Source organism: Epinephelus lanceolatus, chromosome 24, assembly GCF_041903045.1.
Source record: "Epinephelus lanceolatus isolate andai-2023 chromosome 24, ASM4190304v1, whole genome shotgun sequence".
NCBI classification, from domain to species: Eukaryota; Metazoa; Chordata; class Actinopteri; order Perciformes; family Serranidae; genus Epinephelus; species Epinephelus lanceolatus.
The window spans coordinates 7,462,558-7,531,781 of NC_135757.1; the positions used below are offsets into that span (position 1 = coordinate 7,462,558).

Genomic DNA, 69,224 nt, shown 5'->3' on the forward strand with positions numbered 1-69,224 from the left:
AGACGTATTTTTAAAAGAGTAAGATCCTTTTTGTTTGACCAGAAACAGCCACAAATTGCTATCGCCAACTGCACCAGACTCCATTCAAATAAATAGTGATTTTATCATTGTAAAACACAATGTACTCAAGGTCAACAGGAACAGAGAATAACTCACAAAACCTGTCATGGTTCATATTTCCACTGTTTCAACAATCACCAGCTCTGGTTTGGTTTGAAAAAAACCTAAATATACCAAGTTAGATGTGAGAATATGCTGCCTCTATACACACTAAAATTGCTGTTTATTTAAATGGAGTCTGGTGGGTTTGGTGATGGCGATTTCAGGGCTGTTTCTGTCAAACAAAAAGGATCTTACCCTTTAATAAAAGGTCTATCTCTGTCAGGATCCTTTCCGTAATGTTTCCAGACACTAAGAATAATAATTTGAGCCTGTTGGTTTAGTGGACGCATTGTATACTGATGGTGCCAAATGCCCCAAGTGTTTACATTGCAGCCTGTTTTGTAGTTGCCAGCAGCCCTCCTGCTCAGTGCTGGACATATTTTTAAAAACTGGTGTCTGCATTCGTCAATTAGAGACAAAAACACGAGAAATAGGGTCTATGTTGAAAAATATTGAAGCTACCCTTTAAGGTGATGACACCTGAGCTTAGTTGACTTGCTGCAGGAGACCATGAAGCACCCTGACAAGATCCTGGTGGCACCAAACAGCTGGTGTCGCAGATATTTGGATATATCATACAGCTCATATACAACCAGTGTGTAACTGACCTCCGTCTTCAGGGTCAGGCTCAAATCAAGCATGACATCATGATCAGTCAGTGTCTCATGTGTGCAGGGAGGGAAAAGAAATGTTCCCAGCAGTGTCTGACTAATCTGTGACTGAATGTTTGTGGCGAGGCTCTGAAGCTTCATCACACTGCAGTAAAGCTGCAGCTTCAAGCCCATGTGGTCCCTGCACGTCATCCAAGCAGACCACAGAGAGGCAGGCAATACAATGTCACGTCGTCTGTCCAGTGATGGACTCACAGTGCTGGGAGTTTTCTGTGTGACAGAGAATGTGACAGCTGATCAAAGTTTCATTAGTTTGAGATATGGGAGAGTGTGTTGCAGTTTTTCTGTCTGTCCAGGGCAATTTCCAAGGAAAATGGGAATAATAGAGTGAAGGGTTTTACTGTCAGTTTAGTATGGAGAAGGATTAGGACCATGTTAAAAAAAAATCGTAGATTTTGAGAATCATTTATTTTCATAATATTTTGACTTTTTTTATCATAGATTTACGACTTTATTCTCGTAGATTTACGACTTTATTCTCATAATATTTTGACTTTTTTTTCCTCATAGATTTACAACTTTATTCTCATAATATTTTGACTTTTTTTCCTCATAGATTTACGACTTTATTCTCATAGACTTACGACTTTATTCTCGTAGATTTACGACTTTATTCTCATAATATTTTGACATTTTTCCCTCATAGATTTACAACTTTATTCTCGTAATATTTTGACTTTTTTTTCTCATAGATTTACGACTTTATTCTCATAGACTTACAACTTTATTCTCATAGATTTACGACTTAATTCTCATAATATTTTAACTTTTTTTCCCTCATAGATTTACGACTTTATTCTCATAGACTTACGACTTTATTCTCGTAGATTTACGACTTTATTCTCATAATATTTTGACATTTTTCCCTCATAGATTTACAACTTTATTCTCGTAATATTTTGACTTTTTTTCTCATAGATTTACGACTTTATTCTCATAGACTTACGACTTTATTCTCGTAGATTTACGACTTTATTCTCATAATATTTTGACTTTTTTTCCTCATAGATTTACAACTTTATTCTAATAGATTTACGACTTTATTCTCGTAGACTTACGACTTTATTCTCATAATATTTTGATTTTTTTTCCTCATAGATTTACAACTTTATTCTCATAGATTCACAACTTTATTCTAATAGATTTACGACTTTATTCTCGTAGATTTACGACTTTATTCTCATAATATTTTGACTTTTTTTCCTCATAGATTTACGACTTTATTCTCATAGATTTACAACTTTATTCTCGTAGATTTACGACTTTATTCTCATAATATTTTGACTTTTTTCCTCATAGATTTACGACTTTATTCTCGTAATATTTGACTTTTTTTCCTCATTGATTTACGACTTTATTCTTGTAGATTTACGACTTTATTCTCATAATATTTTGACTTTTTTTCCTCATAGATTTACGACTTTATTCTCGTAGACTTACGACTTTATTCTCGTAGATTTACAACTTTATTCTTGTAATATTTTGACTTTTTTTCCTCATAGATTTACGACTTTATTCTCATAGACTTACAACTTTATTCTCGTAGATTTACGACTTTATTCTCGTAGATTTACGACTTTATTCTCGTAATATTTTGACTTTTTTTTCTCATAGATTTACGACTGTATTCTCGTAATATTTTGACTTTTTTCCTCATAGATTTACAACTTTATTCTCGTAGATTTATGACTTTATTCTCATAATATTTTGACTTTTTTCCTCATAGATTTACGACTTTATTCTCGTAGATTTACAACTTTATTCTCGTAGATTTACGACTTTATTCTCATAATATTTTGACTTTTTTTCCTCATAGATTTACGACTTTATTCTCATAGACTTACGACTTTATTCTCGTAGATTTACAACTTTATTCTCGTAATATTTTGACTTTTTTTCCTCATAGATTTACGACTTTATTCTCGTAATATTTTGACTTTTTTCCTCATAGATTTACAACTTTATTCTCGTAGATTTATGACTTTATTCTCATAATATTTTGACTTTTTTCCTCATAGATTTACAACTTTATTCTCGTAGATTTACAACTTTATTCTCATAGATTTACGACTTTATTCTCATAGATTTACAACTTTATTCTCGTAGATTTACGACTTTATTCTCATAATACTTTGACTTTTTTTCCTCATAGATTTCCGACTTTATTCTCGTAATATTTTGACTTTTTTTCCTCATAGATTTATAACTTTATTCTCGTAGATTTACGACTTTATTCTCGTAAAATTTTGACTTTTTTTCCTCATAGATTTACAACTTTATTCTTGTAGATTTACAACTTTATTCTCATAATATTTTGATGTTTTTTTTCCCCTCATAGATTTACAACTTTATTCTCGATATATTTTGACTTTTTTTTCCCTCATAGATTTACGACTTTATTCTCGTAATATTTTGACTTTTTTTCCTCATAGATTTACGACTTTATTCTCGTAGATTTATGACTTTATTCTTGTAATATTTTGACTTTTTTTCCTCATAGATTTATAACTTTATTCTTGTAGATTTACGACTTTATTCTCGTAAAATTTTGACTTTTTTTTCCTCATAGATTTACAACTTTATTCTCGTAGATTTACGACTTTATTCTCGTAATATTTTGACGTTTTTTTTCCCCTCATAGATTTACAACTTTATTCTTGTAATATTTTGACTTTTTTTCCTCATAAATTTACGATTTTATTCTCGTAGATTTTCGACTTTATTCTTGTAGATTTACGATTTTTTTCTCATAGATTTACGACTTAATTCTCATATTTTGACTTTTTTTCTCATAGATTAATGACTTGATTCTCATAGATTTACGAGTTTATTCTCATCGATTTCTGACTTTATTCTAATAATATTGTGACTTTTTTTCTCATAGATTTACGAATTAATTCCAGTAATACTATGACTTTTTTTCCTCATCGATTTAAGACTTTATCCTCATAATATTGCAACTTTATTCTCATAGATTTATGACTTTTTTTTCTCATCGATTTATTATGTTATTAATATTGTGACTTTAATCTCATAAAAAAGCCTGTGGCGTCCTGTCTATGACTGAATCACAGCTGTGCTGATATTCAGTACAACAGCATTTATCTGGTCAGTTTGGTTTGTTTTAGTAGTTTTAGTGAAAATGAGCATTATCACAGTTAATCATTGCTGTAAATGCACTGTAGCTCCACCCTCTTGTCCAAATATGGTCATTTCTGGCTCCTAAAATCCAAGATGGCGACGGCCAAAAGGCCAAACTCAAGGCTTTAAAACAGGAGTCAGCAAACCAAAGGATAACATCACGATGGCTACGTCCATTATTCAATAGTGCCCACGGAGCATCAGTGAGGGGTGGAGGATACGAACACATAGCACCCACCCAGTAACAGCATGCTCACCCTGCTGCCATCTGGCAGGCGGTACACAAGTATCTGCTGCTTGTGTTGTAAAAATGACAAATGAACCTTGCAACCTTGTTATCTTGGGTTACTATCACCCGTTAGAACGCCTGACAGCCAATCACATCGCAAGGTTTGAAATTCCAGATGTAAAATATGAAACAAACTAATACTAATATATTAACTTTGTGTTGCTCTATGTGTGACACACTGACGCCCTCTGACCCTGCAGGTGAGCACGGACACTGTCCTGCAGAGGAGTCACCTTGTCCCTGCACACCATTGCAGCTCTCCCTGCCTTCCTCTTCCTGCCTCTGTGTCCAGCCCCCTCCTTACTACGACTTCCTCTTCATCTCCGCACGACTGCATCCACACCGCTCCACCTGCACAGCCTGCTGACGGGCTGAACTCATCCCTGCTCTGCTGCGCCTTCCCTGCGAGACCGAGGCCACACTGACCTCCGGAGGTTTGACACAGAAACAGGGGACATCTGTCATGTTCCCCGACAACGACTATTCTACTTTATATTGCAGTTGTCATCTGCAAGGCCATCCCTCTGGAGGAGCTGCAGTGATCTCCGCCCCCTCCATAGATAACCTAAGCGGTGAACCAGGAAATGAGGACTGCGGCAAGTGTGGTGTCCTTCAGATGCTCACCTTCAACTTTAGACCGTCTCGGGCCTGCATGAATTCTTTGCATACCATAAAATAGCTTCTGACGGGTAGATTAGAGCGAGACTCACTTCAGTGGTCACACACAATTATCTGTGTGAAACACTGAGCAGAGGTGTGCTGCTGGGACTGAATTCATCTTTCACATCCATCTGCTCAGGCTCACTGCGCTGTCATTGTAATCACTGGATTAAAGATCCTGCCACACACACACACACACACTGGTCTTCTCACCATCATGACGAGTGTTATTAGTCGCAACAAAACATTTCCACACACAGGCCAGAACACACACAGACACAGAGACAGTATCAGATTGCAGTGGGTGCTCCAGAAGGAGGCTGCGTCCTCCAGATGTCACCGGTGACGGAAAAGTACCGTCACACCCAGTGGAGCCTCACATCCTTCTGTGGGAGAGGGGATTAAGCGATTAGCTCGTCCTCACTTTCCTTTGCTCTCTTCTGTCCTCTCCTTACGTTCCCTAAAAAACTGCTGACGGGGGACATTCTTTGGGCTCCTGCTGCACGAGCACGGGAATGAGTTCACTGCTTACAATCCCACATGCAGACATCATGTGCTGTGATGAACTCACTGCACTCTTTTGGGATTCTCACACACACATCTCTTGAAAACACAGGTGACTCCATGTTTGTGTAGAAAGCACTGTGATTAAAGGGGTCATAATGACAGGGTGAGCTACAGAAGAGCCACACGAGACATTAGCAAAGTGTTTTCCAGGACTTTCAACCCCAGTTATCAGCAGTGAATTCGGTCAGTTGTTATGCCAACTTCTGTGACAACTGAGCCACCTTTGATTCGCCGATGAAGCCCATGATATGTGTCTGAAAGCTCTGGAAAGGGCAGCAGTTTTCTGTGAACTTCCCTACTCCGAATAGTGTTTCTCTGCAGCTCCAGGAGCCACAAAACTTCCTGTACGTATAAAAATCCTTCTTCCTGTTACGTGGAAACTTTTTCGACTTCCGACAACGAGTCTAACTGTGCAATACTTCACGTAAAAAGCAAAGCTGAGAAAAATTAGTTTACTGATAACCTCTGAGAGCGGGGGCAAAGCAGGTTTCTCACGCACAGACGATGTGTTCAAGGACACAGTTCAATAATATTTGCATTATGACAGTAGTGTCAGTATTTACACATTGCATAATCTCTCGTGGATGATACTTTCAGGTGTGATTCATTACAGAGAGCACAGCACTGTCAGTGTGACCTTCCTCCTGACTTGATAGATGAGGTGTGTGTGTGTGTGTGTGTGTGTGTGTGTGTGTGTGAAGAGTGTTCACATGCACATACAGTACATATAGTGAGTCAGCAGTTGTGATGCCCGCAGAGGCAGCGTGTCCGCCATCTAGTGAGCGTCACTCTGCACTGCATGGTGCACGGAACCAGGACAGAGGGCTGTATTTGCTGAGGCAGGCTGCAGATCTGCAAATGAAGCATGTTTTTGATAGTACATCTTGCTGATGCTGAGCTAGAATATTACCCAGAATTCCGTCTCACATTTTCTCAGATTGATCTAAGACGTAATAATGTTTGGGAAATTAAAATATGTTCTTGCGGAGGCATCATACAAAGTAGAAGAACACATGTAGGAGAGATTTCTTTTTTACACCCCAATCTACCTGTCTATATTCCAGTCCAGCAGGTGGCAGTAATGCACCAATGAACTGGCTGCCAACCACTGAAACCATTGTGTAATAGTTTGTAACATGAACAGAAACTAGTCCATACCCATTGAGTGCACAGTTGCCCACGTACAGTTTCACATGGTGTGTGTTTGGGATACAGGTCATAGGAAATCGCAGATTAAATAGTCAGCTGAACCCATTAAGAAGAGCAATGTATTCAGACAGAGTTTTTGTGAAGTTGATAGTACGATTGCTTTATTGAAAGTACAGTAGTACCATTGCCAATAGTGGGATAGTTAGTGGGCTAAAACTGTACATTAGTAGTTGAGGTAGCACGTTGAAAAGCAGATAGTTAAAGTGTTTAAAAAAACATTGGTCCACAGGGGGAGCCACAGCAATCAGTCGCATTTTAGCCATTTTTAAGCATTTTTCTGTTGTTATAGCGCCACCCAGTTGCCAATTAGAGTTAAATTTCTCCAGTCACCTTGAGGCGTCCTGTTCTACATATCTACCAAGTTTAGTAAAACTCCATATGGCGGGGCATTGGTAGCGTAGTGGATAGTGCCAGCGCCCCATGTATAGAGGCGATGCCTCGCTGTAGCGGTCACAAGCTCGACTCCAGCTTGCAACCCTTTGCTGCATTTCGTCCCCCCACTCTCTCTCTCTCTCCCCCACCTCACACACTATCCTGTCCATTAAAGGCAAAACGCCCCCCCCCCCCCCCCCCCCAAAATCTTTAAAAATCCATATGGCGGTTCGGCCTAGATAAGAAATGAGCTCTCTAGCGCCCCCATTTTGTTTGATGGGGTCAATAATGGAGGGGTCCCCTCAGATTATGTGTGGTCATATGCCTACAAAGTTGCGTGGTGATGGGTGAAACCCTTGAGATGTTATACACCTTTATGTGATGAGCCACGCCCTCCGCAATATTCATTGCCTTATAGAAGCTCAGTTTTAGTAAGTTTTCCAACTTTTGCCAAGAGGGAACTTTAGATATTGGTCCCTAGATTATGTTCACCCAGTTTCATGCAGATCGCTCAAACTTCCTAGGAAGAGATCCATTTGAAGTGTTTTTCAAAAAATTCAAAATGGCAGAAAATCTATATAAGCGGAAGTTATGGGTTCTTGAGGCAAATGTGTTCCTCATGAGCAGAGGCATCTCTGTGCAAAGTTTCATGTCTCTACGACATACGGGGCATGAGATATGCCCATTCAAAGTTTGCAATTTCAATCGGTTGCTATAGCGCCCCCCTTTGGCCAATTGATGTAATATTGCTTCATTCACATCCTCCCATGACCCTCTACCACTGTGCCAAATTTCACATGGATTGACCAAGTCAGTGAGGAGAAAAACATGGAACACACACACACACACACACACACACACACACACAGTTTTCGTCATTATATGGTAAGATGAGATGCCAGGTGACAGTGTACATATACAAAGCCAGGAAATAGTATTCATTCATACAAATTAAAGGAGGTGCACTAATTCATAATAGCCTTCTTGTTGTTGGAAGAGAAAATACTTTTTATTTATTGTTTGGTTTCTTTATCAAAAGTAAAAAATAAGAGTTTAGAGTTATTAAATGTGGATTTGTGGATATGAGGTTTTGGCAAAGGAATTATTTGGTAAATAATATTGTAACAATAATAAATAATATATTACCAAATAATATATTCAATATAATATTCTTGGGAAAACGATTATGATGAAGTGGGAGTAGGATTTGCTATGGAAAAGGCATGTCCCGCCCTACTCTGCCGTACTCTGCGTCTGATTGGCCAATCCAACCAACAAACGCAACCAGCAGCCAATCAGAAGGAGAAGGGGGCGGGTCATGCCGCGTTATTACAGGAAATACAAATCCTCCGATACAGCAGGTGGCGCTGTGCAATTAAACTCACAGCAGAAGAAGAGTGACAGGCCTCCGTAGTCCACACTGTAGTAATGAGCTGACGACTCAAGCTAACGTGGGCAGTTATATATATTTAGTGGAAGTCTGTTTAAAGAGCAGCCATGGATATAGCGCTGTATCTGATAGCAGCTGCTATCCTCATTGTCCTCATTGTGTTTGCGTTGAAGGTGCGCGGGAGAACGCAGGAAGGTAAGCTAATGAGCTAATGCTAACTGTTAGCATAGCGGCTACAACCAGCTGTTGAGTTGACAGAAGGCTCGTGAAGTTAACGTTTTAGGCACTGTGTAATATGTTTGACGTTGTCGTTAATATTTCTGTAGTGAGAAGGAACAGTTAAGATGAAAATATATTCGTAGTAGTGAGTTTGGGGTTTGTTTTTGTCGGCGTTTTTAGGCAACGTCAGTTTATAGCTGTCAGTTCGTGATGAACTACGGGGGCTGCAGTGGGACATACTAGTTATTGAATGTCTTGGTGATATTCAGCGTCGCTGTCTGTGTTGTCAGTGTTTTACATGTGTAAAATCAATTGTAAAAGACAGTTTGCTTTTTAAAAAGCATTTAAAGTATGTAATTAAGGGACTGTACGTTATTTATCAGTCACTGGTCACATGAAAACCAAATAAACTCATTTAAAGTTGTGTGTCAGTCCCTTAAGCTCATATAAAAACACAGGTCGCTCCTGAGGATGGGGGAAAATCGTTAAAATTTGAAAGTCTTAACATGTGTGTATGGCATTGACAGTATTGTGTCATGTCATGTGCCCTCTCCAGCTGATGAGGAGCAGCGCAGGGATGTTATCCGGGCAGCGGGGCCCCCTCAGCGGGCAGCGGAGGAGCGGGGAGCCGGTATGCCTCGCAGGAGGAGGAACCTGGCCTCGGTGATGGCTAATAGACGACCACAGAGAGATGCTGTGGAGCAAGGTAAACACTGTCACTTAGAATTGTTTATATTTATAATATAGCTGTTAATGCTGGGGTAGAAGAACATGCAACAAGTGTGCTGTGCATTTCAGAGGAGGAGCGTGTAGAGGAAGAAGACGTGGAGCAGCAGAGCTTCCAGACGCACGCTAAAGTCGGAGCCAAGAAGCAGAAGAAGCTGGAGGAGAAACAGGCCAAGAAAGCCCAGAGAGAGGTGAGGGCTCACAGCGCACTAACTCAAAGCTGGTTGTGAGTGTGTAGTCGCACTGGGAAAGTGTTATCTGTTGTGTTGTCTTGTATTCATTGTTTTGTGTTTCCAGGCAGAGATGGAGGAGAGGGAGGAGAGGAAGAGGATGCAGGAGCTCCGAGAGCAGGAGAGGCGTCAGGAGGACGAGAGAGAACGACAGCTGGAGCAGAAACAGGTCGCACACTCGGTGCTCTCACCCGCTCTTTCCTCACTGTGTGTTCATACGGAGGAGATGCTGACACTGTGCTGGTGTTTGTTCAGGAGGAGGACGAGCGCCGGGCTAAAGAGGAGCAGGAGAGACGGGAGGAGGAGGAGTACTTGCGACTCAAAGCCTCATTCACCGTAGAGGACCAGGGAGAAGAGGAGCAGCTCACAGAGGACCAGGTCACACGTCTGCTGAGCTCGTTTTAACATTTCTTTTGTCTTGAATATATTTTAAACAAGTTTGTTCTTGTTTCTCAGTCGCGCAACCTGCTGCAGGATTTCATCCAGTACATCGAGGTGAGCTCTGACACACTCCTCACACTCGTCACACTGATGTATCTGAGTCTGGTCTGTCTCACAGTGTCTCCTCTGTCCCGCAGAGCTCTAAGGTGGTGCTCCTGGAGGACCTGGCTTCACATTTTGGGATGAGGACACAGGACGCTATCAGCAGACTGCAGGACCTGTTGGCTGAAGGCTCCCTCACAGGTGAGTGTGACCAGGGCAGGTGTGGCTGCATCTCCACTCCTTCCATGTCTGGAGCCTGAGACCTTGCTGTGTTCTGTGCAGGAGTGATCGACGACAGAGGGAAATTCATCTCCATCACCCCCGAGGAGCTGGACTCAGTGGCTAACTTCATAAGACAGAGAGGCAGAGTGTCCATCACGGAGCTCGCTCAGGCCAGTAACTCTCTCATCAACCTGATGCCTGAGAGCCGCAGCACGGCGTGACGGACGTCGCTCTGCTGCAGGACACCTGGACGACAGATTGCCCCCCTCTGCTGGTGTAAAGCACAGACTGGACTGATGCCAGGTGGTGTTATGATCTGCATCCCGGCGCAGTAGCCTTTATTCACCAGTAGGTGTCACACTTCATACAGATCAGGACGTCTGTTTGACTCACCTAAAATGTGTGACATTACATTAACAAGCCCATGAAAAACTGATTAAGCATAGTAAAAAAAAAAATTAAAAATCACTTCCTTTCCTCAGCTCTGATTGGTTCCTTGATTCCACCCTGAACTCCACTGCATTCATTCTTTCTTCATCGTCAAACAGCTGACCATGACAGCAATATATGAGTGAGGTTTTAATTCATACACACAAATTGGTGGCGCCAACAGGAGACTTGTCAGGACCACAGTGACGAGTTAATTCATGACAATCTCCAGCTCTGGTCATTTAAAGTGCACATTGTTCTGTTTCACCGTCAAAGAGCAGCAGACAGGCAGGTTCACGTGGCGGTACGTCCGCCAAACAGGCTCTCTGATTGTTTGTGTCACTGAGCTGTAAGATAACAGATCTATCAGACAGAAACTATCAACTAATATCAACAATTAAAACTTCCAGCTGAATTACGAGCAATGAATCAGAGTTCACACACTGCTGACAGGCACATCAGGCATGTTAGCTTTATATGGTTTGGTCTCTTGTTTTCATAAAGTCTTTCAGTTGAAGTTCAATTGAGTCCACGAGCTGAAAATAAAGAGTCCTTGTCAGAGGTGTGTTTCAGCTGGGTGTCTCCTGGTCTTTATCCTGGACTCTCTGGCTTTGTTTCCCCTGACTCAGCTCCCATGTGGAGGTGGCGCCTCTGTCCTGAAACACAAGAAAAATACAACATTCCAGTCTCCCTGGAAACTGTAGCATTTGATATCAGACCTCAAACTGTGTAAAATATCAGTTTCATCCTAACATACTTTTATCAGCACACCCAAGGGTGCTAGGTTATCTCTGAGGTCGTCACAGGCTTTGAGGAGAGGGATTCTCTCTGGGTAGAGTCCAGGTTTTTTGGTCGGACCATCCTGACGAGCGAGAGCAAACGCTCTGACTTCACTCCTGAAACGAGTCAGCTGCTCCACGACACCCTCCAGACTTCCATGACCGCTGGTCATGTCAGCCTCCTGCACAGGTGCGGAGAAACAAACATTTAAGAGGAAGTCTGGTGGCGTTTTGGATGTGGCCTAAAAAATGGAGCCCATTCACTAACATTAAGTTAAAAGAGACCAGTTTTGTAAGATCACAGTGACCTTGACCTTAGATTTTAAACTACTAAATTCTAATCAGTTCATTCTCGAGTCAAAGTGGACGTTTGTGCTAAAGTAGAGGAAATTTCCTCAAGAAGTTCTTGAGACATCGCACAAGAATGAGATGAATGCAAGGTCACAGTGACCTTGACCTTTGGCCACTAAAATCTAATCAGTTCATTCTTGAGTCCAAGTGGACGTTTGTGCCAAATTGAAAAAAATCCTTTAAGGTATTCTTGAGATATTACACTCACAAGAATGAGACATTTGAGGTCACAGTGACTTTGACCTTTGGCCACGAAAATCTAATCAGTTCATTCTTCAGTCCAAGTGGACGTTTGTGCCAAATTTAAAAACAAAACACTTTAGATTTTCTTGAGATATTAAACTCACAAGAATGAGATATTTGAGGCCACAGTGACCTTGACCTTTGGCCACTAAAATCTAATCAGTTCATTCTTAAGTCCAAGTGGACATTTGTACCAATTAAAAAAAAAAAAAAAACACCTTAGATTTTCTTGAGATATTACACTTACAAGAAAGATATATATTTGAGGTCACAGTGACCTTGACCTTTGACCATTAAATTCTCATTAGTGCCTCGTTGAGTCCAAGTGGAGGTTATTGGTCGGTTGGCTTCATGTAAAACCTCCTCCGGTCTGAAGCCATCTTTGATTTGGCCATCTTGTAGTTTCTGGTTGTCAGCCATTTTGTTTGTAGGCCAGACAGCCTTTGTGTCACACACAGTTTTGTCTCTTTCTCTCTCACACAAATAATTGTATTAATAGGCATTAATCATTTCTGATAGCCATTTTGATACTTCTGACTCGATCCCACAAACACTGTCCTGTTGCCAGTCGAGAATCTCAAGAAGTTAAATAAATATCCCTGAGCTCTGACCTTACTGTGCAGCAGGTCGATACCAAACGCATCCAATACGTCTCTGATGTAGCTGACCATCGCTCCGAACACCGCAGGGCTCCGAGCCGCTCCTTCAGACTGGACACAACACACAAACACACATCAGTTCAGTCAGGATTCAGTGTTTTAGCTTCCTGCCAGTGCGCTGAAATTACAGCAGAACTCCTGGAGGGTCAGACGTCCAGCCAGGCACAGTGTGTTACCTGAGAAACAGGCTGGAGTTGGCAGTTTCCCTGGTAAACCAGATTCATCACAGCGCCGACAGCTCTCGGGGTGTCGAAGTCATCTGCCAGTGCTTTCACCACACTGGATTTAGTCTCAGCCAACCTGAAACACAGCACAGAGACTATGAGATACAAATACACCCAATGAGGACTGATCGAACTGGAGAGGAAGTTCCTACCTCTCCCAGAGAACGGCTTCCTGTACAGGTGAACACTGCAGCTGACCCTTCATGTAGGCCTGGGCGTCATGGACAAAGGTGGAGACGGTTCCCAGAGAGGTCCGAGCCTCCAGCATGCTGTTGTCACTATAGTCTATAGCTGTGGAGACACCGCGACAAATCACCCATGTTCAGTCTATATTGATGAAGAAACATGTTGCTGTAGTGAATGTGAAACAAATTCAGATCCCACCTGATCTGTATTTGCTTAAAAGACAGAACATCCGGAACTCGTTGGCAGAGTACGACTGCAGGAAATCCTGATGGAGGACAAAAGAAAGAGAATAATTTATTAACAAACTGTGATATACAACGTGGGAGATAGAGGGACTGACTCAGTGACGCTGACCTTACCTTGATGGTGACGTAGTTCTTCAAAGATTTAGACATTTTCTCTGCGCTGTCTTTAAGGTGTAAGTGCCCTGGAACCAAGAACAACCACTCAGTGAATGTGTCCTGAGATGTTTTAAAGAACTGGAAAAGGAACAGGAAGCAAAACCAGTGTAGGACTTAGGGTCTACCTGAGTGGAGGAAGTAGTTTGCCCACTGGTCACACTGGTGATAGGCTTCACTCTGAGCCACCTCATTCTCATGGTGAGGAAACGCCAGGTCGATTCCTCCGGAGTGGATATCTAGCTGACTCCCGAACACTGAGCTGAAACCACAACACTATGAACTGAGTCTGACAAGCATATTTAGCTCTATTTAGCTATATGACAAAATAAATCCGAACCTAGAGATGGTGGAGCATTCAATGTGCCAGCCAGGTCGTCCTCGGCCCCACGGAGACTCCCAGTACGGCTCCTGAGGTTTTGACGGCTTCCAAAGAGCAAAGTCTCTCACGTCTCGTTTATTTGCGCTGCCTGGAGAACCGTGCAGGTTGTTGTCCGTTAGTAAAACATATATTGTGCCTGATACAAAACAAGCAGTGGCAGTTACCACAGTGTGTGTGGGTGGACTTTTAATGGCAGACTTAAACTTTGGCAGAACTCATGAAGAGGAGTCTCTCCATAGGACTGGACATTATATTGATATCTTAGTGGGGGGGTCATACTGATACCTTAGTGGATTTTTTTAACAGTGTCTAAGTATTTTTCCAGTGCCTAGATTGTTTTTACAGTATAAGAATGTTTTTTCATAGCGTCTAAATGTTTCTTCACAGCACCTTAGCATTTTTTCAGTGCTTAGACCTTTTTTTACAGCATCTTAACACTTTTTCACAGCAGTTAAACATTTTTTCTCAGCGTCTAAGTATATTTTCACAGCACCTTTGTGTTTTTTCACAGTACCTGAGCATTTTTTCACCATGCTTAGACCTTTTTTTTACAGCATCTAAATGTTTTTTCAGTGTCTAAATGTTTTTCAGTGTCTCAGCATTTTTTACAGCATCTTAACGCTTTTTCACAGCACCTAAGCATTTTTTCACAGAGCCTAGATGCTTTTTACAGCATCTAAAATGTTTTTTCACAGCACCTATGCGTTTTTTAAAACATTTAAATCATTTTTTTCGTAGTTTTTTTAAGCTTTTTTTTTTTTTTTTTTTTTTACAGCACCTAAACCAAATGAACGAACAAAAAGAAAAAAAGGTTAAAACACTTTTCTCCTCTCGTCTGCTCTCTGTCTCTGGGCAGGGCTCAGCTCCTCTTCACATACATTTATTTCAGTTTTATTTTATTGATATAGGATTTTTTTCTTTCACATTTCAATTCCAATGTCAGAATATTCTGAAGATTTAAAAGTTCATCCCTCTTTTAAAAGGTATACTTGCATTATTATGCTAAAATGGCAATACTATTATTTACTGCAATTAATCCTGTACTATATACACCAAAAGTAATGTGTGTAATGTGACAGGTCTAACTGTAAATGTCTTTCTGGTTTTAAAGGCTGTTTTACAATGAAGTGATGTAATTTTCTGAATTTCCTTTAAATATGGGGGAAGCAGTCACACCTATACTTTATGTATTGCCAGATACAGGTATGTGTACCTGAGACCTAATATAACAAAATGACTGAGACTGACTGAAGCAGACGGAAATACTCACCATCTTCTCCCTGAGAATCCACAGCTCCCACAAACTTTCCATAACGATCACCAATGGACTGGATGTCGAAAAACACATCACCTGCAACCGAGGCATTTCACTTATGTTGACACAGGTACTATGTGGATACAGCCATTATTATATATAATAAGTCTTAAAGTTCTCACCTTCTTTTGTGGCATAAGCGTGTCCATTCTTGATGATCCTCTCAATAAACGCGACGATGTGATGCACATTCTCAGTGACTCTTATGTACACTGCAGGAGGAGTCACCTTAAAAACAAGCACAGGATATAAAGTTTATAGATAAGCAATTCACAGTTCAACTGAATCAGTGTTTTTAAATGAAGAGACCTCTGCGGATAATTTGGCTCCTGGTGAAAACCTCCTGAACAATTAAAGCCTGATTTATGGTCCTGCAGCATACCTACGACGTACCTACGTCGTTGCCGTGACGCCGTCGTGAACCCTTCGAACTTCTCCGTCACTCCATTTCGTCACAGTGCAATTCACCGCCAGAGCGGTAGGAGGCTGCATTCCTTTCCTGAATGGTTATCGTCGTCTCTAGCTGATTCTTTGTTTAGCTTCCGGCTTTTCTGGTCACAGAGAAATGAACGCGGAGCACGGACAGACAGTTCCGTCCGTATCCGTATTAAACGTTGAGCATAAATGGGCCTTAATACTGCAACATCTACATCGCAACAGAAGATGTTTAAAGATGGTGGGGATGGCCCAATCTGGAAATATGGAACCGGAAATACATTGCTACCAAGCAAACCAATCACAGCCCTCTCGGTCTGCGCTGGGTCTGCGTCGCCTAGACATGTAGTTACATTTTTGGGGAGGTGAACGTCAGGCTACGCCGGGGGCTACGGCGAGCCTTCTGCATAGCCACGTACCCTACGACATAGTGATGTTGTTGATTTAACGCAGGACCATAAATCAGGCTTAACATTGGAGGAATTCTAATCAGGAGAAGTTTCAGCTGGCTGCAATTTGCAATCCTCACCACTAGATGCCACTAAATCCCCTAAATCTTACACACTGCTCCTTTAAAATACATTCACTCTGACCCAATCACACACCTTTAACGACAGCATATCCCTCTTGAACTCCTCCTCATATGTCGTGGATATAACTGTCGGGGAGACGTTTTCCTGCAACAAAGCATTATCTGAATAAGTACGCCTTTAAAACAAAAAAAGTCAGATGTTAACAGACTTTTGCGACGTTACCTCCCAGCTTCTTTTGATGATTTTGTCATCGATGTCGGTGATGACCATGGCGTGGATGACGGTGACTCCAAACAGCCTGGACAAGATCCTCTGCAGGATGTCAAACCTGACGTAAGAGCTGAGACAGATGCAAAGGCTTTTAGCTCTTACACATAATTATACATTTGGCTTGTGTATAACACATATATAACATCATATAGCATTACCATGCATGACCCAGGTGGGCGTGGTCGTAAACAGTGGGTCCACAGCTATACCTGTAATGCAACACGTTAATATTAGTGAGGTTATTAAGCATAATTGTGCATACTGATGATATAATGATTTCCTACCAGGTGGCTACTCCCTCTCTCGCCAAGATGAGAGGCTCCTTCTGTTTGGTCAGGCTGTTGTACGTCTTTACACCCGTGTCAAACCCGCTGGGTCTCACCCACTTCTTCCCTGACACCCTGCTACAGGATCCATTAGCTCTGGGTTTGACAGCGGTGACTGACTGAGCTGCGTTCAGGACCTTTGCCCTCCGTAACACCGACCTCACTGAGCACCACATAGTAGCAGCATCCGCACTGCTAGCTTAGCTTTAGCTTTAGCCTAGCTTGACTCACACTGGGCTCACACATTAAAACAGTAACAGTGTGAAATGTTAGCTAATGTGGCTACAGCTACAAACCTCATTTAATATCTTCTTCTTTTCGTTTTAAAACGGGTGGTAACCAGCTTTAAGGCGCATTACCGCCGCCTACTATCCGACAACCGCCGCCGCTGCTGCTGTCACCGCCACTTCTCGCGAGAGTCCGACCCCGGAAGTGTTCTGACGTATCATGTGACTCGCTCTTGCTGGCACCCTGCTTGAGCAGCTATGTCAAAATAATAAGGCATTTCACAGGACGGTTTTTCTCGGAGAACCTCGCGTTTTGTCGGGATATAAATTTACAAGATGCAGAACGTTATAAACACCGTTAAAGGGACGGCGCTCGGCGTGGCTGAGTTTCTCACCCCGGTGTTAAAGGTAAACTTACATGAACGTTGCAGGAGCTAGCTTGTTGATAAATGATAGCTACACACATTACAGCTTATCAGAGATATCCAGCAGCTAACACATGATTCATTATTTATTTTTAATCTTATTTAAGGCACTAATACAAGCTGATATAGTTATTGTAAATGCGTGCCACCCCTGTTTACAGCTGGAGACTAATGTTATGTGTGTTTTTAATCATAGGAATCGAAATTCAAAGAGACTGGAGTCATAACACCAGAAGAGGTGAGAACACACTTGTTTAAAGCCCATCTACAGTCTTATATTTACTCACAACAACACAGTCTATGTGTAGAAGCATCACACTCAATCCTGTCTTCTTGTATTTTAGTTTGTTGCAGCTGGAGATCACTTGGTTCACCACTGCCCCACATGGAAATGGTGAGTGTCCACCCCCAACATGGACGTCTCCACAGTATCCACCTCCCCTCACATCTGAAATCTCGGCGTCACATTAAACACATCACCAAAACAACCTTCTTTCACCACAAGAACACCGCCCGCCTCTGTCCATCCCTCTCCTCCTCCTCAGCTGCAGAAACCCTCATCCACGCCTTCATCACCTCCCGTCTACTCTATGGCTCATCTTCAAAAACCCTCAATTAGCTCCAGTATATCCAGAGCTCTGCTGCTCAGCTACTCGCTCGCTCTCGCACCCGTAACCACATCACCCCCGTCCTCCATAAGCTCCACTGGCTCCACATCCCCCAGAGAATCCACTTCAAAATCCTCACCCTACCTGTCTGTGGTCCTCTATCATCACACTCCCACCCACACCAGACCTCCTGTCCCCTCCCTCCCGGACCAAGCACACATCCTGGGGGGACAGGGCCTTCTCCATCGCTACTCCCACCCTCTGGAACTCACTCCCCAAACCCATCCGAGACTCCCCCTTTTATGTTCCTGAATTTTTAAAGCATCTTTGAGTGCCTTGAAAAACGCTATATAAATATAATGTGTAATATATGGTAATAATGTTAATACAGTGGTTACTGTTGGTGCTATAACATTCCTGACATCACCCGTATGACTTTGTGAAATTATAAAAAGGCTTCAGAGTAATATACAACCTTTGGTTGGTCATGATCGGACTCTACGCTGCTCACTTCCCTGTTCTTCATGTTGAATTTCACAATGAAGTGCAAAATTCCGACATAAAGAAACTCAAGTGGCATCACATTACATACCTACTGTGTCTGCTGGCTGTGGCAAATTCTTTTTGGTCAGTCATTTATTTAGAAATATATATTTTTGATACCAAACTCAGGCACTGTGTGGGTATTATTATAGGAACATTTTGGTGACACATACACACCCCTCTTAACCTCGGCCAACCTCTGTACGTCTGTTGTTCTTTCTCCTCTCAGGGCCACCGGGGAAGAAGTCAAGGTGAAGCCATATTTGCCCCCGGATAAACAGTTTCTCCTGACACGCAATGGTAAGAGGTGAATCGATCGAAATCTGTATTCAGATAATCAAATGCAGGAGATGTGTAAATGTGTAGACAAATCTATGAATGTATATATAGATATTAACGGCTGAGAAGTCTTTATTTCAGAGTGGTTCTGGAAGCAAAAGTAACACGTAAAAACACGGCCTGAGTTGTAATTAATGTCTGTATTTCCAGCTTATACTTAGACTTCTCAGACATTTATATCTATGTACGCATTCACAGATTTATCTATGTATGCAGTGCTTTATGTGCACATGTTCAGAATCTCAGTACACTTGCAGGCCTGAGTACACATTAAGAGACTCTTTCACACGTTTACACATCTGATTACACACACACACGGATTGAGATACAGACACACAGCTCCTCATACACGTGTGCAAATAGTTCTGCTTCAGTGATGTTCATGTAATGTTTGAGTTTTGTTCTTAACTGTATTTTAACTTCACTCACTCTGTCACATCAACAGTTTGTGTGTGTTACTTAAACAGCTCTCTCCACTTCCTCATGAATTGAAAAGTGAAGTGAAGCAACTCTGAATTTTCCCTGAGCTTGACTTGATTTATTTTTACAGGCTGCACGTCTTTGAATTAAAGGGAAGCATCTTTAAATTACAGTGTGGATTAATAAGAACTAGGTGTTGGGGTTGTTGCTGTTGTTTGTCTTTTATGAACACACAAGTAGATTACATAGACAATAGACAATGGAGAGCGAGCCAGTATTTCAGGAAGCAGTAATCTCTTCCTGCTCTCACTCTCTGTCCTGCTTCATACTTTGCAGCTGTGCAACAGATCATCAGTTTCTGTTTCGTAAGATACACACCTCTCTGTGTGTTGATTCGTGTCTCTTGCAGTTCCTTGTTACAAGCGCTGTAAACAGATGGAGTATTCAGATGAGCTGGAAGCCATCATAGAGGAGGACGATGGAGACGGGGGCTGGGTGGACACTTACCACAACTCAAGTAGGACACCGTCTCACTCAGAACTGGAAATCAGTTAGATTTTACAGATTCAATCCCAGATCTTATAAAATCAGATTAAAAGGTATTAAATAATGCTGAAGAACATTTCCTGACACGGCTGTGTTCCAGCAGGTGTGTTAGGAGTCACAGATGCTGTACGAGAAATTTCACTGGACAATAACAAGGTAGGCTAATTCTAAATGTGCTAGTCCTGTAGCTTTCAGCTGTACTCCATGACCTTCTTCAGCAATAACTGGACGTGTTATTTATCGGTTAAAGACCTTTTGAAATGGTGTTTAGTCTTTTGTTTTTTGTTTTTGTAATTCTCTTCTTATTGGTTTTTAAAAGCAGTATAAACATATGTAAACAAAATCCAGAACCAACTGAGCATGAAGACCTTGAGCAAAAAGGAACAATAAAATAATAATGAAATAAAATAAAAGAATAAATAAATAAAAACATTTTGATAAATAAATTAAATTAAAATAAATTTGATAAACAAATAAAATAAGATGAAATAAAAACAAAAAACAATTTGATGAAAAAATAAAATGAAAATAAATAACACAATTTGATAAATAAATAAAATCAAATAAAATAAACAATTGATAAATAAAATAGAATTAAAAAAACAATTTGATAAATACATAGAATAAAAATAATAAGACAATTTGATAAATAAATAAAATAAACAATTGACAAATAAATAAAATAGAATAAAATAAAAATAAAAAACAATTTGATAAATGAATAAATAAAATTAACTGAAATAATTTGATAAATAAAAAACAAAAAACAATTTGATAAATAAATAAAATTAAATTAAATGAAAAAAGGGGGGGGCATAAATTAATAATAATAATTATAATAATTATACAAGACATAACAAATAAAAATCCTAACATAAGGATAAAAAATAAATTAGAAATAGATCGAGAATGTTGAAACAGGACATACATATTGATGCACAACACAGTGTTTCTAATACTTATCAGACAATGTCAGGTCTAATGTTTGACACATATGCCACCCATTTTGTCCAGTTCTCAATAAAGATTTCCTTCCTGTCAGTCCCTCCATTACATAGATATTATAAACCAAGTCAATCCATTTGTCAATACTAGGCATTTCTTTTTTCAGCCATTTAGTTTAGTCTTTTAATGTTGTGACACTTTAGGACCTACTGTGAAGGTGTGCAGTTGCAAATGCGACCTTTTAATGCGACTCTCTGCAGGACAAGAATATGAATGCCAAATCTGCAGCATGCTGTGATGATGATGATGACGAAGATGATGAAGATGGAGAAGCAGCAGATATGGAAGGTACTCGTATCGTCCCAATGATGAAGCAGCCATTTTGTTTTTCAGGCGACCTGTACCTCACGTTGTCCTTCATGCTGTCTTTTCAGAGTACGAGGAAAGTGGCCTGTTGGAAACAGACGAGGTAGACGTCTTAAAGTGTCGCAGCATTCATTGTTCGATCTAACGCTGATTATCATCAGTCTAGCTACCACCTCACACTTGTCTCCTGTGTCTAGGCGACCCTGGACACCAGTAAAATGGTTGAAACCAAAGCCAAAGCAGAACCTGGCAGTGAAGACGCCATCCTTCAGACTAGAACATACGACCTGTGCATCACATACGATAAATACTACCAGACCCCTCGACTCTGGCTGTTTGGATATGATGAAGTATGTACCTGGGCACAATGTGACTTAATAAGACACCTCTGTTTATTCTTAAGAAGGCTGGAATAGTATCAGAAAGTGTTGAGATCATTTAGGAAACTCATCAGGCTGCTGTGGTGTCTCCCAGGACAGGCAACCGCTGACTGTAGAACAGATGTACGAGGACATCAGCCAGGACCATGTCAAGAAGACGGTCACCATCGAGAACCACCCCCACCTTCCTCCACCTGCCATGTGCTCTGTCCATCCCTGCAGGTGAGGAACTAATGGGGAGAAACTCACCCTCGGACCCTCGGAGTTTGAAACTGTCTGTAGTGATGTCTTTGAATATGAGTACAGGAATGTTTGATAGTATGACTGACTGTTCAAAATGAAGCTTCGCCTGATCCAACTTTTACTTTCAGACATGCTGAGGTGATGAAAAAGATCATTGAGACTGTGGCAGAGGGCGGAGGAGAGCTTGGAGTGCATATGTATCCTTTCATGGTGATAACTGATGATATGTCTGCTTCTTTGACAAAGCTGTTTTGCCCTTCCCTCCATGCTTTTTTCCCTCAACGGAAACTTCCAGGTATCTTCTGATTTTCCTCAAGTTTGTCCAGGCTGTCATTCCCACAATAGAATACGACTACACGAGACACTTCACCATGTAGCTTCATAAATCTGCCTCCGCTAACGCCACATCTGTACATGGGAACGATCAGCTCTTCTGTCTCTGTGTCGAGGTTACATCTGGGGTGCGTCCAGCGCCGATACAAACGTGTCCTGTCTACCTGTCCTTAGCCTAGCGATAGCATGAGAAGTCTTTTTATTTTACCTGTGGAAAACTGGAAGTGTAAAATCACACTTGGATATATTTGTAACTAGCTTGCAAGCTAACAGCAATGTCGAATGGTGTTTTTGCGCTAAGCTAGGCTAACCACATGCTGGACAGACTTCTGCACTGGACACACAGATACTGAACTCCATCTTCTCATCTGACTCTGGGTAAGACTGCAGACAAGGCTTTGTCCCAAACTTCGGACTGTACCTCTGATGTTTCTCTACAGGTTTAACGTTGTGACCACAATGTGGTGAGCTCGCACAACGTTCTTGTTAAGAGGATTGTGATGCTGTTACTAAACCGCACCCCATTCCACATTGCTTCGCTGCTTCAAACGTCCATCTTCAGAAAATAAAGTCACCCCGGTCAGCTTCTTGAGTCATTAAAAATGAGATGGTTTATCAGAGCTGCCTGAGAGAACAGTGAGACTGAACAAAAACAGTCCATAGCCCGTCACTGCCTTCAGACATCTGATTATGTCCATCCACTTCTCGTACAGCTACCCCACAAATAATACCCAGAAGAAAATATTTCAAATGTCTCTGTACCTGACAGCAGCATTGATAGAAGCTTCTTGACTGTAACAGTACCCCATGCCTCTCTGCAGTGCTTACTACTGTCTCCATTCTCACGTTGCAGAAGGCTCAGCTTGCTCCTGTCATTGTAAATCAGCTCTTTATGCCAGTTTGTCTTAATACTTCATTCTCTGAATGTGTCGATGGCCAGGCCTTTACACTCAGCCATGGTTCTTCTGGTTGGCTTATATGTTTATATTCCCTCCTCTGCAGCTTGTGTCAAAACCTTGAGACTTCTTCAGTTCGTCCTGCTTCTACAATGATGCATCAGTATCAGTACCTATTGTGTCTCGGAGCTACGTGAAGGTCGGCTCTATCTATTGTGCAGCGTTCTCACAAAACAAATCTCACAAGCCTCTCTGTGTGTTTCAATAACTTCTTCAGTTTCTGGTCTTTTTTGTTGATGATATTGTGACTTATGAACTATATTGGGCTCATTACACTAACGTGTCTGACAGTACTTACAGAAATAAATGAATTACGCGCTTCAGTGATCTCTACTTTCTTTGTTCTGGCTTGGTTGGATCAAATATTCATCTGTTGGCGCTTACTGCCTGTTGGTCCGGTCTCCTAATGTGACTTGCTCAGTGGTAACACTTGAACATTTTAAAGTAATGTACATTAATCAATAAAGAGTTTCCCAAATATTGCAAACAGAATGGTTTTTGTGTGTTTGTTGGGTCGGGAGCCAGATGTTTCTCGCATCGTATGGGTTTCAGTGAAAAGTATTTTACCTTCCCACAGCTCTTGAAAGCGGCAACTGTCAAACTTACGCCACCCTGGTGAAGGCAGTGTCCACAGCCAGAATCTGGCCAGTTAATTTGGCTGATTCTTGGCTTCATTAACTACTGACTCACTGACTTATTGCTTCCAATGTGCCGAGTTTGGGACGATGCTGGGCCAGGTCGTTCTTGACAACAGCCCAGTGATGGCAGTGGCAATCGGGTCAGTTTATTTGACTCGATTCTGGGTGCACATCCATGGGTACAGTCAGTGTCAAACACTTTACTGTCTTCATCATCTTCATTCATCTTCAAAAGGCTCAGGTGTTCACAAGAAAGGATGGTCGCTTTTTGAAAAACTGTGCAGGCAAGCAGTTTGAGAACGACCTTTCTCTATGACCCATTGCAAAGAATTTAGGGATTTCACCATCAACAATCTATAATATCATCAAAAGATTCAGGGTTGTGGATTATGAAGGCCATAGCTCTCAGATCCGTCTGGTTCCAAGGCAGTATATACATAAACTGAGGTGCATAAACCACACAACATCTCTGCCATCAAGGTAAAACAAGTTCCCACTCCTCTGCTGCTGTTCCACATTCTGACCACCTGGGGGCAGTAGTGTATCTGAGTCTTAACACCCCAGATATCAGCATAGGCAGCACCAGAGAAGAAGCATTTCGTTGTCAGAAAGCAACGTGTGGAGGTCATGCCTGCGGGTTCAACATGTCTCTACTGGACCCCACTCTCCTCCTCTGTGTGAGCGGCTTCTTCTCCAACTTGCGGCCGTCGGAGCCTTTCCTCACCGCCTACCTGATGGGACCGGACAAGAACCTGACGGAGACTCAGGTGAGTTAGCACGCAGGGCTAAAGGCTACTGGCTGAGCGGCTGCTTACAGGAGCTTGCATCACTTCTTATGTTAAAGCGATGAGAGGCAAGAAGTTTTTAGTTTTGATTACAATAGTCATAAGTCTTACTTTGAAAAACCTGGTGGGTGTGCTGCAAGGTAGATGTTCAGGTTGCAGACGAGGAAGTGGGTATACTCTCATATACACGGATCAGCCAAAACATTAAACCACTTACAGGTGAAGTGAGTAACTTAGATTGTTCTGCTGGGAAACCTTTGGTTCTGTCTCTGTCTCCTTTGGCATGTGGATACCACCTGACATGTTCCACCCTCTCCAACACCGTTGCAGACCAACCCCTCGTCATGGCAACAGTACTCCCCATTGGCAGTGGCCCCCCAGCACAAAAAAAGCACCATGCCACACTGCAGAAACTGTGTAGAAATGTCCTTTGGAGCGTGACAAAAAGCTCAAGGTGTCAACCTGGCGTCTAAATTTCCCAGGTCCCAATCTGCTCAAGGATTCTTGTGATGTGCCGGTACCCCAGATGTACCCCTAATCCAAGGTGGAGCCTCCTTGGATCAGACGTGCCACAGATGCTCATTCAGATTGGGATCTGGGGACTTTGGAGGCCAGGTTGATGCTTTGAGGTCTTTGTGTTTGTCCTGCAAAGGTGTTTGAGTGGATAGAACATGTCAGGTGATATCCGCATGAATGCCAGAACCAAAGGTTTCCCAGCAGAACAATGTATTAGAACAAAATAATCAAGGTTATTCACTTTACCTGTCTGATCATTCTACTGTTTTCAATTCAGCATCCGACCAACTCTCGAACTCTGTCATGGCTACTTATGAGTCTAGACATGGATGTAAACTGTAACTGCACTTGACGTTAATGGAGGCATACAACCATGAGGTGGAATTTCTTGTTTCTTGGTACACCTCTGCAATAGCTGTTTGTGCCAGAGCTGGTGTGCATTGACACACATTCCTCACACTTGGCATGTTTCCTCATCATTTTGGTCTGCCTTTGTACTGCTGTCTCTCGTCAACATGTCAGTTAGCATGTACATGGGATTTATCATGGTTTACATGCACTGGGTCGTTCTAAGGCTCGCTTAATGTGATGTGACAATCTTGATGTGTTGACGGTTGCTTAATAATACAACTGGATGTGTTCTAATGGCTCAGTCCTGTTGTTTAGTCAGAATAGCCCCAACGACAAACTCAATCACACTTGCCCCAGACAGGATTATCCCTCAGGAAAAACTGGAAAAATTTCTGGTTAATCCTGAAATAATTACCTCCATCAAGATCTAAGCTGGCTTACAAAAATCTTTCACCAAGAAGCAGTGATAAATATTTTTTTGCCCTGAATGACATTGGTTTATATCTAAAGTATTGGAAAATTAGACAGACTATTTCAAGACCTCACTGCCAGTCAGAGCAGTTTTAGGAAATGCCATAACCGGCTGAAGATATTACATCATCCACAAATAGACAGGAAGTCAGTGCATTATGTCTTCACTTAGAAAATGGCTTCTGATCCTGTTCTAAACACTTTAGAAACTACAGTTACTCAGCTTTGACTCTGTTACACTGAAATGCTTTGAGTTCTATTACTGGGAAGTTGTCAGGATGTCCATTGCCACATGCATTTATGTTGTGCCACAGGGAAGTGTGCTTGGGTCATGGAGGTTGTGCATCTATACAAATGACTTTCAAACAAGAATGTAAAATCTATAGATGTGCATGTGATCCAGTTCTTCGCTGCTCAGGGAAATGACAAATAAATGTCAGCACGTTCTTACGCAGGAAGTGGAAATTAGCTGTCTTGTCATTTAGAGCCCCGCAAACGTCCAAAAATTCAAGGTCAGGGGTCACTGTGTCCTCACGTCCGTTTCATTCTCATAAATGTGAGAAGGCCTTGAGGGGATTTCTTCTAATTTGCCACAAACATTCAGTTGGACTCAAATGATTAGATTTTCTTAGTCTAAGGTCAAAGCAATCTGTGATCTCACATCTGTCTCGTTCTCATGAATGCAAGAAGGTCTTGAAGGGTTTGCTTCAAATTTGGCAAAAACATCCACTTAGACTCAAGGATGAAGTGATTAGATGTGGGTGGTCAAGGTTACTGTGTCCTTGCGTTCGTCTCATTCTCATGATAGCAAGAAGACCTTGAGGGATTTGCTTTAAATTTGGCACAAATGTCAACTTAGACTCAAGGATGAATTGATTAGATTTAGGTGGTCAAGGTCACTGTAACCTCACGTCTGTCACATTCTCATGAATGTGAGAACGCCTTAGGGGATTTCCTCAAATTTGACACAAACAACCACTTGTACTCAAGAATGAAGTGATTAGATGTCGGTGCTCAAAGGTCAAGGTCACTGTGACACGGCAAAACCTATATTTGGCCATAACTCAAGAGTTCATACACTAATTGTGACAAAATTTCACACAAATGTCTTAATAGGATGAACTGATGAAGTGATGACATTTTATATCCAATAGGTCAAAGGTCAACTTCACTGTGACATCACAATGTTGTGCAAAAACTCTTTTCTGGCTGTTATTCCAAGCTATAACTCAGGAACAGAAGTGGAGACATTTGGTCAGATACTGAATTGGTGACACTCATCTTGGATGTCCACCTTGAAACTGTGCTGGTTGTTTAGATCTTCTGGAATGAAATCTTATTTCTGTAAATGTTATCTCTTACCTGCAGGTTGTTAATGAAATCTATCCAGTCTGGACATATTCCTATCTGGCCTTGCTCTTCCCCGTCTTCCTGATCACTGACTACCTCCGCTATAAGCCTGTATTGCTCTTGCAGGCCACCAGTTTAGTAGTGACCTATGTTATGTTGCTGAAGGCACAGGGCACGGTGGCCATGCAGCTCCTGGAGTTTTTCTTCGGGCTGGCCACAGCCTCGGAGGTGGCCTACTACTCCTACATCTACAGCGTGGTGGAGCCTGCACACTACCAGAGAGTGACAGGTTACTGCCGCAGCATCACTCTGTTTGGATCAGCTGCTGGATCTCTGATGGGACAGCTCCTGCTTTCTTTGGCCAAAGCTCAGCTGGTCCACCTCGTCATTATCACGCTGTCGTCAGCCGCCGTGGCCTTTGTTGCACCCTGGTTTCTACCCATGCCCAAGAGGAGCTTGTTCTTCCATAAGAGTGCAGAAGCAGTGGAGGAGAGGCCACGCAGCAGCACAGCACTGTTGGAGAAGGCTGAAGATTCAACGGCCAGGTTGCCTCCAAACAGCCAGGACGCCCCTACAGTGAGTGTTCAGGTCACACCTGATAGGAATTCATCCATTAAAAGTGTATTTGTATAAAGAGATACATTCAGTCACGCCTTCACTCTCCATGCAGATACCCAGCACCTCTGACACAGGAAAGCATAGCAGTGGTGTTGTGGAGGTGTTAAAGATACTGCTTGATGACTTCCTGAAGTGCTACAGATGTCAGTCCCTCCTGGCCTGGTCGCTGTGGTGGGCTCTGGCCACCTGCGGCTACTTCCAGGTCATCAACTACGCCCAAGCGCTATGGGAGAACGTTCGTCCATCGCAGGACTATGAAATCTACAACGGCTATGTAGAGACACTGTCCACACTGCTAGGTAAGGGGTGCCACTGTCAGGTTTAAAATAATCTGTGGCCTTTTGTTTTAGATGTAAAATTTATTTATTTTTTTTTTAATTTAGTGATGCACTTGTGTGTCTGTGTTGTGCTGATCCTCAGGGGCCCTGGCAGCGCTGCTGGTGGGTTACCTGCCTGTATGCTGGGCAGTGTGGGGGGAGCTGGCTCTGTTTCTCTTCTCCCTACTCATGGCTGCATGTGTGTTTGTCATGGACACAATGAGGAACATATGGGTGTGTTACAGCTCATACGTTCTCTTCAGAGCCACATACATGCTGCTCATCACCGTGGCTACGTAAGTACAATGTCAGACTTTAGGCAAATGTGGTTTATCTTGGTTATATGAAGTTTGGCTTTTGGCTTTCTGCTTTCTCTCGGCGCTGCTCGTGTTTGGTGGACCAGTGAAAGACTAGTGCACATCAAGATGACTCGTGTTAGGCCAGGCTCAGACTACAGTTTCAAAATCCTGACTGATTTTAAAGTAGGGTTGCATCCTGCATAGAAGAAGAAACTTAAGTTATTCTTCTCTTGCTCATTTCAAAAACGCACACACTGTAAGATTTATAAAAAATAATGGCGTGTCGCACACTGCAGGTTATTTAAAAGTATCGTGCAGGAAGGAGCATGAATGCTTTTGTCATTGTGTAGGCCTAAAGTGAGACTTACAGTCTCCAATTGCAAATTTGTGTGGCTAATACACCAAATAAAAAAGTGTTTTAACATTTTGTCAACTGAAGTTTGCTTTGTACATCTGTGGTGCCTTTTCCTCTAAATTTTGAACCTCAACAGTAATGGCTGGTCTTAAGTCTCACTACCTTATTCAGCGTGTCTCAAATTGTGTACTAAACACAAGCGTGCTAAGTATTAAACGCTGTTGTCGACTAGAAGCTGTCAGTAATGTTTGTTCGGTCTGTAATGGCTTGTACTGCGAAAAATAATGCGAATGCTAACGTTAGCTTGCTAGTTAACGTTAGCATTTGCAAGCTAGCTAACTTGCTGCTAGCTAGAGCAGCCCACTTTAATCATTGCTGATGTTGTGGCCTAAATTTGGTTTATGTGTGGGTGAAGATAGCGGTCAAATGTTGGCGATAATGCTCCACTGCGCGTTTGCAATTTTCATGTTAGTTACACATTTTTTACACTAGAGACCAATAATGTTGTCAGATAGAAGCTGTCGGTATTGTTTGTTGGGTCTGTAATGGCTTCTACTGTGAACAATACTGCGAATGCTAACGTTAGCTTGCTAGTTGGTGTTAGTATTCGCTAGCTAGCTAACTTGCTCCTAGCTACGGCAGCCCATTTTAATGGGGGTGGGTGATGATAACAGTCAAATGTTGGCGATAATGCTCCACCACCCTTTAAAAAGAAGGCGACAAAGAAGAGGCAGTTAAAAAAAGCCACTGCTGTTGAAATTAGTGCACCACACAAGAAGTACGTAGTGTACATAGTGTACTACATTGAAGTGTACTAATGGAAGTACGCAATTTGATTCCAAATGCAAAAAATGGAGAATTTAATAGTGTGTCGAGGTAGAGCCTTCGCCGTACGTGTACCTCCCCAGAATTGTAACTATGTGTCCCGATGACGCAGACCTCCTGTCTGGCTTCATACTGTATGAGCAGAGGTCGTCACTAGGCTAATTAATACAATGTAAAATGCTATAGGCTTGTGCTAATAACGTTAGCATGTTGTATTTGTTTGGCAAACGTGTTTAGTACAGGACAGTTGGTATGTCGGTGAACTTTGTGAGTTGTAATGGAGCTAAATTGTCTGCGTTACCTTTGTCACATGTTGCAGTTGTCCCTGGTTTTATATGAGAAGAGGAAAAGTCCGCTAGCTGCTGGGCTAATTTATACAATATAAAATTCCATAGGTTTGTGCTAATAATGTTAGCATGTTGTATTTGTGGGGAAAATGTTTCCAGATAAAGACAAGTGTTGTCTTGTGTTTGAAATTGTCTCTATTAAGCCATGTTTAATGGGTGTTTGAGTGTGTTTTGAATCAACTAAACTTAACAGCACTTCACAGAAACCTCCACCGCAGACTAGTGTTTTGGAGGTGTAACTGCAGAGTGACAGCTGTAACGTTTTTTAAACAGTTTCTGTCAATTACAAAAGTGATGGACAGACTGGCAGTGCTTCAGGATATATTTAGGACGGAATAAGCTTTGTAACATTTGTTTGTCAATGATCTCAGACAACTTGAAAGAGAAAAAGGAAGAGGGAAAGGGGGAAACAAGATTGCAACAACAATTGATTCTAATGTCTAAACATGAGACATGAGGTCCTCAGTTAGAGCCACATTCCTCTTCTGGTGTTTGAATACAATCTGGATTGAAAAGTGTGGGAACACTGTTGAATCAAAACCCCAACAAAGACCAACACAAGCTTAAACAAATAGCTGCTGGGTCTGTTTTTCTTTCGTTCTGGCTCTCAACCCTCTGTTTCTCCTTTAGTCCGGGTGGGTTTGGATGTCGGTCAAGTTCTACCAGTGTGTCGTATTTCAGCTGTAATATTTTGGCCACCAGTGTGTCTAACAGCCCTTCATTTACACTGTGCTGCAGATCTTGACCCTCCTCACATATTTTCTGATGTCTGCTCCCTGACCCTTCAGATATCAGATTGCAGCCAGTCTCAACATGCAGCGCTACGCCTTGGTATTTGGAGTGAACACCTTCATCGCCCTGCTGCTGCAGACCCTCCTCACTGTGGTGGTGGTGGATTCAGCCGGCCTCGGCCTTGATGTCTTCGCTCAGGTGAGGAGGAACATCGAGCTCTGTGATAACACACACTGTCTCACTCCTGCAGTGTATTTGATTATTTTTATTATTATTATTTATTATTGATCGTTGATTTGTTTCCTCCTGCAGTTCCTCATCTACGGCGGCTACTTTGCTGTCATTTCTGGCATCTTCCTCTTTGCTGGAATTTTCAAATTGGCCTACAGGAGGCGCTCCAAGCAGCAAGAGGAGGAGGAGGAGGAGGAGGTCAGCGATAACAGCCCAGCAGAAACAACTCAGACTCTCCTCAATTCGGGAACTCCAGCTCCGATAGAGAGGACACAATAACAGATATTGATTAGACGATAGGTGAGTGAGCTCAGCGGCTGTAGCTTTGTCTACACAGACTGAAACACTTGTAGCTGTACGAACGTTTTGTATGACCGAAAAACCCCTGATGAGAGCACTAAGACTGAACGACAGAAAATTTGAAGTATATGCAAATCAAGGAGCAAAAAGAGCGGCACAGATGGGAGACAATTCTTCAAAGGTTCACACGTATGAACGTCTTGTTTCACTTAAGTCTTTATAGTGTGAAAAAAAAGATGAGTGCACCTTTAAAAAGAACTGATAGATACTGTACATCATGATGTTACAAATGTTGGTGGTTCCTTAGACTTTATGTACAGAGACATAAGGAATGTTGCCTTAATAGCACTGCTACTACTGTGTTATAGCTGACACCAGCCAAAAAGATATGTTTATATTTATAATTGTGTAGATCGTGTATTGCACTCAGGGCTTTGCTGAATAGTTCAAAGCTTTATTCATAACGTTGACATTCGAACGCTGCACAGCTGCTGATACAGATTAGGCTACAATAACGTTATTACGTTATACTAACAGTAGAATTAGATTCCAGTGGTGACTGCGTAGGATTATTTCAGACTCATGATCCAAACATTTCCAATAACTCCACAACATGTTTTAATCTAATGAAATATTCAGCTTCAGTTCATATCTGTTGGTGATTAGCCTTGAAAATAAATGGTCAAAAACTGTCTTCTCTCCCACCTGCTGGACACAAAGGGAGGCACACATAATTTATATATTAAGAAAATAAATACTTAGCACTGTGTGACGATATATCGCCACACAAAAATATCGCGATACCAATCATTTGAAGCTTCAATCAAAAATGTCAAAAGAAGCTTAGAGTATTAAAAAAATGACAGGTATTGGTACTAATGAGTATTGGTAACAGGTTTATCAATATGTATCTGAAATGAATGAAAATGAAACACTGCTGTTGAGGCTTGAAATGTTAAACTGTTTACCTGCATCACATGTTTGATATTGTTGTGACAACAATAGAGCTGTATGGCACATACAATATTTGTTAGTGGATTGCTGCTGATTCGGCCCTGCACATGGGATTTGTTGACTATAAGACAATTATAGAACATAACCATCTTTTATGGATAAAAAGTGATGACCTAGTTATCATCAGCTAATTAATTTTGAAGAAATAATACAAATATGGGCACATAGAAACTACAAATACCTGCAGTAGAAAACACGTCTTCCACACACGCACTTAAGTAAACTAAGCTAGCTCGTGTGTAACTTTATATAAATACAAGCTATTCATAACAGTGTTGGATTAGCAGCTTTGCAACTGTAGCACTGGTTTAACAAAGATTTTGTTATACAGATTAGTCACACAAACAGGTGCCTCGTGTTCATGTTCTGCAAATACATGTTTTCAAATCCCTTTTTATGTCAACAAACAAATATCTTGAATTATTGTAAAAATAATTTATGTGTCTTGTGATCCGTACGCACAAATTGTAAGACTTAACTTGGACTTGTCTGTTGACTTGCACATGACTTGTACTTTCCTTGACTGATTCTGGACTTGATTCTGGAAATTTTTCTCTGCTGACTTGAGACTTGACTTGGACTTGTCTCGACTGACTCGACTTGGCTTGGCCTTGTCTTACCTGACTTGTGACTTGGATTTGTTTTGACTGACTTAAGACTTAACTTGTCTCGACTGACTTGACTTGGCTTGGCCTTGTCTTACCTGACTTGTGACTTGGATTTGTTTTGACTGACTTAAGACTTAATTTGGATTTACTGATTTATGACCTATGTTGAAACTTTTCTCTGCTGACTTGACACTTGACTTGGATTTGTTTTTGACTGACTTAAGACTTAACTTGGGCTTGTTTCTGTTGACTTACGCATGACTTATACTTTTCTTGACTGATTCTGGACTTGTCTTTTGACTTGTCTTCACTGTTCTCCGCTGACTTGGGACTTGACTTGAACTTGTCTTACCTGACTTGTGACTTGGATTTGTTTTGACTGATTTAAGACTTAACTGGAATTTGTCTCTCTTGACTTGCGCATGACTTATACTTTTCTTGACTGATTCAGGACTTGTCTCGAAACTTTTCTCTGCTGACTTGACACTTGACTTGGACTTGTCTTACCTGACTTGTGACTTGGATTTGTTTTTGACTGACTTAAGACTTAACTTGGGCTTGTTTCTGTTGACTTAAGCATCACTTATACTTTTCTTGACTCATTTGGGACCTATGTTGAAACTTTTCTCTGCTGACTTGACACTTGACTTGGACTTGTCTCGACTGACTCAAGACTTGACTTGGACTTGTCTTACCTGACTTGTGACTTGGATTTGTTTTGACTGACTTAAGACTTAGCTTGGACTTGTCTCTGTTGATTTACGCATGACTAATACTTTTCAAACAAAGAGTTTTAATTATCGTTAATAAATGTCATGTCATGTGATCCGTACGCACAAATTGTACGACTAAAGACTGTATTAAAACTCGACAGAACCTCACAGATCTTTTTAGATATTTATGCACCGCAGGCATTTTGCTGTTTGAGACCATACTTCGGTCAGAGGATGGCCGCCTGTCTTACCTCTCCCCTGTATATTGTGTCTTTATGTCTGTTCATTCCAGATTTCCGTTAAATTCTTTGTACTGTTTTTTAGAACTGATCGTACATGAAAAAATGTGTGTGATTTGTTATTTTTCTAGAAGGTGTATTGTGATGGTGATGTGAATATAATGTATGGGTGTGTATTTTCACTGTTCCTTTTTTATTTTCTAATCATGCTGTATCTTTAAATAAACAAAAAAAACATCTATTGTTAAATGTTTTCTTTTTTCAGTAACAGGTCATGATTATGACTTTCATGATTGCCTTTTAATTGAATTTACACTAAACTGTTACACTCTTATTCTTCCTATCTGTGTCTTTTATGCACTTTAATATCTCTTAGATGTATTTTTCAGACCTCATTACGTAAAGCACTTTGAGTTTTCTCTGTATGAATGTGCTGCCCTGCCTAGTCTTGAAACTTGTCCCAGCTAGCCTAAGACTAGTCTTGGATTTGTCTCCATTACTACAGCTGATTTGAGACTTGACTTTGACATATCTCTTAAGTGTCTTGACTGACTCGAGGCCTAACTTGAACTTTAAAATGTCTCTGTTAACTCGAACCTTGGCTTGGACTTGTCTTGACTGAAATGAGAACTGTCTTGAAATGTTTCTCAGCTGACTTGAGACCCAACCTGCATTTGTCTCTTTTAACCTGAAATTTGACTTGGACTCGTCTTGATTGATTAAAGATTTGTCTTGAAACTCATCTTTGCTGAATTAAGACAAGACTTGGACTTGTCTCTCTTAACTTGATACTTAAATTTATCTTGACAGACTCAAGACTTAACCTGAACTTGTTACAACTGATTGAGAAATAACTTTGACATGTCTCTGACTTGTCTTGACTGACTTGAGACTTGACCTAAACTTCTCTCAGTGAACTCGATACTTGACTCAAGACGTGACTTGGACTTGTCTCGACTGATTCGAGACCTATCGTGAAACTTTTCTCTGTTGACTTGAGACTTCACTTCGACTTGCCTCGACTGACTCAAGCCATGACTTGGGCTTGTCTTACCTGACTTGTGACTTGGATTTGTTTTGACTGACATAATGGTTAGGAAGAAATATTTTCTCTGCTTCTCTGTCCTCTAATAATCCCTCAGATTGGTCTTGTGACCGCTTGCAGTGCTCCCCTGAGGCTGGGAACCACTAATCTAACAATGACTCCACGCAGATAAAACCGAAAAAGTTTCATTATACTTATGTTTTAAAATTTTACCAATAATGAAACTCTCAAAAAAGTATATCTGTCTGCACTGTGGCCTGATAAAAAGTTTGGTCCTAAATCACATCAAACATAGACTCTCAATACACTCTCTCAAACGTATTAAATCAATAATAAACTAAGGAAAGTGGTGTAAAGTTAAGCTCCTTGGTGAGTCTGCTGCAGTTAAAGAATAGTGCCATCAACTGGCTGCAAGAGTCAACTACCCGACTGTGCTCTGGTAAAGGTTTGCCTGACTGTTTTGAACTGTGTTTATAGTCTCTGTGTTAATCTAGTCCAGGTTTGACCAGTCTAGATATTTGGTCTTGGTCTGGTCCAAAGGGGCTTGGATTAAGAGAAAAAAACTTTAGTGTTTTAAAGAGTGTCAAGGTTACTACTAGGATGCCTCGTCAATCGGATCAACTCTCTAGGAGGAGTTTGTTGAGGTACCACCCCTGGAAATGGCCAAACATTTTCAAAATGACACATTTAAGTCAAAATGGCCAACTTCCTGTTGGGTTTAGAATATGGCTCCAAGAGGCCTTTTTGCACATCTCGGCACGTTACATATGTCTACCAAATTTCATACTTGTAGGTTTAACGGACTACGACAATCCTGGCCAAAATAACTCAACAAACTATTCGTGAAACGTATACGTGCTGGAATAACTTCACGTTACATTATGTTGAGAAACAAATATCTTTATTGCATCACAGACAGGACACATCTTTCTCAGTGAACATAACTTTAAGTGGAAAACAAACAATGCTATCTCTTGAGAACTGTGTGTATGCCTGGTCTGACGTCTGTGTGAGATGCGCACATTCTCACCGCACATTCGTCCTTTATGAATACCAGTGTTCTTAAAGGAAAAGGCACACGTATCTTATATACATCTGGCCCCAGAAACTTTTAGGAGACATCTGAATCATACACAACCACAGCCCTTTTTAAACTAGCTGTTGATAGAAAACAAGTCCTACAAATACTTAATATCAAACCTTCCATGACAACCTTTTATTTGAATTTCATAGTGGAGAACGTCCCAGTAGCACTTCTACCGAGGGCGTATCTGGGTGTCAGGTAAGGCTCCAGATGACAGTGAGCATCCCCATGACGCCATTAAGGACAGCGACACCATAACCAATGTGGAGACGATGGCTGGATACACCTCTGGAGGAAAACACACATACACAGATGTTGAAGTCATCACCTGCTTTCTGTGAGGTTGAAGCACACTGTGACTCGGTGTGTTACCTGAGGTGGGCCAGAGTCAGAAGTGTTCCTGACGCCAGGCCGGGCTGGTATGAGTCCAGGTAGGTGAGAGTCCATGAGAAGGCACAGCAGATACACCCTGCTATTAGTGACAGCACCAGGATACTCCAGAAACCTACACACACACACACACACATTACTTATATTTTGGGGACGTTACATAGACTTGAATATGCAACCCTGCACTCATGGCACTGTTTGGGGTCCCCTTATTTTTCTACTTTATTGACTTTCAAGGAAGGGGAAAGGGGGTTGTTGGGATGATTTGCAGTTATCCCTCTATAGAAATGTAGCTTTGACAAATACAGATCTCATGCACATATTGATACTCACCCAACATCCTGTGTTCAGCCCCATCCTCTCCCGTCACTCTCTCTGCCCGCAGCTCTGAAACAGTCACAAGGAATCGGTATCACCACTGACAAGATTAGTTTGACAACATGATTTGCTCAACGTCCACTTATTATCTTCTGGATCTGTCAACCTCACCTCACAGTCTTCATGAGACATAGGGTGGGGAGGCTAAACTGGTACCGTACGAGTAAAGACTATTTTGCCGAACTTCTCTTTCCAATGTCAAAATGAACGTTCAGTCTCACGTTGCAGTCGAGGTACATTTTATGTCATTTTGGATCTGATTGGATTTGGAAATCCACGTTTTGCTGTCCAGAATCAGCTGATCCATCTTATTTTTGTGCCGGCTTTTCAAAGCAACATTGGATTGGATCACTCTGATCCAGATACAAACTTTTCAAGATTACCAAATCTGGAGAATCAGTGCTTTGAATGGGACCACATATCACAATGTAGGCTGCTGCTGGCTATGTAAAGAGCAGGTAGAATAGCCAGTGAGGGGTCACCTTTTATAGATCAAGTGATATATAAGTATTGACAGCTATTTTGGGGATTATTCTATGGGGACAAAATACTTTTTTTCCCTTATGAACAACCCGTTTTCAAGATTTGATCCAACCGATATCTGAAATCCAATCAGATTACTTCTGAAAGACTGGGCCTGATGTCTTCTTCCTGTTTTGTTCACTACGGCAGTGCTTTAGGCCTGAAAGTCACAAAAATGTGGTCAAACTGACTTGACGGAACACAGTGAACCTTTCAAATTAGATTTTACACAATATCTTACTATAATGACGAAAACTCTGTCTGTGTGTGTGTTCCATGTTTTTCTCCTCACTGACTTGGTCAATCCATGTGAAACTTGGCACAGTGGTAGAGGGTCATGGGAGGATGTGAATGAAGCAATATTACATCAATTGGCCAAAGGGGGGCGCTATAGCAACCCATTGAAATTGCAAACTTTGAATGGGCATATCTCATAGAGACATGAAACTTTGCACAGACACACACACAACCCATAACTTCCGCTTATATAGATTTTCCGCCATTTCGAATTTTTTTAAAAACAATTAAAATGGATCTCTTCCTAGGAAGTTTGAGCGATCTGCATGAAACTGGGTGAACATAATCTAGGGACCAATATCTAAAGTTCCCTCTTGGCAAAAGTTGGAAAACTTACTAAAACTGAGCTGGTGAGGATAACATTTCAATTTTATAGTATTAGAAGTAAAAAAAAATAAGATCTGTTGGTTGGCACTGTAAAGTTACGATTTGAAAGTGTCACTGCATTCTGAAGATTAAAACTATTTTGAAAGTTTAAAAACAATGTCAATATTTATATTACAGTTAATATTATTCGGAATCTTCAGTGGCAATAGCAATGAGAACATCCCTAGTGAAAACTGTGCCAACCGACCCCAGTCTCCCCTACTGTAGAGTATTGTACTTCATTCCATGAGCTGATATCTACATATTGATTACATACCATGATACAATGCTTCTATTGGCCGATCTCGCCATTTTGTGTGCTCACTTTACCTTTGAGTATCGGGTATATGAGGGCGCAGACACAGCCAACAGCAGCCACAGCTACCGCAGAGCCCAGCACTGACAGCACGACCACGGACCAGGATTTGGGGCCGGTCCGGTTGGTGCAGGTCGGTCCTGCTCTCCCAGCTGCTCCCTCGGGATGAGACTCTGCTTGATCCTGATCCTCTGACAGATCCGAGAGACCGAACCCCACATTCCTCTGCATTGTGACGCACTTTAAAGTACTAACTTTGCCTTACGTCAGATGGGATAACTTTAGTATAGATACACGTCTCTATAAGTCAGAACTTGTGCGTAAAAAAAAAAAATCTGCATGGTAGAAACTGACCGAGTTGGAGTTGCATCAGTGGAAGACTCACTGTGAATCACTTCCGCACACAATCTTGTCCCTCAGGCTGTGCCGTCAGTGTAGTTTTATTCTTTTTTCTCTCTCTGTAGTTAATGAGCGTGTCAAACAATTACTGCCATCAATTTCGAGGTCTGTAATTTTCAGTCCCAACGTGCCAGAACCAAAGGTTTCCCAGCAGAACAATGCACTGAAAACAAAATAATCAAAGTCATTCACCTCACTTGATTGGTGTATGTGGGTGCTTTTTTAATGTGTATTTATCTGGTATTATATGTGACGTAACACTGCCTCATGACTAATTATCTGCAGAATAACCAGCAGAAAAATCTTAATTTAGGTGGTGTTGTCCTTTAACTGTGACTGCAGCATGTCTCGCACAACTTAACAAGACCACCAGAGGGCGCATGCGCATTCCGGTGCTTTTATTGTGGCAGGTACAGTACAACTTAAACGGAAGTATCCACGTTTATTTTGAAAAGTGCACACCGGAAGAGGTGTTGACGCAGATTGTTGCTGTCAACAGCACTGATCAAGTCTAAAGCGACTTCAGACGCCACAAAGCCCCCCAGCTGATTTTGAGCAGCGTCACATTCACGGTATTTAAATATTTCACTATGCTGTGTCTTTGAATTTGTTTTATGAAACTCAAAATGGAGGCGGGAGCACAGAGGGCGCGTGAGCCTTCATGGCTGTGTGCCCACAGTCGTACTGTATCAGGGAGCTAACGTTAATTTGTAGTGGTAAATTGGTTTGTTATACTGCGGTGAAACGCGGTAGCTAAGCGTGAATTCACTTTTTATCTTTATGAATTAACCTCCACACAGCACAGATATATTTTTGTATTAAATGTTTGAATATTAATATGTCGGCATACTGCGATATTAACATCGCTAATGCACTTTGCCTGTGTGTTTTAGCTTTTTAACATCCCCAAGCTAATGTTGCTAAGTTAGCCTGTGTAGCTTTTTAAAAATGAACGCCAATATTAGTTGAATGTTTTCCTCCAGCTGCCTCTGTTAGTGAGAGTAAAGGAAGTCAGCTACCTGACTGCTCACTTGTTGCTTTTATCAGCAGACATATCAATAGCTAACGTTACACAGTTAGCTCCAGCTGTACTGTACGGGGAGAGGGATGCGCCAAACTTAAATATCTACATTATGAAGTGTCCTTGCTTTCTTGTCTTTTGCACATTCAGTCAAACATAATTCATCACATTTAATTAATCAGACGGTGCCAGTTGAAATATGTGCATACATCCTCGACACCTCAATGCTTTATTTTCTTATCAATTATTATAATAATTTTATTGGTGGAGTTAGTTTTAAGTTGGATACTCAGACAACACTCAGGACCCAGCAGTGTCTTCTCTTCTTCCTTGGGAGTGTTCTGTACTTATCAGAGGAGGGGAGGTCAGGGGTTACCCTCCCTGGGGCTGCAAATATTTTCCCTCAGCTCCCTGATAACAGGAGTAAAATACAAGCCCCTCCATCCACAGTAGATACAAGATGTAGTTGGTTGATGATCAAAAGCTGCTTGAAAATGAAATATTGGAGTCCTCTAGTAGGATGACAGTCTCAGAGTCTGTTTATATCTATGTAGAGTCTGTGCTGTGGCCTACACAAATGGCCCAAACCATTGTGAGCATTTACACAGTAGATGTGTTAAGAGAAGTGGATCCACTATAGGAGGCGGGATCCTGTTTATTCCTATGAAAGTTGATGTGCAAGAAGCCAAAAAAATTCTCTTTCCATCGGCACTACCTCCACGTCGTTGGGCTGCATTAGAAGGTGCGCTCAAAAACCTTGCACACTGATTCTGATGCATTCTATTATTGTATTTGTCACCGAAATTTGCCATACATGACAAAATGAAAAGCCACCCTCTCCACTGGAGTTACCTTACTGGCTGTCATCACTCCATCCCTGTCTGGCGTTTGGCGCTGCAGCTGCATGAAGGGGGGGCACTGTCCTCCAGCCCCCTCTTCATCACCATCCACCTGAATACTACTATCTGACCTGCACCCCGTTCCTCTGTCTTGTCGTGGTTGTGTCCTGCCGCCATATTGTCTTCACTGATTCTTGGTCGGAAATCTCTCTATAGGCTTCTGGTGGATGCGAAACCTGTACCGAAAATTTTAATGGCGGACAAAAGTCTCAGACTCAGTGTGCAAACATAGTTGACACAAGGTGAGGTCGTTTTTATTTAAGATGTGAGACAATTAGTGTGCAAAGGCCTTGACTTGAATGGGGATAAAACAATTTAATCATGTGGCTCTGCCAGACTTTCCAAATGTTATCGGACCAACAGTGAAGCAAGTCATTTTGCAGGGAAAACCAGCTTAATTGCGGTCAGTTTCCCAACTCTATGTTAGACTCAGTAGCCACTGAGCAATAAAACAGAGCTGTTGAACAGACTGTGACTTCCTTTGGAATAAAAAAACTTGTGTTGAAGCTTTTGTGGTTCCACACATCTGTCAGTGTGCTTTCATTTGTGTGTGCAAAGGGTGTGAGGCTACATTTTCCACTGGTGCCATCAGAGTCACAATGAAATGTTTACATAAATGCAGACATCAAAATTGTGACCAGAAACACATCATAACGGGGAGACAGTGGCGACCTTGAGGTCAGAGAAAAGAGCTTATGAGCACGGCCCTCGGCTGTTAACCCCGTATAGCTCTAGTGGAGGTGTTCATTGGCCAACAGCTCAGACTGTGGTTGCACAGGGCAGCATCCAGATGTGACGGGGAAAAGAGAACTGCTTTTTATTTACCCTGGTTAAACAAAGGATTAAAAATAAATCCCTAACCCTTCCCTTTATGTAAATCTATGTCAACACCAGCCTGCATACAAACTGCTGGAACTACAGAATATTTCAAACTTTCAAAATGAAAACCAATAAAATCCCAGGTCTTTTTTGTATTTGAAAATGAAGATGAAAAATGATAAGGCCTTGCAGCGGTCTATCAGCCTGGAAATTGACACAATTAAAAACATTTATGACATTAAATTATTTGATTGGTCCTGCTCTCAGGGTTGTAGACAGGATCTATAAATACTGTCATCAGTTTAGCTCCTCAGGTTAAGTACTGTCTTATAAAGAAATTGATGGAACAGACAAGATGTAGGAACATTTTTGTTTTGTTCAGCTAACTAATTGTATTCTCTGTAAATGTTATACATATTTTAAAAGCACTTCAAAAGATTTTTTGGGGGAAATAATTAATTTATTTATGAATTGGCCTAAAAGTAGTCAACATTTGGAGTCTTAAATACTTTGTCCTAAAAAACAACCACTAAATCTTACATTTTTTTTAATGTAGAATGTAGCCTAACCCACAAATGAGGTTGGCAGGTCAGGTGCAAGTGATAAGTCCTCATTTTTTAACTAATAGAAATATGTTGATCTAAAAGAGGATTTATAGTTGTGTGCAGACCGCACGTCGCCTACGCCCTTGTGAGCATTTATACGTGTGCAGTGGTGTGTCTGTGTCACTCTGCAGTTACACCTCCAAAACACTAGTTGGCAGCAGACACACATTTAACACACATTAAACATGGCTTAATAGAGACAATTTCAAACACAAGTACACAAATCAGCTTCACTATAACTCGCAGCATTCACAGACAAACACTTGTCTTTATCTGGACACATTTTACCCACAAATACAACATGCTAACATTATTAGCACAAGCCTATGGCGTTTTACATTGTATAAATTAGCCTAGCAGCTAGCAGACTTTTCCTCTTCTCATATAAAACCAGGGACAACAGCAACATATAACAAAGGTAATGGCACACAATTTGGCTCCATTACAGCTCGCAAGGTTCACTGACAAAACAACTGTCTCATACCAAACACGTTTTCCAAACAAATACAACATGCTAATGTTATTAGCACACCCTTATGGCATTTTACATTGTATAAATTAGCCTAGCGACGAGCATAGATTTCCTCTGCTCATATGTAACCAGGATAAATCACACACAAGACTTAAAATGCTATTTCAGTGGAGGCTTTACTGTCTTCACAATTTATTGTTTCTTATCTGTGAAATTAAAGTAAATACAAGCTTTGTTTCCACTGAGGGAAATGGTTTCAGCTCACAGAAATAGACAGGAGGTCTGCGTCCTTGCGACATGTAGTTACATTTCTTGGAAGATGCACAACAAGCTACGGCATCAATTCAACGCAGAAGTATAAATTCCCTATAAGAGTCCACTGACAACAACCCCTATAGGTGCAGTAATGTATTTTTCCCACATTATTCTGTTTTTTTGTATTCATGGATGTAGCTAGAATGTATTTATCGCAGTATTACTGAAGAGATGACTGGAACTTGGCACATTGTGTTTCATGGACTTAGATATCTAGCTATGTGGGAGGATGATGTCCCCATTCTTAATCTCATCTACAAAGCTGTGATTGGTCAACTGTTTCTCCAACTGGGGCAAAAAAGTGCACAACAGCATTTGCCTATTGTGATGATTGATTCATTAAACCCTCAGGACATAACCAGAAACAGAACCAGGTTTATTGCCCAGCAGGTTTTCACAGAAATGGAATTTGCTTTGGAGCTTTGGTTCATGACATCAACACATTGCGAGAAAATTAAATTAACAATAAAAGCAAACATTGCAAAAACCAACAGACATGAATACAGAATGGAAAAAAATATAATAAAAATATGAAACAGTTTCTCTCCATTGCTGAAATGCTTCGCCAATATTGCCATGTTTTTTGTTCTGTACTCTCTTCCACCTTCCTTTAATGTTGGCAACAGCTGCCTACACTGCAAAGCAACCCTCTCTGCAGGATTCTCCGCCATTGAGTCACGCTTTCATGGAAAAGACGTGCACGCACATCTGCATTTCTAGAGCAGCAAATGGGAGCACCCTCTCTCTGAACTGACCTGCGATCGGCCTCTGTGTCCCGTCGCAGGCGAAATTTTCTAAAGCCTGAAAACAGAGCCAAGAGGAGGTGCAGAGGTCTAGTTTTCTCTCAGACCACTTAAATTACAATATACTCAAAGTATGCTCAGTATGCTCAAATTTTAACCGCCTACCCCGGCTCTGACCTGGTCTCTGTGGTGTTTTTGTCACATGAATATATTACATTCTGTATCTTACATTAGCTTTAACCCAAAGATAGCTCTGCAGTTACAGTATATATATATATATATATGTGTGTGTGTGTGTGTGTGTGAGAGTGAAAGCTGCTGCATGTGACGTTACAGAGGCAACATGGTTTTACAGCATTATCATAAGAGACACAATGAAAGGAGGCAGTGCAATGATCATCTCTGTAGTATCTGGAACATTAATCCAGAGGTTTTTGTCTGCAGTATCGTTCTCCTGCCTCCTTTTTTCTTCCTGGGAATCACATCCCCACCCCCTGCTTTCCTCTGATGCTTTCTCTGCTGTGCTGTGATAAGGAGGAGGGATGAAGGAAACAGGGTGCTGCTGCTGCTGGATCCCTCCACTCGTGTACACACAGTGTCTGGTGTGTGTTTGCAGGGGTTGTATTGCAACAGGATGTTTAAACATTGACACCTGCAGACAGGTGTTGTGGCGAGACGGGGCTGGGCGGAGCACAGTGTGCTGCGCTCCTGTCTGACTGATGAGCTGAGTGCGTGCTTTGTTGTCTGCAGGGATTGTGAGTGTTGATCTGGAGATGTGTGGTAGTAGGATACCAGATAAGAATCCACTTGTTTTAATTTCCAAGACCGCAGCAGTATGCTGACTGACTGGCTCAGCAGCTGGTGATAGTGACATGAGGGGTGGCCCTCAGGGCACGCCACTAGGCCCGTGGGTGGTCTGCTCCCAGATTTCAAACTAGTAAACCGTGCAGTTGCTGAATCTGTCTTCATTTTACGATAGCAGTTAGTGTAGAAGTTTTTCAGGAGCTTCTAGAGGTGCAGATGTATATTATGCGGACCTGCCATTTAGCATTTAACCCACGTAGGAGCCTTCAAATGTGTCAGCTGTCCTGTCACAAACTGCAGTTGTTGCTTTTTCACTGTGGTAAGAAAAAACCAATACTGTCACAGCCCTAGTGCCGGTTCTGGTTTCAGTTTCAAATATTAACCGCAGTGTTCAACCATGTCCACAGATGATGTCATAGTCAGGCGGTGTGTCCTTGGCCTTCTGCTGTGACCTATACAGGCTGACCTGCTGTGGGAGCACCACAGGGTTATGTTCAGGAACACTCAACATAAGAAAACTAACATGTTAGTGTTCACATCAGTCGAAATCCCCGTCCCTTTGTCTTCTCGACAGCTTCTTGGTCACTGAGAAACAGGCCAACTGTGTCCTAATGGTTGTTTTGCGCTATCTCTGTGTGTGTGTGTGTGTGTGGTCAGTAGCAATAGGCTGACTGTGTCTGTTGGTTAGTAACGATATTTATTTAAAGCAACATGCTGTCAGCCAGCATAACATCACACAGTAGAGAGAGAACAGAGGCTGTGTGTGTGTGTGTGTGTGTGTGTGTGTGTGTGTGCGCGTGTGTGTGTGAGAGAGAGAGAGAGAGAGAGAGAGAAAGGGTAAATAAGTGGGGGTTGGGAGATAAGAGGAAGTGTGAGTATAGAAAACGGGGAGAGCGTTAATATGTGAGAGGAGGAAGAGGGATGCAGTCATTCAGATGTTTCCAGCAATACAATATCCAGCTCAGTATAGCTGATGTACTGCAGTATATAAATGTGTGAAAGTGACACATATGCTGATGATGATCTGTCAGTAATCCCAGCAGTACTTGGACAAATTGTCAAAACCCAGCTGACCTGAGGTGTCTCTGTCTCTTGCAGGACTCTGGCCACCACTCTGCGGAAGTCCCAGCTTCGTGTGTGTGTGTGTGGCACAGTCGGGACATCACCGTGCAGTGTGCGAGTGGGTGCGTGTAGCGCCGTTCTGCAGTGTGCGTGATGTCGTCAGAGCTGCTGGTAGATTTGGGCGAAGACCCCGCGACCGCACAGTTGGGACAGCTGAAGCTGACCACGATAGAGGACCAGCAGTGGCCCGCCGATGAGTCGACTCTCAGCAAGTCAGGTGAGCATCACAGATGTGTATATCGACCCTTACCCTTACCTGACCTGCGTTAAAAGCCTTACCTTAACCCTTAACCCAGCCCATAGTTCACAACCCAGCTCAGTGCCAAGGTCTGAAACTTCTGAATGCATCATAGAAGTTCAAGACAACACACACACTCACATATGCAGGACCAAACGAAACATGCTGATGTGATTCACACTAATTTGGTGAAACAAAAAATGTGAAAGAGGATGTCCTCTGCCACACACTCCTTGCGTAATCGCCAAACAGGAACACACTTTGCTAATCGCTAAACACCAAATACTATGCGACCAAATATTCACATGTCCCTGTTAAAGACATAAAGACTTCATTCCCAAAATCCAAACCTTCTTTTTATAGTGTTCAGCAGGTGTTAAATAGAGGTCAGACATTAATGGCTGTAGAACAATGACATCATCTGAGTTTGGTGCAGCACAAGCCTGACTTCCACTTTGCGCTTGTGTCTGAATCTAAGCTCAATTTACAGTACAGCGTGAAGGAAGTGCACAACCGAAACAGGAAGAGGAGAGCTCTTTGTGTTCCCTGATAGCTATCATTCATTTCTGTTTTTGAACGCATGAATACATTTTTGTTCAGTCAATAACGACTTTACCTGATGACATACAACTGAAGTAGAACTCCAAAAGAACAAATAAAGAATCAGTTGAACTGTGACCTCACACAGCTGTAAGAGATAAGATACACCTTTATTGATCCCACAATTGAGAAATTCCAGTATGTGTGTGTCTGTGTGTGCGCTACAGAGACAGATCTCTCCCAGCGCTTTGATGCCGGCTCCCCCCACCTGCCCTGGGACCATCCTTTCTACGACATCGCCAGGCATCAGATCATTGAAGTGGCAGGTCAGCCCTTTAATCTCACACCTCTGTTTCCTTTATTCACTCCCGTCTCCACCTCCACACTTTCAGTCGAGGGGTTTTGAATATAGGTAATGTTGAATCTGTGTGTCTGCAGGTGATGATAACTTCGGCAGGAAGGTGATAGTGTTCAATGCGTGCAGGATGCCGCCACAGCACCAGCTGGACCACCACAAGCTGCTGATGTAAGAGCGACTGTACATCTAACTTCACTATGTTTTGTCCTCAGCAGTTGCCATCACAACATTTGATTGCAGCCAATTAGTGTAGCTAGACACACACACACACACACAGGCAAAGGCCTCGTCCACACAGAAAGCGTGTGAGCAGCTGGAGGCGATCTCCGTTTCCCTGTGCCCAACAAACTATTTGCTGACAGCCTTGCACCCTCAACCAGAGCTACAGCAGGTACCCTCTGCCTCAACATTTTAGGAACTAGACACTGATTACTGTGAAAATAAAAAGGTAGCTTAGGTTGAAGGTTTCTTCAGAGAGTGCCTTCCCCACCTCTGATCGCACCTTTTTGTTCTACAAAGCCGTTTCTGCATCTAACAGCTGTCTGACTTCAGGGAGTGACAGGACATTTGAGTAGAGGAAGAGGTCATCTGCAGAAAGGTCAGTGGTTTGGATTAAACCGTCGATATTCTGCTTAGTCTACATATTAACTGCTGGCTCGCCAGGACGCGTCCTTATGACTCAGTATGAAACAACAGGACTCGTTTCTCAGAAATCTTTTAAGGGAACCGCCTCTGTGAACATCTTGTGGCCTGACAGCTTTGTTAACATGCTGAAACACAGTTGTCCAGCTGAGAAACACACTCATCTACTTAACTGGCAATGACTTTGTTTTATTCTTGCAGGTATCTCAAAGGAACGCTGGATCAGTATGTCGAAAGTGACTACACTCTGATCTATTTCCATCACGGGCTGACCAGTGAAAACAAACCGTCACTCAGCTGGCTACGAGACGCTTACAGAGAGTTTGACAGAAAGTAAGCTTGGTGACATCACTCACATCTTAGCAGCCATGTTTTTGGCGTTAAAAACAATTTGGGGGGCTGGCTGGTGTTCCTGTTGTACATGCAACTATACGGGAAACACCAGACCATCATATCAGAAGTGACTAGTCATGCCTAAATCCTTCACTTTGATCTGTTTAAAATAAACGCTTTGGGGCGACCTCTGGCTCACCTGGTGGGGTGTGCGCCCCATGTGGGCTGGGTCCTTTGCAGCAGCCTGGGTTTATCTCTGATCCGTAGCCCTTTGCTGCGTGTCTTTCCCCCTCTCTGTCTCTCCCTCCAACATTTCCTGTCTCTTCTCAGCTATCATATCATCAAAGGCAAATGATTGCACAAAAATACCCTTTAAAAATAAATAATTAAACCAAAGAAAATAATAATTAAATTATCATCAATAAAAAAATGATCTTTGAGTTACTGACATATTCTGAGATAACGCAAGTTATGTTTTAGCTTTCTAAAATAGCTGCTATCATTCTATGTTTTTGCTGTGTGAGTGGTACATATGTGTGGACGTAGAAAAAAGCCCACGACAAAGCAGCAAAATCAACCTGTCAGTGATTCAACTCTTAAGCCCAGTTCAGACCAAATATTTGAGACGAGACGAGTTGAAACAGGCAGCTACTTGCACTGCACCATTCTGCAACGTTCTGAAAACCTGCAGGTTCACACCTATGCAGCTAGATGAGATGGTGTATCATCGCTATGCATCACTTCGCTGCATAGTGATGATACACCATCACTATGAGATGGTGTATCATCATTTTGCTGCATAGTGATGGTGTATCATCACTATGCAGCAAGATGAGATGATGTATCAACGCTATGCAACTAGATGAGATGGTGTGTCATCTCTATGCAGCAAGATGAGATGGTGTATCAACGCTATGCAACTAGATGAGATGGTGTATCATCTCTTTGCAACAACTCTCTGCATTTCTGTTCTGATTTGCAGCTTTTCAGGATTTAATGTGGCTGAATATAATTTGTAGCTTCTTAAAATATGAATGAGGAGAGTGATAGTGAGATACTGGCTACAGCTGCATTTGTAGGAGTAATGAAACGGTAAAAACAGAAACAAAACGAGCATCAGACGGACTGTATAATAAATACACACTATAATATAAATAATACATAGTAAGCAGACCCACCGTCTGACACCAGAAACACCGGGGGGACGGACACAAGAGGTCTCGGCAGGATGAACACGTCATCTTCACTACAATGTGATTGGCTGCAGAAACAGGTGATGTGCTTTACGATCTGAGGCCAGCTTCCTGTGATTTGACCGGCTTCAGTTGAGCTCAGACGGGCCAGTTCACAGCGCTGCAACTGTCTTCTGCAACACTCTAGAACGGTTTTGTCGCGAATCGTTGGTCTGAACTTGACTTTAAGTACAAGTGAGCAAATCTGCCTGCCTGAGTGAAATGAGGCAATCTGTTAAGCACATTTCGTCACACTATCATCTGTCTGTGTTTCCAGGTATAAGAAGAACATCAAGGCTCTGTATATTGTCCATCCCACCATGTTCATCAAGACCCTGCTGATCCTCTTCAAACCAATCATCAGGTTCTTTTTTATTACATGTCAACTTACCTTTACAGATGGAAATTAACACTGACAGAAACAGAGAAAATGGATCTGTCTAACGTCAGGATAGTAAAGATAAATGCCTAATTTCTGGCCTATTAATGATGCATAAAAGATGATGCATCAGCTGCTTTTAATTATAAAAAGTATCATATAGATACTGGTAATTTTGGCCCTTATTTATTGATACTGAATCACCACCAGATTTAATGATATTGCTCAGCCCTTCTTCAAGCCCCTTATCTTTCAACATAGCATAGTATAGTAGTGTTACTCTGTGGTAACTCTGATCCATTCTCACCAGTTATCATAGTGAGCAACAGTTACACTGATAAGAAAAACAACATAATCTGAAAATAACACTCAGATCAGTTGGTCACTGTTTCCAAGAATGAGTGCAGTTGTGTCAGTATATTTGTTATCATGGTTTCCAAGAAATGTGTACCATCTGTCTTAGAAGAGTGCCTTTCACTCTCATGGATTTGAGGCAACTTTATTAAACTAAACGGTAAAGTCAGTCAGACATGGCTCTGGTTACATCTAGTGGCTGCTTTTGAAAAGTATAAAACTGATGCAGGATATGTGAGTGTAAAAAAAGTTGGGGTGCATCCATCTAAAAGTGTTAAATGTGATATTGTAACCTCCACTGACATGATAGTTTCATTACTGAGAGAAAAACACACTTGGCTCTATCATCATAATTTTCACAAATGACAAGAAGACTGAAGTGAGATCATTTGATGCTGATCTTGTCCGTCTCTTTGCAGTTTTAAGTTTGGCAGGAAGATCAACTATGTGAGCTATCTGAGTGAGCTGGAGGATGTGGTGAAGTGTGAGCAGCTGCTCATTCCTGCCCGCGTCAAAGAGTAAGAGCTGATGTCACACTCCACTGTCCGTTCCACTAATCTACAAATCTTGTTGTAATGCATTTGCAGAGATGATTTAAACCTACACATATTTACTCTTTACAACTTTAGGTTTTAAAATCCTCAGTAGCTTATAATCTGTGTCTGTGTGTCAGGTACGACAACAAGTTGAGAGCGTCTCTGAAACCGAGCGCCCAGCCTCCCATGTCTCCTCCTCACAGCCCTCCCCTCCCCAACCAGGTGTTTGGAGTGCCGCTTGCAATGTAAGTCTGCTCATCTCTCTGTTAGGGTCTGCCTTGGCAAATTGCACTCGCACTATTTGCTCTAAATGTGTGTGTGTGTGTGTGTGTGTGTGTGTGTGTGTGTGTGTCAGACTCAGACAGAGGAGTTCAGAAGATGATCTAGTTCCTGTGGTGATGAGAGACACCATTGGCTTCCTCTCAGAGCAAGGTAACTCTTTTCTCGGGATGGTAGACACACAAACGAAATGCTTTAATGAACTGTGACTGTTCTGTCAGTAAGAACTGCATTGTTTTTAACGTGTGTGTGTGTGTGTGTCAGGTTTGGAGATTGAAGGGATCTTCAGACGGTCTGCCAATGTGACTCTGGTAAAGGACGTCCAGGTCAGATACAACTCAGGTAGGATCATCAGGCCTGCTAACGTGCTCTGTTGCTTTGTCCCTTAATAGACAATTTTCTGAGTCCACTAGATGGCGCTCTTAGTTTACAGAAAAAAGGTTAATGAATGGCAGTTCGGTGTGCTTTTGTTGCACAGAGAGCGCCATCTAGTGGGCTCAGACAATAAAGAGACTGGTTTACAAGGCTTTTATCTACATGGGCAAATATTTTCTTGTTTCCATAAAAGCACTTCTCTGTTTGTGTGATTTGTAGGTATGACAGTGGATTTCAGAGAGATAGAAGACGTCCACTTGGCTGCTGTGATTCTGAAGACGTTCCTGAGGGAGTTACCTGAGCCTCTGCTCACCTACCAGCTCTACAACGACATCGTCAACTTCACCTGTGGGTTCAAACTGTCACTACTCATCAGAATTCCTAATATCTCATCATTCTTGATAGGAGAATTAGATGGGAACAACCACTAAGGCACTTATTATCAGTACACCATCCATCCTTTGAATGCTCAAGGTCTCCAGTTTGTGGTTGTAAAGTTTCATGAGGCTGTGATTATCCTAGAGGTCACTATAGGTCAGTGTATACAGTGATGTCTGTTTCAAAGAAATAGTCTCACTACAATAAAATGGCTACCATGGGGGTTAACATCATCACACGTGAATACAATATAGTCTCCGCTTTCTAGTCACACTACACCGAAATACTCAAGTTTAAGAGTCGATTGATTTGCAGGATGACGCATTTAAGCGCGCATGCCACATGTCTACACTGAAAACAATGAATTTGAGGGCGCAAAAAACACAGCATGTGTACGGTACGGTTGGTACTCAGGGATTCCTTAGGTCTTCTAGTTTCATATGATACCAGTATCTTCACTAGCTTTAAAACTCAGCGCGCTACAGCCTCTAATGTCAGCTAAGGACACCGGTGACCAGAGGGGAGTGGAAGAGGCTTAACATTTAACTGATGCCCCAAAAAGAGAGAGGGAAAAATGAAAAAAGACTCCAGATCAGGTCCAAAAGCTGTGCCGCCTGTCCTCAAGCGGGTAGCGGTGACGTCTCGACAACCCTGCTTTTTCCCCCTCAAATAGACCGTGTGTGTTGTAAGACTCTCCTCACCTCTGTCTGCAGGGAGAAAGGCGTTTTTAAAAGTCTCTGTGTGTTCAGCTCTCAGTATGTTGTAGCTTCTAACTGAATCTCTGTGGTTTGGAGTTTAGTTTCTCTCCTGCGTCCTGTTTTTACTTCAGATATCTCCTTTATTTTACTGTTTCATGTTCGCGATCAGCTGTATTAGAAGTTGTGTGAAGTCGCTGCTCGAAAACTCAACATTTGCTGGTGGTGCTGGGCTGACAGGCCAAACCAAACCAAACCAAACCAGCCCATGACTGCCGAAAAGGGGTAGTGTCTGAACAGGGTGCAAGTCTGACTACACCAGTCAACACAGCTGAACAGTTAAGTCTTTGTGAAGTTCAGACACTGGTGCCGTAGAGAGACACTGTGCGCTCCCGTCACCACAGAGCTCATGCTGTCTTCCAACACGCAGATGGTGGGAAGAGAAGAAACAGGAGGTTGTGTTGTGTATCACTTACATACATGAAAACACTTGAAATCTGATTACTGACATCTTTGTGTCTGGTGTGTTGCAGCTGTATCCAGTGACAGCCAGGTGGAGCAGATGAAGACGCTGCTGGAGTCGCTGCCAGAGGAAAACTATGCATCACTCCGATACCTCATCACATTCCTGGCACAGGTACAGCTGATAGACCGCCCACGAATCACCTTCCTGAACCTTTATATCATCAGATGACCGTAACCTGTCCGTGTGTGTGTTTAGGTATCAGCCAACAGCGAAGTGAACAAGATGACCAACAGCAACCTGGCTGTGGTGTTTGGTCCTAACCTGCTCTGGGGGCGGGACGCCGCCATGTCACTCAGCGCCATCGGGCCAATCAACAACTTCACCAGAACCCTGCTGGACCAGCAGCATCTGGTCTTCACCTAAACCCCGCCCCCTCTACCCTGCAGTCTCTCTTCCAGTCAGAAACACCCTTTCCCATTTAAACACTATACACTCTCAAAAGATCCCGTGGACCAATCACATTTGAGTTAGTCTCCCACCAGTCCCTTAAACAGTATTGTTAAGTCAAACGGTATCGACGTCTGCTAGCTGGTCCGCATTTCCATTACCATGTGATTTCAGGCATGTGGGTGGAACACAGCAGCCAAATAACCCTCAGTAAACAACTTATAGCACAAAATTCAGCATCCATTCACACTGGGACACATTGGTCGGACTGTGGAGAGCAAAGCTGAGAGGTTTAACCTCAGTGTGGCGAAGTCTGTTCGGCAAGTCACGGATTTTTGCTAGATTACTAGATGATATGAGGTAAAAGATCCACTCCCCGAGTTTTTGTTATTCTAGTCGCTTTGGTGAAGCTCCAGAAACACTCCTACATTCCCCATAATGCAGCTTGACAGAGTCTTTCACCTGACCCTGCCTGCACGGTAAACCCAGTCTTGCTGTCTGTATCTTTCAGGACGTAAAGGTAATTTATCGATTATGTTGATCCCAGTGTGAATGCATGCACAACCTCGGCTGCGGTACAGTCCCATAGAACATTTCTGACTCTTCCACCACCCCTTTACACCCAACACACCCTCGAGAACTTCCAGTCCTAAGTGCATGTGTTAATAGTATTTAAGTGTCTCAGGCCGACCTGAACACACTCTGGTTCTCATCTCTGTAGGGAGATTAATAGCTGTTGGACTTAGACGTCCCCAGTCTGTCCCTGTATACCTGTGCTGTGCTGTGTCCAGTCTGTCTCTCTGCTGTTTTCTATGTAGTGCCAAAAAAATACAAAACTGGCCTCCAGCTTTCACAGAAAGAGCAGGGTGATAACACATTTAGGATAATAACTACAGATAATGAAGCGGTGCAGTTAGCAAAAGTCCCCTCTAGTCCCCAAACTTAAAGAGAGAACAGATGAAGAGAATGGAGGTGGGAGTTTCCATCTCCATGAAAGTCTCAGGTTTAACGGTGAACTTGGTACCAAACGTTGTGGACAATCTTTGAAATGCTGTAGTTATAGTAGAAACAGAGCTGTGTGATTCTACCAGTAGAAACAGCTGTGCATGTATGAAACGAGTGCTGGACCTGGTCTGATCCGACCGAGGACCCGCTGCTCTGTAATATACTCTGTAGTATCCTGATAGTGATCTGACTGATATCTATGATTCTTTATGGCTCTCTCCTTACTATATTTGACTTTTACATTGTATTCATAATATTCTTTTGGAATTTCTACTCTATTTTTCCGCGCAACGATAGAATTATCTTAACTCCATTGTCGTTATCTCAACATGTCTCATTGTAGTTCATCAGAGAAGCAGTTTTTTAACGGTGTACAGTGAGGTCTAGTGTTCAGTAGCACAAAAACACAACTAAGAATTATAATCAGATACACAAACAGTTCAGCGTGTGCAGGGCTTTTATTTAGCCAGTCCCAGTGTCCCCATACCAGCGAGGTACTCTTTCCCCGAATGTGCCGTTTCATCGTCGTCTCCGGTTCAGTGGCTTCAGAATTGTATCTCTGCTTTATGCAGATGATGTGGTTCTGTTGGTATCATCTCGCCGTGGCCTCCAGCATGTACTGGGGCGTTCTTGAGCATGAAGCAGTCAAGATGAGAGTTAGAACCTCCAAATCTGAGGCCAGGGTTCTCTGCCAGAAAACGGTGGATTGCCCTCACCTTGTTGGGGGAGAGTGACTGCCCCAAGCGTGGGAGTTCAAGTATCTCGCGTTCTTGTTCACGATTGAGGGTAGAATGGAGCGTGAGATGGATCGGCAGTTTGGCGCGGGATCTGCAGTGATGCATGCGATGTGCCGGAGCGTCGTGGTGAAGAGGGAGCCTAGTCAAAAGGCAAAGCTTTTGATTTACTGGTCCATCTACGTCGCAACCCTCACCTATGGTCATGAGCTCTGGATAGTGACCGAAAGAATGTGATCGCGGATACAAGCGGCTGAAATGAGTTCCTCTAAAGGGTGTCTGGGCTCAGCCTTAGAGATAGGGTAAGGAGCTCGGGCATCCAGTGGGAGCTCGGACTAGAGCAGCTGCTTCCGTCGAAAGGGGTCAGTTGAGGTGGTTCTGGCATCTGATCAGGATCCTCCTGGGTGCCTCCTGTTGGAGGTGTTCCAGGCATGCCCCACTGGTAGGAGGCCCCAGGGCAGACCCAGAATATGCTGGAGGGATTACATATCTCATCTGGCCTGGGAACGCCTCGGGATCCCCCAGGTGGAGCTGGAAAGCTTTGCTGGGGAGAGGGACGTCTGGGGTGCTTTGCTTGGCCTGCTGCTCCTGCGACCAGGCTTCGGATAAGCAGATGTGGCCCTAATCCATGTACATCACAAAAGTCTTCACATCCCTGCTGACTGAGACGGTATACATTTAGCCAACTGAAATTCTAGTGTTGTTATGGATACTGTTCATTACAGGAAGTGCTTTCATTGTACATGTTACCCGGCTTCCCGTCTTCAGGATTTCTGCGTATTGAAGTTTAAAGCATTTTGAAACCGTTACCCAAAGGTGCCACACGTTCAGTGTTGCCTTGTGCAGCTTTAGTACTTTATACTGGTTGTTGGACAGTGGTATAAGTTATTGTTGCAGTCTTTGTGTTGGGTAGTTATTGTCATTCATTCCGACCAGCACCTTTAGCAAGATCGCCTCAATGTGCACTCTGTATCATTCAGTTTGTGTCTCAGTGCCCTATCAGAGAAGGTTGGACACTGGCCAAGCACATTGTACTTTCTGCAGTTGTATTATTTATCTGTAGTCCTGGTTGTGTAACTGGTTATTGGTCAGTCCAAACTGCCCAACAGCAGCGGCTTTATAGAGGAGAGGACTCAGAGTACAGAGGGAATATTTTTAAAGTACCTGACCAAGCCTGGCCCAGGTTCTCTTTTTGTTGACGGATTTCCTTGTTGTTTTAAGTTTTATTTGATGTATTTTTTTTACAGTTTCTTTTTCACAACCTCACTAAAACCAGTCTGAACTGCTTGTTTCTCTGGTTTAAACAAACACCAGGGTAAGACTACTCCCTATAGTTGACTTTTATTTTTAGTTGACGCTGTCCCACTGGAGTGTTGTCCAAGTTGAGTATGATTGTTTCTCTGTCATTGGTGCAGGGTCCTCTGGTCTGGTCTTTTTTAAATAGCCACACAGGTTTCAGTGGATTATCTTGCCGCTACACTACAGGGGCTACTTGTGAGCAGTCATTTGAAGGGATACTTTGGCAGTTGTTGACCAGATCTGTGTCAGTGTGGTGTGGGGAGTAGGCTTCGCCTTGTGCCAGAAGTTCCAGGAACTTCCCACAAAACATGTAATTTTGCTTAACTGGTGATGCTTCTTGCATCGTCCAGGGGAGTGTGGCTGGTGGACGGGCTGCTGCTCAACTGCACATACGCCCCACAACACTGTGACATAGACCTTGTTGAAAACTGGCAAAGTATCCCTTTATTAACGCTCATAGATTATCCTAAAAAAACAGTGATGATGACGCTACATTAGAGCTGTGCAGTCATCGAAAGCCCCTTTCACACATGCTGTTTATCCTTGAAATGTTCAGGAACATTTCTTGCATGAGGTCATGTGCTATTTCCCACCTCAAGACTAGTAACATTTAAGCTTAAAAATTCAGATACGTCCGTTTTGTGAATCAGAGCATTAACATTGCCGGGGCAAGCACTTACATCAATCCGACGAAAGACGCTTTCATGTAGAGCAAGTGAGCCAGTCACTTTGCTTTTGTGGGTGATTTGATAATCAACAACCAAAAATAAATACATCAAATACCTTAAAAGCACACTGGCGTAGGTTAGAGGCATCTTAGAGTTTAAGTTCGGCTAAATGCGAAAAATAGATTTGGCTTCAGAGGCTAGCACTTTCCCGCATTTTCCAACATGTTGGACTGTTTTCATTTATTGTTCACTCATTTTCTTTCTCATTTATTATGACATAAAGGCCAAATAGTATTTCAGTACTTATCACTGTACTCTGTGGTGCGTCTTCAAGCTTTATTGTCTTCATTCAGTTCCCAAAGCCTTAATTTAACGAACCTTTTCTCATGTTCTGCCATCTATCTCCAAATTTATCTCCCGTTAAGCTCTGCGTCTATGTAAAATGAATAAAAAAGATATCCGCTTGTCTATTGTTGACTCGTGCATGCTGTGATGAAGGTCTGATAGACTTTAAAAGGTGGGGAAATCTTTTCTATCAGTCTGGACTCATTGATGCTTCCGGCACCTTTGCCAAGATTGAGCCACTAAAATAGTGTTGATGTAGAATAAAAAATGAAAATAATTATTTTGAGTCGAGCAGCTCAGTGTACTTTTGACATAGTTGTTAACAGGTATGATATGTTATACTGTACGTGACTTTGGCTGGAGGTCACAGGAACTGACCTTCGTGACCATGATGTCTCCTCTCTCTAGTCGTGCAGTTTATGTAAAGACTCCCAGCCAAACGATGCTGTCGAGTCTTTTATTTTTGTCAATGGCCAAAATACTATCAGTGGGTGAATTTCATTGTTGTTATGTTGCTATGGTACTTAATATGATGTGACTGAAAAGCACCAAAAGATCAGAGATTTAGTTTGACTGAAGCTGAAAGCTAAAAAAACAAAAAAAAAAATCTCAAATGTTTACCTGTCGTAACTCCCAGTCATGTCAATACCACGGAAATTGACATGCTATCGGTGTCTATTTGGGTGTGTGTGTAGGTGTAAATGGTAACTCAGCTGGACCCAGTATATTTTAAAAGACAAAATATTTCTGACTGCTGGGGTTTAAATATATATTAGTATAACTAGGGCTCCTGTCAGTTGAGACGTGTGTGTATGTGTACTTGTACTTAGTAGTGGTGGACCGAAACATTTTAGGAACAGAGTGAGGACTTCTTGGAAAGTTAGGACTTTTTGGCCGATCCTTAGTTCGTCAAAGGCCTGTTTGTGGGTAACAGCTTGGTTTTAAGGTTCAGATTAATATCAGGGTTAGGCTAGGGTAAAGCTTGGGGTTTGGCACTCAGTTGCGAAAGCTAAGGTTAGGGTAAAGGGCTAGGGCATGCACCATATCACTGAAGGTCCTCACAAAGATAGAAGTACAAGAGTGTGTGTGCGTATGTGTGTGTGTCCTTGAGCCTTTTTTGTTCCCCCAAGTGATCATGTGTTTAGCCATCAAAGTGCCAGTGTGCCCGTTCTGCCATAGATTAAAATGACGCGAGGTGCGTTCAACAAAGCTTTAATGTCTGTACGTTACACACACAGCATGCTAACAGGCTGAAGGTGCCTTGAACAGAAAACTCAAAAGGGGCAACGAAGCTCCCGTGCAAACTCCAAGGCTTGTTGAACACAGCTCGAACTGTAATGGATGATCGCAGGCTTGAGAAATCCATAACTTCTTTAGTTAAAATTTAAGTTTTGAAATAAATCTTGATATTCTGATATATAACCCATAAAAATAATTCTAAAATTAAATACAAAATTGTTTGAAATGTGGATTAAAGTTAGAATTTTGTACTTTGAGTCTTTATTTTAAAAACTGTTAAAAAAAAATATGTATTTGCCTTTAATTTCAGAGTTTTCATAGGTTTTTAAAATTCAGCATGGCCCTAACCCTCTCTCAATACATTATAATTTACCTGTCGTCTGAGAAAACTTTTTTCTGCTTGTTTTGTGTTCCAGAATTTTCACAATATCCAGTCAGCCAAATACTAATTAATAGTTCAGACATTGTTTCAGATGTTATACAAAATGTTGCACAACCAAATTCTTTTATTTTTAATTTTTACAGTTCTATCGACCAAGTACAATTTCTGTTTATTTAATTTAGTAGCACTGTTTCTCCTCAACCTCGCTGATCAATTACAGCTGTGTCCGATCTATGGATCTTTGTACTGTAACTGTAGTTATGGTGGCAGTGAACAATATTTTTTTGCTGGAGAAATGATTTGGTTTCCAGGCTGAATTGTTGATACTTAGTGAACTTATTTTCTTAACTTTTTTCATCCATTACTTTTGATATGTTGTGATCTTAGTCGTATATATATGTATGATTATAATGGTAATATACTGTAATATCAATGTGTGCAAACAATAAAGAAATAGTGAATGAAAGCCCAGGTCTTACTGTTGTTAATATTAATTTTGTGTCTTTTTACCTTCCAATACTCAATGTCTGTAATGCATTTTATCAGGTTATTATTAGGCTATGGTCAAAGGGAGAAAGAAAGATATAGAGCTGTGTGTCATCTGCATATGAATGAGAGGGTACGTTATGATTCTTGACAATATTACCAAGTGGGATCATGCATGGATTAAAAAGTAGTGGGCCAAGGATTGACCCCTGTGGGACTCCTGAGAGCATTAAGCCATATTGTGTTGGTCTCTAAACCCTTTTTAGGGCCAACGTCATAATGACGTCATTTTATCAGTTGGAGGCAAAATACAATTCGCCACCATAGGGCTGTAGGCTACATAGGAGTCTTAAAATATCTTCGCCACTGCCCGTCATCAAAAATGCTCACATGTGCCGCCCACTTAGCATCAGGTTAGGGAAAAAATATTTCCTGTTGTAGGGATGAATAATGTATAATGTAATGTATTAAGGGTTATCATGTCCACCTCATCAGAAATTAGTGAGGCATTGAGAGGAATATTTGAGAATGGCTAACATCAAAACATTGGACTATTCCAAAGTGGCCCTTTATGAGCCCTGATCTAAAGCCGAAACATGCAGTCTGGAGAAGGCACCCTTCAAACCTGGAGTGGGCCAAAATACCTGTCAACAGGTGCAGAAGTCTCATTTATTTTATTTTATTTATTTAACCTTTATTTAACTAGGCAAGTCATTAAGAACAATTTCTTATTTACAATGGCGGCCTGGCAAAAGGCAGAGCCTCTTGAGGGAAGGGGGAGGGAGGGCTAAAAAGGAATATCAAAAGTTAAGAAAAATAAAAACAAAAAAACAACAGTTAAAACAACAACAACACAAACATTTACAACACTCTCACCATTGATAAACAATCACAACATATTAAAGATGGGCAACATATGAGGGCATCTAGTGTGTCAGGGAACAGTTGCACGTGTCAGTAAAAATGTCCGTAATAGAGTTCTGACTTGGGGATAAATTTGTCCATTTTCAGTGTTTTTGGAGATTGTTCCAGTCTCTGGCTCCGGCAGATTGGAAAGATGACAGACCAAGTGCAGTATTTGTTTTGGGTACTTTCAACAGAACATGGTGAGAAGAACGGGTGTTGTAAACCGCAGTTGTAGTTTGCAGCAACTGACACAGATACGGGGGTGACAGACGAAGAAGAGTTTTGTAGATAAACATTAACCAGTTAATAGTACAGCGGGTGTGTAAGGATGGCCAATTGACAGAGGAATATAGAGTGCAGTGATGTGTTTTGAAAGGGGCGTTTGTAGCAAAACGGATCGCAGAACATCAAGTTTCTGAAGCGTACCCTTGCATGCCAACCGATAGATAACATCACCGTAGTCAAACATGGGCAGGATTGTCGTTTGTATAAGAGTAAGTCTGGCAGAGAAAGTAAAGGTGGAGCGCGTTCTGTAGAAAAAGCCGATTTTGGATTTAACCTTTGACTGTAGCCTACTGATATGATGTGAGAAGGACAGAGTGCTGTCAAGCCAGATACCCAGGTATTTGTATTCAGTGACCTGCTCCAGGATAGCCCCATTAAGGGTTATGATATCTCGGCCTGAGAGGGGCACAGAACCTTTTATACCAAACCACATGACCTTGGTCTTAGTGGTGTTTAGCAGAAGGTTTAGGGTGGAGAAAGCTTGTTGGACCCTGAAAAAACTGTCCTGAAGTGAAGTGAGTACTGCATCTGGAGAGGGACTGTATCATCAGCGTAAAGGTGAATACACGAGTTCTTAACAGAAAAAGCAATATCATTTATATATACAGCCGTTTCTCTCTCAGGCCAGCACAGAGGTGCTGATGCATGCTTTTATCTCCTGTAGGTTAGATTATTGTAATGCTCTGCTCTCTGGTCTTCCCAAAAAGAGTATCTCAAATCTACAGTTATTACAGAATTCAGCTGCATGAATGCTGACAAGGACCAGAGGGTGGGAGCACATTACACCAGTTTTAAAATTGCTGCATTGGCTCCCTGTGCGCTTCAGGATCGATTTTAAGGTTCTTTTATTAGTTTTTAAATGTCTTAACGGTCTTGGGCCTTCTTATTTATCTGACCTGCTTTTACCATATCAACCCTCGTGGACCCTGAGGTCCTCCGGCACCGGCCTTTTAACCATACCACAAGTTAGGACTAAAACACACGGGGAGGCGGCATTTAATTATTATGGCCCCCGATTGTGGAACAGCCTGCCGGAGAACCTCAGAGCTGCAGAGACTGTTGATGTTTTTAAAAAGAGGCTCAAGACTCATCTTTTTAATCAGGCTTTTAACTGATCTCTTTATTTATCTATTTTAAATTCCTCTTATAACCGATTTATCCATCTATTATCTATTTTTTATTTATTTTTTATATTCTTACCCTTCTTCTTTTTACGTTCTTATCTCATTTAACCTTTATCTTTTGTTATTTTAGTTAGCCTATAGGTTTTAGTTTTGATGCATTTTATGTCTCTGTTTTAGATCATTCTTACCTAGCTATTAACTCAATTTTATGAGCTAAATAGCTTTTTGTTGGGTGGGAGGGTTGGGTTTTCTCTTTTCTTTTTGTTTTCTGTTTGGATCTTTGTTGTTTTTAACCTCTGTGAGGCACTTTGTGTTACTGTTGTATGAAAAGTGCCATATAAATAAAGTTGATTTGATTTTGATTTGAAAATAACGTGGGGGCTAAGATCGAGCCTTGGGGTACACCCTTAGTGACAGGGAGGGGTTGAGAGAGAAGCTGTTCTGATTTAACACGTTGCTCCCTGTCATTGAGAGTTACAGAAATTGTTTGATTGGAATGATTGCCTCAAAAGGTTGTGCAACAAAATATTAAGTCAAGGGCACCATTATTTTTTGTCCAGGCCAGTTTCATTAGTTTCATTTTTTAAATGATTCTGTTGAACCACAATTCTAAAGCAATGTCTGATTTTCATAGGATAATTTTTATTTATTATTACTTTTGTCAGTTTCAAGCTATTTCAGTGACCATTGTGAATTTTTCTTTCTTTAATGGAGAGATGTGTCTGTGGAGCAGTTGTTCACCCAGTTGACCTGACGGGGGCAGCAACGAGCGCATTCATTAGTCTACTCTGCCGGAAATGCAGGAGACGAAGAAGAAACCATAGTCGACACAGTTTTATGGAGCTGCTCTTCTGTTGACATCACCGGGGAGACGAATTTCACTGCAGGTAACTTAGTTTACATGTCGTAAACATATGTGTCTTCACAGATAGTGACGTTGTTGTTAAATATCTGTGTCTGTCTGTCTTTTCTCAGTCGACTCGTTGTCATGGAGCGATGTTTTAGGTAGGAAGAGCACAGGAAAGCGCTTAACTAAGCCACTAGCTTCTCCTGCTTCAGTGCCAGTTAGCTTACTGTTGTGTCTTAATACATGGTTAAAATAAAAATATTGTATCACACGTAACCTTAAAGGGAACCGTTGGATAAGATAACGTAGCTTTAGCTCGCTGACAATGTTGCTCTGTGATGTGTTTTGGCTAGCTCCCATGCAGAACTCCACTCAATAACTGAGCAATTTAAAAGTTTGCCTGCTTGTCTGCTAAAAGCTAGCACATCTTATAATATCTGACTCAGTTGCTCATGTTAATCACTGTGAGCCACGTCAGTAGATCCAGCGTTTGGTATTTTATCCAAACACAGCTAGGTTTTATTCCATCAAAGCTGTAAAATAGCCCATAGCTCCCTATGTGTTCATCACTCTGCAGTCTGGTCTGCCATAGGGAGATTTATGAATCACGATCCTATGTTACCTGCAGTGTCATGTGAAGACATGTTATATATCCCGAATTATACTTTGGGTTTGGTTAAGCAAATAAATGAGTCACAGCTGCTGAACAAGATACTTGACATTCGCCTGGAAGCAAGAATAATTTAAATTGGCTGATATTTGTGTGGAGTTTGGCCTTGGCAGGTATATGAACCATAAAGCCTTGCTATAAGAGATCCCTTGTAGGGGTGGGGATCACCAGAGGGTGAAACGCATCCAAACATAAGATATTTCACGTTCAATCTCATAAACATTATCTTTTTTATTAATACGGATTTATTCAGATTTTAATGTCTGCAACAGGTTCCAAAAAGGAGCGTGTTTACCACTGTGTGACATCACCTTTTCTAGGACCTCAGGACACTAACTGTAGAAGTTTTGAAAGTGAAATTCTGTCCCATTCATGCCTGATAATACAGCTTCAGTTGCTCAACAGTCCGACGCCTCCATTACTGCATTTTGTGCTTTATAATGCTCCCCACATTTTCAGTGGAACTCAGGTCTGGACTCAGTCTAGTACCTAAAGCTGGTGACAGGCTGGATGATCCTCTCATGTCACAACGTCCATGATTTTTGAAAACAATTTGAAATGCGGACTCATCAGACCATGGCACACTTTTCCACTTTGTCAGTCCATCTCAAATGAGCTCGAACTCAGAGAAGTCTGCAGCATTTCGAGACGTTATTGATATATAATTGTCACTTTGCATGGTGGAGTCTTTACTTGCATTTGTAGATGAAGCGACAAACTGTGTTTACTGACACTGGTTTTCCAAAGTGTTCCTGAGTCCATGTTGTACAATCTTTTCATACAATCAATACAGTGCCCTCTGAGGGGTCAAAGGTCACAGCCATTCAGTGTTGGATTCAGTCCAGAACTAACTGCTTTCCAGATGGTGAAATCCCTAAATTCTTTGCAGTTGTGCATTGAGAATAGTTGTTCTCAAACTGTTTGCCTGCACAGTTTTTCAAAAAGTGTCCTTGGTTGTGAACACATGAGCTTTTTGAGGATGTGACTTTCATACCTATTAATGATACTATCGTTTGTTACCAATAAACCTGTTTATCTGTGGGATGTTCCAACAGGTGTTTTTTGAGCATTCAGCAACTTCCCCAGCGTTTTGTTGCCCCTGGCCCAACTTTTTTGGAACGTGTTGCAGCATCAAATTTAGAACAAATGTACATTTTACAAAAAATAATGAACAATAAATTAGTAAATTTATACTTGGCACTGTGTGACGATACGATATTGCCACACAAAATATCGCTATATTATGCTGCTGTATCGATTCTTCCACCCCTGATCCCATGTGCTGCTTTGGCTGCATGCCATCCTTCATTTCCATGAGCTAGAGCTAGTTCAACCAGGGATTCTCCAAATCTCTCAAAGTTGAAGAGGTCATTTTTCAGCCTGTGATTCTCACACATGGCTTCAGAACCAGCGACTTCATTTCGCATGTAATTCTGATAGAAGGTTTTTTGTAATGTGGCTTTCTCCGCCTTGTTCCATGTATTCACACTTCTTCTCTTGTTCCTTCTGAAGTGTCGGCAGGGATGGTTCTGGTCCCTGCTCCCCACCTCCTCCAGCATCACCTCCACCTCCTTCTCCTCCTCACGCCCTCCCTTCACCTCGTCACCCTCCTCCCCTTCCTCCCTCTTCTCCCCCGTCAGCCCTAACCGCTCCTCCCCGACAAGGACGGCTGAGTTTTGCAGGAGCCATGATGGACGTCAGTAAGTGGCCGCTCTTCTCTCTGCTGAGCACGGAGGAGCTGGCCACGATCCGACAGGCCTGTGTCTTTGGGACCTCTGCTAATGAAGCCATCTACATCACACACGCCAACGAGGTGAGGAGTGTGTGAGGCACCAGTGTATCCTGCCACTGTGGGAAGTCTTTATTATCTACATTTAAAGCTTTTAAAGGAAATACCTTGGAAAGTCCACCTCCCTTCCTGACTGGAATGTCAGCATAACGCAGTCAGTAGACCACTCTAACACCATAAGTCTTTTATCACACTCCATTGTTGTACACACCTGCATATTTGGTTTGCATCACATTTCTGCGCAGCAGTTTTATTTGTTGTACAGTTGCTGTGAACTGTGTGCGTGTGTTCTTATTTCCCAGGTATTTGGGTTCGGGTTAAACAGCAGTAGCTGCCTCGGTACAGGAGACAGTCTGAGCACCATTGTGCCAAAGAAACTGGATTTCCTGCGTGGGAAGAAGGTAGTGAGCCTGAGCTATGGCAGTGGGCCTCACGTCCTATTGGCTACAGAGGGTAGGTACTTGTTTGTGTAGTCTGTAAATCATCTGCTCATGCCATGTATCCTCTTTCACATTTAGCCTTGTCGAGCTTAAATGCTCCTATATCTCACATAACAAAGTCATCTTATTATAATAAGTGTCGTGAGGTGCTGTCATCATGTGACCTGTTGCCATGACTCCTATTATTTTTAACTGTCAGTTTAAATAAATACATATTACTTGTGTTTGCTGCTGCATAAGCATCTCCACTGTCTGTTCATGTGCTCAGTATGTTCCAGTAGTTCTCTCAGGAGTCCCACAGGGGTCAATCCGTGGCCCACTACTTTTTAATCCAAGCATGTTCCCACTTAGTAATACTGTCCAAAATCATACCATATCCTCTCATTCATACGCAGATGACACACAGTGTTATATCTATCTTTCTTTCTCCCATCGACCTCAGCCTGATAACAACTTGATAAAATGCATTACAGACATTGATTATTGAAAGATAAAGAACTTCCGACAGCTGAACATGAATAAAGCTGAAATTCTTCTTTTATTGCCCCCAGAAAACAGAAGCAGAAATTAACTTTACATCCTTTATAAAGCATTGTGGCATATGCTTGATGTTTTTTGTTGGTTTGTGTTTATGTTCCTTTTTTAATTAAAGGTACATTCGGACTTTTGTAATGAAATTCACACATTCAATCTCCCCTGTGGGACGAATAAAGGATTACCTTACCTCAAAATCTGTATTCACAAGCCACCGACTTTTTCTGCAGTTGTCATGTTTATTTATTGTAGATGGCCAGCTGTTTGCTTGGGGGCACAATGGCTACAGTCAGCTGGGGAATGGGACCACCAACCAGGGACTGTCCCCGCTGCTGGTCACCTCCAGTCCACAGAACAAGAAAGTGAAAGAGGTGGCGTGTGGATCGCACCACTCCATGGCCCTCACTCAGGATGGAGAGGTAGCTGATACAGCATAGTTGGCCACATCATTTAATTCGAGAAAAATACAAAAAAATGACATAATTTTTACCATAAAGCAGAAACAGCATACTTACATGTACGAGTGTGTGTATTTCATATTTAGTCATAGATGGGTCACTTAAAAAACCTTGACGTAGCCACCTCTAGCTCTGCAGGTGTCACACTAAGCAGCTTATTTTTAACCCCAAGGCCTTAAACCTAATTAGGCTGCGTGTGTGTGTGTCAAGATTGAAAGGCTGCACAGAAGGAGATTTCACAGTGTTCTCTAAATGTAAATGTGAAGTTGTTACAAGAAGTACTGACCTGCCACTCTGCTCCTGCAGGTCTATGCATGGGGTTATAATAACTGTGGCCAGATTGGCTCAGGCTCCACAGCCAACCAGCCCTACCCCAGGAAAGTCACTGGGTGCCTGCAGGGGAAAACCGCCATTGGCATCGCCTGTGGACAGACCTCCTCCATGGCTCTGATCGAAAATGGAGAGGTGATGATGACGTAACATTAAAAAAAAAATATATATATATATATTTTTGTTTGTTTGTCTGCTTGTTATGCCTCGGCACCGGCGACAGTCGAGGCTGGAGGCATTATTTTATCAGGTTGTCTGTCCATCCGTCCATCCATCCATTCCTCAGTCTGTCCCTTGAGGGAATTTCTTCAACTTTGGCACAAACGTCCATTTGGACTCAAAAATAAAAAACGATTTTGGTGGTCTTAGCTCAAAGGGCAAGGTCACTGTGACCTTGTCTTTCTCATTCTTGTGAACCGGATATCTCAAGAATACCTTGAGGGAATTTCTTAAAATTTGGCACAAACACTCACTTGGACTCCTGTATGAACTGATTACAGTTTTGGTGGTCATGGCACAAAGGTCGTCTCAGACTTGAGGATGCACTGATTTGATTTTGGTATTCATAGGTTAAAAGTCAATCTCACTGTGACCTTGTCGGTCTCATTTTTATGAATACAATATCTCAATAATGTCGCGAGGGAATTTCTTCAAATTTGGCACAAATGTTCACTTGGACTCAACAGTTAAGTGATAGGATACAAGAATCAAAGCGCAAGGTCAGTGTTGCCTTGTATTTATCATATTCTTGTGAACCAGACATCTCAAGAACGCCATGATGGAATTTGGCACAAACACTCACTTGGACTCCAGTATGAATTGATTAGGTTTTGGTGGTCATAGCTCAAAGGTTAAGGACACTCTTACCTTGCATCTGCCTCAATCTCATGAATGGGAATTTTTTTTCAAGTTTGGCACAAAGGTCATCTTGAACTCGAGGATGAATTGATTAGATTTTGGTATTCATAGGTTAAAGGTCAAGCTCACTGTGACCTTGTCTGTCTCATTTGTATGGGTGCAATATCTCAATAACGCAGTGAGGGAATTTCTTCAAATTTGGCACAAATGTTCACTTGGACTCATCAATTAAGCGATTGAATTTCAATAGTCAAAGCTCTACATCATTGTTACCTTGCATTTATCTCATCCTCGTTAACATAATATCTCAGTAACACTGTGAAGGAATTTCTTCCAATTTGGCACAAATGTTCACTTGAACTTAACAGTTAACTCATTGGATTTCGATGGTCATAGGTCAAAGGTCACTGTGACCTTGCATCTGTCTCATTCTCGTGAACGCAATATCTCAAGAACACTTGAAGGAAATTTCTTCAATTTGACACAAACGTCCACCTAGACTGAATAATTAGCTGATTAGAATTTTGTGGTCAAAGGTCAAGGTCAGTGAAGTAAAAAAAAATTATGTACATTTCAAAAGGATTCCACTGCAAATCAAACTACATGAAACCCCACTGATAAACCCGAACTCCGTACAGTAATGTTTGTTATGTTTGTCCAGGTTTATGGCTGGGGCTACAACGGTAATGGGCAGCTGGGTATTGGAAACAATGGAAACCAGCTGACACCTTGCCGCCTCACTGCTCTCCAAGGACTCTGTATGCAGCAGGTAAGACAACAACCTTTCCCAAGGTCTGTCTTCATACTTGTCTGTGTGCATGACTCACTCATGACTCATTTGTTTTCCAGATTGTGGCGGGCTACAGCCACTGCCTGGCTCTGACAGATGAAGGGCTGCTGTACGCCTGGGGAGCAAACACCTACGGTCAGCTGGGGACCGGCAACAAGAGCAACCACCTCAGCCCTGTACAAATCATGGCTGACAAAGAGAGGTAGGGGAGAGGGAGGGGCGGAGAATGCACAGGCAGATTCTTCCCATCCTGTTTAGACTCCAACTTCCTGTTTCCTGTCCTCATTTCCTCCCTCTGTGCCTCTGTGGTCTTAAGTAGTTGTCAGTGGGCTAAAGAAACTCCTCATATAGATGTTCCTCTTCATAAACAACGACCACACCCTGTCCTTCCCTGACACAGTGTCATGTCCACAATATTATGAGCTTTATACATAGTTGGAAATGAAAATATGCCAGTTAGTAAACACGTCTCCTCTTTAACAGGATTGTAGAGGTCGCAGCATGTCATTCAACACACACCTCAGCAGCCAAGACCCAAAGTGGGCAGGTATGTATACATGCTATGAATCTTGTCTACAATGGCTCTATGAGTATTTTATTCATACACGAGTGTATTTTCTGCCGTCAGAGTTTGTCTGAGGATTTCAGTGATGAATTGGTTTTCTGATTATGACCTGTGATTTTAATCCAGTCCCTGTCATCCATTCCTGATTAAAATGAGAGCTCATCCTGACCTGACCACAGCCGGTCGGCTGTTCGTCTATCCACTACATACTCCAACCACACAACCATGATGTGTCAAGAACGCCTCATGAGATTGTCTTAAATTTGGCACAAACGTCCACTTGGACTCAGTAGTCATAGGTCAAAGGTCGTGTCATTGTGGCCCTGTCAGTCTCATTCGTGTGAACGTGATATCTCAAAAACGCTTTGAGGGAATTTCTTCAAATTTGGCACAAAGGTCGACTCGGATTAGAGGATGAACTGATTAGATTTTGGTATTCATAGGTCAAAGCTCACTGTGACCTTGTCTGTCTCATTTTTATGAATGGCATATCTCAAGAACGCCGTGAGGGAATTTCTTCAAATTTGGCACAAACATTCACTTGGACTCCAGTATTAACTAATTAGGATTTGTTTATCATAGCTCAAAGGTCAAGGTCACTGTGATCTTGCATCTGTCTCAATCTGAACGTTATATCTCAGGAACACCTTCAGGGAATTTCGTCAAATTCGGTACAAATGTTCACTCGTACTCTACAATTAACTAATTGG

General features: G+C 41.9%; 7 protein-coding genes across 8 annotated transcripts in view; 5 read left to right on the forward strand and 2 right to left on the reverse strand.

The window, feature by feature from the left end:
• Positions 1–8,440: 8,440 nt before the first annotated feature.
• On the forward strand, positions 8,441–10,822 carry ddrgk1 (DDRGK domain containing 1). The gene is made up of 8 exons (XM_033615726.2): positions 8,441–8,656; positions 9,237–9,386; positions 9,479–9,597; positions 9,704–9,805; positions 9,892–10,014; positions 10,093–10,131; positions 10,215–10,320; positions 10,402–10,822. The coding sequence occupies exons 1-8, from the start codon at positions 8,569–8,571 to the stop codon at positions 10,560–10,562; spliced, it is 888 nt and encodes a 295-aa protein (XP_033471617.2). The 5' UTR covers positions 8,441–8,568; the 3' UTR covers positions 10,563–10,822.
• Positions 10,823–10,910: 88 nt separating this feature from the next.
• Positions 10,911–17,299, reverse strand: cars2 (cysteinyl-tRNA synthetase 2, mitochondrial). Of its 2 annotated transcripts, none has more exons than XM_033615724.2 (15): positions 16,830–17,299; positions 16,704–16,754; positions 16,498–16,615; positions 16,348–16,419; positions 15,430–15,535; positions 15,263–15,343; positions 13,951–14,080; positions 13,739–13,872; positions 13,572–13,639; positions 13,411–13,477; positions 13,179–13,317; positions 12,979–13,102; positions 12,755–12,853; positions 11,528–11,731; positions 10,911–11,426 (listed from the first exon to the last, which is right to left on the reverse strand). In XM_033615724.2, the coding sequence occupies exons 1-15, from the start codon at positions 17,045–17,047 to the stop codon at positions 11,340–11,342; spliced, it is 1,698 nt and encodes a 565-aa protein (XP_033471615.2). In that variant the 5' UTR covers positions 17,048–17,299; the 3' UTR covers positions 10,911–11,339. The 2 variants fall into 2 exon arrangements, with proteins under 2 accessions (XP_033471615.2, XP_033471614.2); XM_033615723.2 differs by having other exon boundaries at positions 13,951–14,128.
• Positions 17,288–23,689, forward strand: atg3 (autophagy related 3). Its single transcript, XM_033615725.2, has 12 exons — positions 17,288–17,506; positions 17,720–17,761; positions 17,868–17,917; positions 18,904–18,974; positions 19,843–19,950; positions 20,083–20,135; positions 21,185–21,272; positions 21,359–21,393; positions 21,488–21,640; positions 21,765–21,892; positions 22,042–22,110; positions 22,209–23,689. Exons 1-12 carry the CDS (start codon positions 17,435–17,437, stop codon positions 22,288–22,290), a joined length of 951 nt encoding a protein of 316 aa, XP_033471616.1. The 5' UTR covers positions 17,288–17,434; the 3' UTR covers positions 22,291–23,689.
• A 713-nt stretch (positions 23,690–24,402) lies between these two features.
• Positions 24,403–32,092, forward strand: slc19a2 (solute carrier family 19 member 2). Its single transcript, XM_033616325.2, has 6 exons — positions 24,403–24,607; positions 27,332–27,889; positions 27,984–28,230; positions 28,352–28,544; positions 30,863–31,004; positions 31,119–32,092. The coding sequence occupies exons 1-6, from the start codon at positions 24,485–24,487 to the stop codon at positions 31,314–31,316; spliced, it is 1,461 nt and encodes a 486-aa protein (XP_033472216.1). The 5' UTR covers positions 24,403–24,484; the 3' UTR covers positions 31,317–32,092.
• Positions 32,093–35,844: 3,752 nt separating this feature from the next.
• Positions 35,845–38,682, reverse strand: arl6ip6 (ADP-ribosylation factor-like 6 interacting protein 6). Its single transcript, XM_033616181.2, has 4 exons — positions 38,324–38,682; positions 36,764–36,817; positions 36,413–36,545; positions 35,845–36,328 (listed from the first exon to the last, which is right to left on the reverse strand). The coding sequence occupies exons 1-4, from the start codon at positions 38,538–38,540 to the stop codon at positions 36,235–36,237; spliced, it is 498 nt and encodes a 165-aa protein (XP_033472072.1). The 5' UTR covers positions 38,541–38,682; the 3' UTR covers positions 35,845–36,234.
• A 467-nt stretch (positions 38,683–39,149) lies between these two features.
• arhgap1 (Rho GTPase activating protein 1) lies at positions 39,150–53,684 on the forward strand. The gene is made up of 13 exons (XM_033615713.2): positions 39,150–39,280; positions 45,485–45,725; positions 46,514–46,612; positions 46,725–46,812; positions 47,488–47,619; positions 49,129–49,215; positions 50,004–50,102; positions 50,258–50,365; positions 50,476–50,552; positions 50,664–50,741; positions 50,994–51,122; positions 52,381–52,484; positions 52,569–53,684. Exons 2-13 carry the CDS (start codon positions 45,602–45,604, stop codon positions 52,734–52,736), a joined length of 1,293 nt encoding a protein of 430 aa, XP_033471604.1. The 5' UTR covers positions 39,150–39,280; positions 45,485–45,601; the 3' UTR covers positions 52,737–53,684.
• Positions 53,685–62,003: 8,319 nt separating this feature from the next.
• The window catches only part of LOC117249759 (RCC1 and BTB domain-containing protein 1-like), a 10,387-nt gene continuing 3,166 nt past the window's right edge, over positions 62,004–69,224 (forward strand). The window contains exons 1-8 of the mRNA XM_033615464.2: positions 62,004–62,120; positions 64,263–64,563; positions 64,842–64,992; positions 65,766–65,932; positions 66,278–66,436; positions 67,821–67,928; positions 68,009–68,151; positions 68,433–68,496. Coding sequence (XP_033471355.1) covers positions 64,438–64,563; positions 64,842–64,992; positions 65,766–65,932; positions 66,278–66,436; positions 67,821–67,928; positions 68,009–68,151; positions 68,433–68,496 — 918 coding nt within the window. The 5' untranslated portion in view covers positions 62,004–62,120; positions 64,263–64,437. The remainder of the gene's footprint in view (positions 62,121–64,262; positions 64,564–64,841; positions 64,993–65,765; positions 65,933–66,277; positions 66,437–67,820; positions 67,929–68,008; positions 68,152–68,432; positions 68,497–69,224) is intronic.

What these genes read in the sequence shown, in the direction of transcription:
- ddrgk1 (XM_033615726.2), top strand. Translation starts at nt 8,569, where the DNA reads ATGGATATAGCGCTGTATCTGATAGCAGCTGCTATCCTCATTGTCCTC. An exon ending in ATTTCATCCAGTACATCGAG is followed by an intron (nt 10,132 to 10,214) that starts GTGAGCTCTGAC and finishes TCTGTCCCGCAG; the next exon opens with AGCTCTAAGGTGGTGCTCCT. An exon ending in GGCTGAAGGCTCCCTCACAG is followed by an intron (nt 10,321 to 10,401) that starts GTGAGTGTGACC and finishes TGTTCTGTGCAG; the next exon opens with GAGTGATCGACGACAGAGGG.
- cars2 (XM_033615723.2), bottom strand. Translation starts at nt 17,047, where the DNA reads ATGTGGTGCTCAGTGAGGTCGGTGTTACGGAGGGCAAAGGTCCTGAAC. An exon ending in GCCCACCTGGGTCATGCATG is followed by an intron (nt 16,616 to 16,703) that starts GTAATGCTATAT and finishes CATCTGTCTCAG; the next exon opens with CTCTTACGTCAGGTTTGACA. An exon ending in AGAACTACGTCACCATCAAG is followed by an intron (nt 13,478 to 13,571) that starts GTAAGGTCAGCG and finishes GTCCTCCATCAG; the next exon opens with GATTTCCTGCAGTCGTACTC.
- atg3 (XM_033615725.2), top strand. Translation starts at nt 17,435, where the DNA reads ATGCAGAACGTTATAAACACCGTTAAAGGGACGGCGCTCGGCGTGGCT. An exon ending in CACTGCCCCACATGGAAATG is followed by an intron (nt 17,918 to 18,903) that starts GTGAGTGTCCAC and finishes TTCTCCTCTCAG; the next exon opens with GGCCACCGGGGAAGAAGTCA. An exon ending in GGCTGTTTGGATATGATGAA is followed by an intron (nt 21,641 to 21,764) that starts GTATGTACCTGG and finishes GGTGTCTCCCAG; the next exon opens with GACAGGCAACCGCTGACTGT.
- slc19a2 (XM_033616325.2), top strand. Translation starts at nt 24,485, where the DNA reads ATGTCTCTACTGGACCCCACTCTCCTCCTCTGTGTGAGCGGCTTCTTC. An exon ending in ACAGCCAGGACGCCCCTACA is followed by an intron (nt 27,890 to 27,983) that starts GTGAGTGTTCAG and finishes CTCTCCATGCAG; the next exon opens with ATACCCAGCACCTCTGACAC. An exon ending in GCCTTGATGTCTTCGCTCAG is followed by an intron (nt 31,005 to 31,118) that starts GTGAGGAGGAAC and finishes TTCCTCCTGCAG; the next exon opens with TTCCTCATCTACGGCGGCTA.
- arl6ip6 (XM_033616181.2), bottom strand. Translation starts at nt 38,540, where the DNA reads ATGCAGAGGAATGTGGGGTTCGGTCTCTCGGATCTGTCAGAGGATCAG. An exon ending in CATATACCCGATACTCAAAG is followed by an intron (nt 36,818 to 38,323) that starts GTAAAGTGAGCA and finishes TGACTGTTTCAG; the next exon opens with AGCTGCGGGCAGAGAGAGTG. An exon ending in GGCTGAACACAGGATGTTGG is followed by an intron (nt 36,546 to 36,763) that starts GTGAGTATCAAT and finishes GTGTGTGTGTAG; the next exon opens with GTTTCTGGAGTATCCTGGTG.
- arhgap1 (XM_033615713.2), top strand. Translation starts at nt 45,602, where the DNA reads ATGTCGTCAGAGCTGCTGGTAGATTTGGGCGAAGACCCCGCGACCGCA. An exon ending in TCAGATCATTGAAGTGGCAG is followed by an intron (nt 46,613 to 46,724) that starts GTCAGCCCTTTA and finishes GTGTGTCTGCAG; the next exon opens with GTGATGATAACTTCGGCAGG. An exon ending in TACAGAGAGTTTGACAGAAA is followed by an intron (nt 47,620 to 49,128) that starts GTAAGCTTGGTG and finishes CTGTGTTTCCAG; the next exon opens with GTATAAGAAGAACATCAAGG.